General features: G+C 32.2%; 2 protein-coding genes and 2 long non-coding RNA genes across 7 annotated transcripts in view; 3 read left to right on the top strand and 1 right to left on the bottom strand.

Annotated features, from left to right (window-relative positions):
• Positions 1–8,689, top strand: part of LOC143051743 (uncharacterized) — a 19,884-nt gene extending 11,195 nt beyond the window's left edge. For both annotated transcript variants that reach the window (XM_076224655.1, XM_076224654.1), the window contains one exon: positions 4,688–8,689. In XM_076224655.1, the coding sequence (XP_076080770.1) occupies positions 4,688–6,063 (1,376 nt within the window). In that variant the 3' untranslated portion in view covers positions 6,064–8,689. The remainder of the gene's footprint in view (positions 1–4,687) is intronic.
• Positions 8,690–12,261: 3,572 nt separating this feature from the next.
• Positions 12,262–20,931, top strand: LOC143052049 (GTPase IMAP family member 7-like). The gene is made up of 2 exons (XM_076225021.1): positions 12,262–12,325; positions 19,288–20,931. Exons 1-2 carry the CDS (start codon positions 12,262–12,264, stop codon positions 20,655–20,657), a joined length of 1,434 nt encoding a protein of 477 aa, XP_076081136.1. The 3' UTR covers positions 20,658–20,931.
• Positions 20,932–36,122: 15,191 nt separating this feature from the next.
• Positions 36,123–39,432, bottom strand: LOC143051740 (uncharacterized). The gene is made up of 3 exons (XR_012970889.1): positions 39,356–39,432; positions 37,275–37,386; positions 36,123–36,487 (listed from the first exon to the last, which is right to left on the bottom strand). It is a non-coding gene; the product is annotated as an uncharacterized LOC143051740 (long non-coding RNA).
• A 17,805-nt stretch (positions 39,433–57,237) lies between these two features.
• On the top strand, positions 57,238–64,854 carry LOC143051735 (uncharacterized). 3 transcript variants are annotated; one of them, XR_012970887.1, is made up of 5 exons: positions 57,238–58,165; positions 60,541–60,723; positions 61,457–62,071; positions 63,358–63,583; positions 64,775–64,854. It is a non-coding gene; the product is annotated as an uncharacterized LOC143051735 (long non-coding RNA). The 3 variants fall into 3 exon arrangements; XR_012970888.1 differs by having other exon boundaries at positions 60,541–61,551; positions 61,984–62,071; XR_012970886.1 differs by having other exon boundaries at positions 60,541–62,071.
• The last annotated feature ends 7,235 nt before the right edge of the window (positions 64,855–72,089 follow it).

Here is a 72,089-nt window from a genome sequence, read left to right as displayed (position 1 = left end):
TATAAATATAATATACTGTTTGATTTAGAAACAACAAAAATCGATAGTATATTCCAGAATTATGGATCAGTCAAATGAATATGATGGATTTTTTAATAGATCGTAATTTATTGCAAGCGAATTGTATTAATAGAACTGACTTAACGTAGAAGTCTAAAAATTTACCTAAAAATGGAGAGGATGTATTTTTCTTTACAAAACTGCTCTGATAGAACTAAATAGTTCCGATCAAAACAAGTTGAACCATTACAATATTAACAAAAATTCTATAGCCTAATGTAACCCACTTTTACTAGACAAATGGAAAAACAAATATAGTAGAAATTAGTCATTATAGGAAAAAAATTAAAAAGGATTAAATTTCAGAAGCATGATTAGATACTGCTCCATAAGTGACACACGTTATCTTGGTAATTAAAGTACAAACTCGGTGAAAACTCAAAAGGTCGTGCTTGGGAAAAGTGGACAGGATTTGGATTTAGACGTGGACAATTGGAATTTATCTGTTAATATCTGTAAAGCGGTCACAAAACGCACGGAGGCGTCCGTAAGATTTTAAAATTGATAGTTTTGCACAATATTCTTAATCTACGAACTTTATTTGGCCCTTTTAACCTTTTTTTTTTATTCGAGCGGCACTGATGAGTCTTTTGTAAACGAAATGATCGTCTGGCACAAATATTGAATTTGAATCCTGGGATCTATGATTGATTTATTTGACAAGTTCGTTTGAAGGGATAACTGTATTAAACATAGTTCTTATCTGAATGTGGTTTGATTGTTAAAAAACATCCCCGATACGTAACAAATATATAAAGAATAAATATATCAAGCATTCTAAAAAAAACAGTGAATCAGATTGATTTTCACATACAAAGTCACTAAACATGTTGACAATTATTTTTTAAGAACAATAGCAAAACCTAAGCTTTTAGTTTGATGTTTAGAATACTTTCCTAATGGGGAGAAAAGGCATATGATAATATTATAGCCAATGGAAAGAATCATAGACTAGAATAAAAACAAAACTATTGACTTTTTAAGTAACAATAACGATTCACGCCACCACTGAAGCGCGGAACAATTGCTGATGTTATCGCTATTTCTTATTTTAAAGAAGCTTAATGGAAGACCTGAACCCTAGCAACATGTTATTTATGTATTCAACGAGAAGGAAGATCATGTTTTTCCTATTTAGGCAAACCTAGAAACAGAACTACAGCTCATTATGCAATTCCTCCTTGGTAGTGTCTGTGTGAGGGGTTGTGAATGTTGAGTTTTCAAGTTAATTGTCGATAATTTATTCCTATTTATCAAGAATTTTACGTCATTTAATTTACACACAAACCATTTAGTTCCAGGCATATCTGCGGGAACGAAAACATATTTGTCAAGGAAGAAGGTGCAAAATATTTAGATAGCTTTGCAACAATTGGGTGGTCAAAGAAAGACCCATTCAGTGTCGACTTCCTCAAATGTCGTTAACCAATTCATTACTATTTTAAAGTTGTGTTTACAAATAACATTATTGTTGAATTTTGGTGACGACATTTCTGGTCATCTGATTACATATTTCACACAGATAAGCATTTTACAACGTTCAGGTCACTCTTTATAATGTGGTCAAGCGGATTTTATATAATCAGTAAACTAGTATAAATATAGTTAATTGAATTTAACTTCAAGTCCTCAATTTTGACACCCTGTAACACATGTTCCTTGAAAATGTAAGTTAGTTATGGATATGTAAAACAATAAGATATGTAATTCAAAGTAGGGAGTATTTTTCAGTCAACTGATTGATGATAAAACATATTAGGAAGTGGTGTTGTTACGACGTGGTGTTGTTATTGAGACCTTTCGAAGCAACAATTTACAAAAGACGATTTATCATCCATTATTCGTTTTGCTTCAACACTGCTGTATAGGAACAATAAGGAATCAAGTATAGTAGTTCGGAAAACGTAACCTTAGTCATGCTGGGTTGACATTAAATTATAATTAATTTTGGTTTTTCCTTTTTATGTTTGCTATTATTTCTACTAATCTGTTATTTTTATGATAATCAATCAATTGTTGTTCTCCTGTTTACTATCATCCCAGACAATTATTCAATTTAACCTATGCTCTGTCTTCAATTATTTGCATGCATTTATTTTTTTGCTTTTTTTAACAAGAAAAAAAACCTCTTCAGGTGTCAAACCACAAATTACTCTCTCTAATTTAGAACGTACATGTATGTGAAAGTAGGCCTATTCGAGATAAAAATAGAGCGTTTGATATTATAGTTTATTAAGCAACAAATTTGCAGAAATGAAACTTTTGGTGGAAGAGAACTAAACTAAGACCATTTTGAGCCAACAGTTACTTGTCTATGAAATGGTATTCAACATTGAGGATAAATGCGCTCCATAGTAAACTTATTTAATATTTCCAGAATATCAGGGTTATTTTTAATGGTACCTCTATTCGGGTGAATTCTTCTTTCTTATAAGATTTTAAAGGTATGATGCAAATTGGCATGTATAAAGGCGATACCTGTAAGATGCAGGATATACCTGGTTTCTAAAAAAAGTTAGACTTAAAGTAAAATATTTAGATAGCTGTGAAAATTGAAAAACCTGTTTGAACAGATAGGCATTTTTGATTGGTGGTCTGGCACCTTAAACAATACAAACATAATTATTTATGTGAATTTGTATTCTTATTTATCGTAAATTACGTGACACCAAAAACTTTGACTACGACAGATTTGACTCATTTTATTTTTTTTATTAAATGTTGAAAATATATTCACCATGACTTGGTGAAAAAAAAAGTTCAAGAAATTTGAACCATACAACGTTCATGCACAATTTAATTCGATATATGGAAATTAAAACTTTGATTGATCACCAATTGTGGACATAGAGAATCTTGATTTATCCTTACATGTACTAATACAATGTGATTAAAACATTTAGTTGATTTGTAAATAATAAGGTATCTTAGTTGTTCTGTCCCCCCTTTAACATTCTATAAAGTTGGCTGTCACATTACAATTAAATAATTGTTCTGAATCTCATTTTGGTATGCAATGCACATTTTAAAATTAAAACTAAAGACAAAACAGCAATCAGTTACATGTAAAGAAATTCATCAATGACCATATTTTGACTTTTAAAATCACAATCAACTACTCATAACGGATTAAAGAAATTTTGAAATTACCTTTCAAGGATTTTTTTTTACAATGAAATCAATCCAGTAAGAGGATCAACTCATTATAATATGTAACGAAAAGTAAAGTAAAAAAATGACATCAATATTGTATTAAAGTTATTAAATTTTCTTAGGGCAGTCCCTTACTTCCATTCTTCTTTAAACACATTTTCTTCACCCTACTTTTAAGCATACAGGAAGACACTTTGCAATAAGTTGTAAAATATATTGTTGGTTAGAAATTTATCATAAATAAACCGTAGGATTTGTTATAATAATTTGTGTCATTATATCATCATACTTGCCAAATTATATACATTGCAATAAAATTATGGTATATATTTGCTGAAATATATACATAGGTCTCACAAAGGAAAATGTATACCTATATGATTTCTTCTTCAATTATCACAATGTATTATACCCGGACAATATTTATCAAGGATTTGCTTATGTTTTTCATGTATCTTCTCTTATGTCATTGTTAAAGACTACAAAAAAGAAAGAAAAACCAATTCAACCTGTGTATATCGCATGCGTCCGAATCTTTTTTTGTTTTTTGTGCCTTTATCAGAAACGCACAAAGTCAAAAGTTTGAAAGACAAGAATACATAAGAACTGAAACTGTTTAAGAGAAAGTTGAATTATTATGAACCTTATTTGAATCTTTAAATATCGATGTGTGTGTACCCGATACTAGTTTGTGAACGTCCTATCTTGCATTGTAATACTATATATATTATTATATGTGAAGGTCCAAGTCAGTGTATGGCTTCTCGTCCTTTTCCGATAATTTAATCATGATGTCTTTGTGTCCTTCAAGTACCATGCATAGTCGCATTTGTCATCCTTGTTTAGGATTATTCCGTTTGTGTTAAAAGCGTCCGTATTTTATTTCTTTCATTGGATGGACTCTTTAAGTCATAGCCAATTTCGGGCCAAGTGAGCCAAAACGGGGGAGTCAAAAGAAATTGTCCTGTCCCAAAGTTCAGATGATTTTTGATACTTTTACCGTGTTTACTGAAATTACTTTAAAATATTTTACAAAAATTCATCCTGCAACAGTTTCAACATAACTTCAACCACGCTCTTAATGGTCGTAATTTCGCGGGTGTGTTTTTTTTTCAATTTTATATTTCTTGCAGGTCCTTTTAAAGGTCAGGTGACTACTATGCAATTAAATGCTAGTTTAAGGACATGCACACTTTTTTTCTAAATTTAAAGTGCAAGTTATCAACTTTTTCGAACAGGCAACATTGAAACCTCTGAAACATGATCAGTTTATCAGTTTTTTTAATGCATTTAGAAAGCATTTTATCTTTTTAAAAAGTGTAAATGTAAAAGAATGGCTCTTTTGTTTTCCCTCTAGCTATTTTTCGAATGCTTTCAAAGAAAACAAGAATATGAACAATATGCATCTATAAACAATTTATATGTTTAAGTTTACATTTGAATCATAGTGTAGACAAATACGATACCTTTGTAGGCCAGAGAGAATCAGACGACATTCGATTAGTTTTATTGGGAAGAACTGGATCCGGAAAAAGTGCCACTGGAAACACCATTTTGACAAAAAAGGAATTTTTGTCTAAGGCTTCAGGATCATCGATAACGGAACAATGTCAAATAGCGGTAAACCGAAAAGCTGGTCGCAGATATTTTGTTGTCGACACTCCGGGCCTATTTGATACTAAACTCGCGCATGGCGAGATTACACAAGAGATTATTCGTTGCATTCACATGTCAACACCGGGACCCCACGCATTTTTGCTAGTCCTTAGATTAGATCGCTTTACGCAAGAGGAAATTGATACCTTTACCTGTTTATTTGAATTATTTGGAGAGAAGATGAGTTCGTATGCAGTTATAGTCTTTACGAGACTGGATGACTTAGAAGACGAAAATACAAACATTGAAGAGTTTATAAATAACTCAAATCAAAGCCTCAAACATTTCATAAACAAGGTTGAAGGTAGATATGTTGCTTTTAACAATAGAGGTACAGAGGAACAAAAAAATCGACAAGTATCGAATTTAAATGAAACATTAGTAAACATGATACAGAAAAATGGTGGAAATCATTACACCAACAAGATGTATGAAGAGGCAGAAGCTCACTTGCGACAAAAAATACAAGAAGTTGAAAGGTTAAAAGCCCTAGAGAAACAGAAGGAAATTGAAAAAATTGAATCCAAGTTTAAAGGTACAATGTCGGCACTAAAATCTAATAACAATATGTTAGAAAAAGACCTCAGAAAACAAAAGGAAGCCAATGCAAATATCCAGTCAGAAAAAGAGAAATCACAAGCTATAATTCAAGGTATGCATCATGAAATGATGCGTTTGAATGAAAATCACGAAAAAGAATTATTCGAAGCAAAAAAAGAAGCAAAACGAATAGAGGAAATAAAAATGCGAGAACTGCAAATTAAAGAGGAAGAAAATAAAAGACAAATTCAAGCGATGGATGCGAAATATGCAGAAACCGAAAAACGGATGCAAATGTTAGAAACCCAACGACAAACAGCAGTACACGAGCAGCAGTACAATTTTCAAACCTCGATGGAACAAAGTGTTAAAGCTATAGTTCAGGAAACGCAAAGTGCACAAATGAAGAACTTTCAAGATATGTTGACTGAATCTAAAAAACAAACGCAAATGTTTCGTGACCAACATAAAGACTTAATGAAATCGTTGGATGAAAGCAAACAAATGGCTCAGCAGGAGAAAGAAAGAAACCAACAATATATGGAACATATGACAAGCGTAACTGAGCAATTACAAAGTGATTTGAGGAACGAAGAAAGACAAAGAGCACAACTCGAGAAACAATTCAGAGAGAAAAGTTGCTCAATTTCTTAAACACTTAAAAGTCTCATTTTTTCATCTTGTGTTTTGTATATATTTTTTTTTATTTTGATTTTTTATTAAGTGTTATAACATCCCTTTGCTATCTTTTCTTTCATAAAATAAATGATTGTGGCTAAGATGGAGAGTTGTCCCATTGGCATTAATACATCATCTATTTATGTATATCAAAGGAAAATAAAAATAAATCTGAATTGTGGTAACTAATAATTGAGGGAGGAAAGACGAGATCCTGACTACGATCCATGTTACTTATTTCTTGTCATCTGCGACATACGTTCTCCAAATCGGCGAATTATGGCATGGCAACGACCTTATTTCGTTTTGGCTCTCCTAACAACAGCTGTTATGTGAGTACAACTTCTAAACAAGAAACGTATAGTTAACTAACTTAGTTATCCTTCGATTAAGCATATAAAAATGTGACATTATACATAAGCTGAAGTTTTTCTTGAATGTATTTATACGTTTATCTGTTTATTTAACAAAGATGTCGTGCAATGCTCTTCTGCTTTTACTTATTGGTGTACGTTGCGAATAGTTTTTTTCTGAAATTTGTTTTTCTGCAATAATTGATTTAAAGTTGATTCCCATTGTAACTTTATAAAAAAAAATTAAGATTCTAAATGGGCAACACTAATAGCATCAATGGTCAATTGTACGGTTTGTTTTCCACTACTAGGTCTTTTTTAATTAGCCACCCAATTGAACAAAAGTAATTGTTCAATCATTTTTATTCGTTGTGTACCAATTTTCGTGGATTTCATGGGTACAGTAAATAAACTCATCATAGATACCAGGACTAAATTTTGTATATACGCTAGACGCGCATTTGGTCTACAAAAGACTCATCAGTGACGCTCGAATGCAAAAAAGTTAAAAAAGCCAAATAAAGTACGACGTTGAAGAGCATTGAGGACCAAAATTCCTAAAAGTTTTGCCATATCCAGCTAAGGTAATATATGCATGAGGTAGAAAAGCCTTAGTATTTAAAAAATTCTAAATTTTGTAAGTTAATTTATAAATATAACCATATCAATGATAATTCATGTTAGATCAAAAAGTGCTGACTACTGGGTTGGTGATACCCTCGGGGAAAAAATCTTCACAAGTAGTAGCATCGACCTAGTGGTTGTAAATAAACTCATCATAGATACCAGGACTAAATTTTGTATATACGCCAGACGCGCGTTTCGTCTTCAAAAGACTCAACAGTGCCGCTCGAATCCAAAAAAAGTTAAAAAGACCAAATAAAGTACGAAGTTGAAGAGCATTGAGGACCAAAACTCCTAAAAGTTTTTCCAAATCCAGCTAAGGTAATCTATGCATGAGGTAGAAAAGCCTTAGTATTTCAAAAGTTCTAAATTTTGTAAACAGTTAATTTATAAATATAACCATATCAATGATAATTCATGTCAGCACAAAAAGTGCTGACTACTTAGCTGGTGATACCCTCGGGGAAATAAATCTCCACCAGCAGTGGCAAATCACCAAATCAAGCATTTAACGAATAACAAATTCGCTATAGGCTTGTATGCAACCCTCTACACAACTATGAAATTATACATCCATGAACATGTAAGTTTTCTTTAATCCACAAACATTGGTACCCACGAAAAACATTAATCCACAGTAACATAAATATCCAGTAACTATTCTGTACTATTTCTTATTTTGAAAAAGAATATTCCTAATGCTGCAATTTTCTGTTCCGTATGAAACAATTCATTCGTAAATAATTTAAAAGTTTTTGAATAAAAAATGTAATCATTTAATCATTTTATGCAAAGCATGAATCGAAAAAATTACTCATTTTCTTTTGTGGAGTAGCGATATTTTCTAATATGAAACTATATATTTGCAGACACTTAATATGATATATCAGCCTTATCTTCCTGTTGAACGTCACGTGACAATTGATATTTAAAGCATCTGTCGAATTTCTTTTCATTCTTTTAGCATAGTTTTATATGTTGAATTTTAACTATTTGTTCTTGTAAATTACTTGTTTTTAATTTGTTTTCTTGGATTTCGCATTGTATATTACATGTCCGGGACGACGGTCACTTTTTATCTGTCTTTGTGTTGAATATAACTTTTGTCATATGTGAAATTATTTTCTGGTTTTATTGTAAACTGTACTAAATCGTATTGTCTCTCTAAATGTTTCTTTCAAATAATGACTAGTTATTATTTGTTTGTGTGACTATTTATAGTAAGACCTACGTTAACATCGAATTGTTAGAGAGAATAGTGACAGTAACCACATTAAATTCCCTGAACATGCTGAAAGGCTTCACTATTTCAAATAAAATTAATTAGTTATACGAATGTTTATTATGAATATATCATTGATAAAGAAATACCGAATTGATCAAGTCTCAGTCAAGCTCAGATAATATCCTACTCAATTCCATATACTGATAAATTAAATAACAATCAACGTTACATTGAGGATGTTTTCTCTTTGTTCTGTGAATTTAAGGATTTACTTGTGCTTAGACGAAACGCGCGTCTGGCGTGTATACAAAATTTAGTCCTGGTTTCTATGATGAGTTTATTCTACTAAAATGTATAACAAAGATTTATTTGTCAGACGAAATAAATATGTACAGCAAAAGTTGTCTTTTTTTCTGAGTTTTAACATTTCCTTTTTGCATGTAAATTGTTTACAAAAATCATTATCATTTTTATATGATATGCAAGCTAGGGCACCATTTGTGTCCTATGGACACAAATCCGAATTTATTTGCCTTTTTGCTTTATATGATAAACAAATAGACACTTTAAAACTCAAAATTATCAGAACACAAGGAAAAACTCAACAGACTGATTGAGCAGCAAAACAGAGATTTCCTAAATTATTACAAAGATTCATAATTGCGACTGTTCCTGTACAATTCCATTTTAAACGAAATATAACTTCTAAATGATTACCATTCAGGGTAATGTTTGTTTTATAAAAACATGAATCCAAACAAGATCCATAGAAAAAAAGTAAAATCACAAAAATACTAAAGTCCGAGGAAAATTTAAAACGGAAAGTCCATTAACAAAAACTTAAACACACCAAACGAATTGATAACAACTGTTATATTGCTGACTTGGTACAGGCATTTTTTAAAGTTGAAAATGGTGGATTGAATGTTGTATTATAGCTAACTCAACCTCTCAATTGTATGACAGTCGCATCACATTCCATTATATTGACAACGATGCGTGAACAAAACAAACAGACATAATTCATGTATTGGTAAACATGTCAAAAATAGTGGTATAGCAGTCGACATTGTGTTATAATCTTCATCATTAAAAAATTTCAAGCAATTATGTAACAAAGAATCACAAAATGGCATACAGCTCTAGCATATTAGCAAAAATTAGAGACAAGAATACACAAATTTACCATAGTACAATAACCCAATGACGGGATGTATAAGTACAGAGCCACGTCATATATGTAACAAAGAAACATAAAAAGGTATAAAGACAAAGCGCAGAGCAAAACTGAAAGACAGCATACGAACATGTTTCACAATAGCACAATATCGGGATGTATAAGTACATAGACACGCCATACATTTAAAATTAACACCAAAAAGCACACAGACAAAGCAAATTAGTTTTTTTTTGTAATGACATATGTTATGAAAGGGGAGGGCTCAACATCCTGTCAATTCAATGTATTTCTCTTATAACATAAACAAGGTCACGGTTTTTGCAGACTGTTTGTTACGTACTTTTATTAAATCTACTGGATTTTTATTTGTTGACACTTTAGTCTGGGAAAACATGCTTTATTTAGTAGTTGTTATTGTTTTGAACAAACCTACAATATTTGCGGGTTCTCTAAGATTTGTACGTTGTGTCTTTTGTCCTTATGTTAGTTATTTTCCGTCTGCTTTGTTACATGTACTTCTTATGTTTTGCTGTTAAAACATGCTTACCCTATCCACATTCTGTATGTGACTGTCGTAAAGCAAGAAACCGCTATGCAAGGGTTGTTGTTGTTTGTTACTGTCTATTAGTTCTCTTTTGGTTAAATATTATTTTTATGGTGGGTGCTTTCATAGGTGTATACGATATTGGTGTTTCTAATTATAGATAGAGGTTAGTTAACAATTTAAAACGGAAAGTCCCTTACCAAATGGCAACTTCAAAAGCTCAACAACATCAAACAAATGAACAACAACTGTAATATTCCTGATTTGGTATATTCAAGTTTAATAAATATGTCGAAACTTAAAGAAGATAGAATGGTTTCAATGATTTGCATGGCACCATGTTTCGTCCGTTTTTATTTTCTGTCGTTATATCCTCTTAGAATATCGTGTTTTGTATCTATTTGAACTTTTTTTGTATTATTAAGATATTCAAGTTTGACTGTTATATGGACTGCCTGCTCAAAACTGTATTGATTTGTGTTTTTATCGTTTGATATGTTTTACTATAAACGAAGGATAAGTGATTCTTAAAAAACTCGTCTGTTCATGATTAGAAAAATAAAATGCATGTATCAGTGGACGTTTTATGCATATTATGGAACCAAACAATTCATCAAGAATCAAAAGTATTGATTTCAAGTTACTTGAAGAGCATAAGGTCTATTGATTAATTGCAAAGTAACAACAACTTACTGAAAAGAAAGTTATACGTTATCCGAAAATTGATCTTCATGTTCAATACATAATTTGATATACATCATCTAAGACTGAAGTCTATTCAATTAACATTACTTTAATGACACGTGCATGAAATATTGTACTAAAAGCTTTATATCACTAAACTTCTATTGGTACTAGTACTAGTTGTTTACAATATTCGAACAGTCCTTTCCAAAACTGTGATATCTTTGAGTAATGTAAGTAATGTAAAGTGGTTAATGTTCGCCAATCATGATGTTAAGGATGCACTTTGATGAAGTATTTGAATTTGTGTCAAATTTTCGGACTCCTTGTTTTTTATCCCTACGATACAAGGTAAACAATTTTGCCCTTTAACACCCATTTATTTTTTCATATAAGACTTAATAGCCCATAAAAGGTCATTTAGCAAAATTTAAATAGATTCTTGATTTTCTTTCTTCTAATTTTAGACCCAAATAGTACCAATGGAAATATAAGGTAAAAGTCCGAGTCAGCCTTTCTCCGACCTATTTTAAAAATAAGATATCACGAAAAGGCGCTCAATGACCTATTAATATGTTTACCTTAGTTTTATCCTGATCTACTGCCATTACGGCTTATAGTATCAATTTTAAATTCATATTGCCCTGTTTCATTGAGGACGAAATTATTACGTTTGGTTTGCTTCTAGAAAAAGACGAACAAGGCGAAACATGTATCTTCGACAAAACATGTGTTACTCATTTGCAATATCTTATTCATCATTAATTGCAGTTAAACAAGTACCTTAATGTAATTCAGATCTTTACATTACTACTTCAGGTGATGGTGAAGATTGGCAACAATCCTAAGTCAGGAACTTATTATTCAGTGTTTATCGTTTGTGGTTCATAATAACTTCTTGTTTTTTGTTTTTATTTTATATAGATAAGACCGTTGGTTTTCCTGTTTCAATGTTTTCGCACTAGTATTTTTTGTGGCCCTAGCTGGATGTTCTTTTTGAACCGATTTTGAAGATCGTACATGTACTTTGACCTATATTAGTTTACTTTTAACCAATTGTGACATGGATAGATGGTTGTCTCTTATACCACATTTTTTATATCTACTTTTAATATATATTTGTTGAGATAGATGGATTGATGGATTGATACTTCAGCTATCAATTGGGGTACTAGGTGGTACGAATTGTGACCTGTTCTAGTTGATTTTGTTTCTCATTGATAGCTTTTTTATTTTGGTTATTTTATTTTTTTGATTGATTGAGTGTTACTTGTTTAACGCCAAAAGTACAAATGTTCAGCGTATAACAAGAACGATATTTCATTTTGATTTGTCTGATTACATAGGTTTTTTTTGACAATTTATCAACATTCATACTCTTAAACGAAAAAGTTAGTTATGAATAATAAAGGATCGATATTTAAAACTATTAATGTACTGGTTACTGTCAGCATCCAATTTTAAATTTGAAGGACGAACAGAGAAAACCAAAATTGTAAATGCCAATGATCATGATCACAGAAAAGAGGAGCATCGCATTGGAACACATAGAAATAACCAAGACATGACGTATTATTGGGCTAGAAGAAGAATAAATTCACAGACTGATGATTTCCAGAACAGGAAAGGTAAACACCAATTGCTCAGCCCCTGAAACACTTGATATCGAATAGAAAACAGTAAAATTGACTTAACTTGAAACAAAAACCATACACATAAAAAAAAGTATTGGAAACAATCGTCTCATAGGCAAATGCAACGGTTTCATGTTTGATCAAGGATGAGTTTCTATAAGCTATTATCCGATGAACGAACTTTTTAAGTTGAATTATCTTTAATATTCATGTAAGATTAAAATAAAGTATATCTTAATCTTTACGTCACTTTCACAATCGACACCTATATTTTACGTTCATGATGTGTTATTTAACAGTACTATCTTTTTGTTCGGATTGAGCAATTGTGTTTGTTTGTAGATTTCTTACCGTGTATTGGGAGCTTTGCTTTTATTAATCATGCGTGCGATTTCTCCCCAAACAATGTGTTTGTCGTATTTGTGCATCATCAAGATAATTTCATGTTTGTGTGATCGTTAAAAAGTAGGACATAACAGATATTATGTGTATACTGGTTAATTAAAAAATATCGTTTTCCTTTGATTGACAAACAGAGGAAAACAAAAAAGAAGACGACTATTACCATAAAGGACAGAAAGTTATAAGAACGCATCAGATGAATAAAGACGTGCAGTACTATAGGACTAGACGACAAATAAATGCACAGACTGATTCATTACTTGACAACGAAGGTTAATAAATAGGCAAAGTTTCAACTTCTGAAACACCTGTCATTAAACAGCAAGCAGGAGATTTGTCTACTTTTCGGTTCAAGATAAATAAATGATACAGGCAAACTATACTTTAAAAAACAATGACAAAATATATATGGAGTAGCCTTTTTCATTAAATCAACTTTTTTCTTGCAAACAAAGTTTCTCTGGAAATTAAAACACTTTTTTTTGGTATACACAACAATCGAAAACGACATCTTTTGAAATCAATTTTGTAAAGAAGCTTTTTATGTTTTTGTATAGTGTGCTGTAACAACATTGCAAAAGGTATTGGCGGTTGAGCGCTAAAAACCAATGATAAACCATTAACATTCAATTAGGTCAGAAGCAGTTGATGATAACTTTCTTTTGAATTAGTTTATTGTTTATTATTTTGTTATGAATATGACCGTTGCGTTTTTGTTTAGTATCACAGCATCATAAAATATATGAGTAAAGCATTACCCGTATCATGCCGTTTTGTTTTTTGTCAATGATCTTGAAACTAATCATGTCGAGAACTATAGTTCATTAATTGCTAATTATTAAGGACCGTTCGATGAGCTTGACCTATGTAGATCCTAGTTTTGTTATTGATATTCACAACACATCACTTATTTATATTTAAGCGTTTTATGGTCATTCGATCCTTCTTCAACTGATGCAGGACGCTGATTAACACTTGTCGCTTATATACTAAGTAATCAATAAGGAAGATATTTATATACTAGTGTTTATAATATCAAATTTAATTTTAAAAGGATCAACGAAGACAAATATAAATAAAAAAGACGAGGAAGGAATTGCAACATCGCATCAATATTATATAGACAAGGCATATTCTTGGGTTACGAGAAAAGAATGTTCACAGATTGATGAGATCTTTGACGCAGAAGGTAAATAAACTTTCCATGAGTTAACTTCGACCAATTACATGTAATTTGCAAAAAAGGGAAGTTTAGGTTCAGCATTAAAGAACAATGCAGGCAGAGCTAAGGTTGTCACAAACTTAATTTAAGAAATCCTCATGTACCGACACGTTTAATTTACATCAAAAGAACACACAGCGTAAATGATCACTATTTCTGTCGGATGTGGTCATGCATTGTTTTGTTAAAAGACTTATATGTTCCATTAATGAATAATGGAAATGGGAATAGTGTCAAAGATAAAACAACCAACCAAAGAGCAGAAAAAATCTACGAGTGGGTCTTTAACACAACGAGGAAATCCGGCACCCGTACTCGGGCTTCAGTTTTCCCCTTAACAATGATGCACACTAGTTCAGTGACATGGGATGTCAAACTAAACTCCAAAACATATAAATAAACTAAAGTTTAACATCATACATGACTCACAAAGGCATGAAAGGCCAGAGGCTCCTTTGGGGTTAGAAGGTTTGGTAACATCTCAACCTTCCCCTCTACTCAATGTAAAAAAAATATACATCAGTACGCCTAGTAAAACACAGTTTAAAAGAGGTCTGAACCATTATCAGTATGTGCCTAGATTGTCAGACGTTCTACAATACAGCTATTGCATGTTTTGAAAAACAAATGGTGCATATTGCAGATTAACAAAGCAAATAAAAACGTGTTAATAATTGATATGTCGAAATTAAATTTCCATGTGCAATGTATTCATAGTAAATCGAACATTTAATAATGATAGTTAACCGCAATTGTAATATACATAGTTGATTGTGCGGCATTTAATGTCTTATCCTGAGACGACAAAAATCAGTCATACAGCAACCAATCAGAATGTATTCGTGTAATTATTTCAAGGTGGTGTGTATGTCGACTGAAACTAATAGCTCCGTACCGTGATGCGAAGCAATAACGAAGAGGGAAATAAAGGGTAATTCATCAGTTATACTATGGTTGTTACCTTTAATAGATATTTTCTCCTTTCGTTTTTGGGTTAATGACTGCAAAAGAGACATTCTACTTTCCACTTAAATGACCAAAAAAAAATAACACGCCTAAAATTTACGATGTAAGATAGTAAATGCATATTAAACGTCATCTTAACAGAAATTTAAAGTTTAAGAAACCATATCTATACCTAAAACCACACAATCCAATCATAACATGGCAAAGTGAACTATTGAAAGCATTTTGATTAAAAAAAAAGAACAAATCAGTCATTTTAATTTATACATAAAAAAAACGCGAACATGATAGAACGTATGGCATCTGGTTTAATAACATTGAAATTAAGGATTCATAACATTCAAATCTACCACTACAATAATGATATGCATGTAACGTCTTACCATTTAATGTAATAGCAATTTCTGGACTTGATTTTGGTTGCATATAATCGTAACTTGTATATAAAAAGTTTATTGAATAAAGAGCACCGTTCTCTGTAGTGAATAACCACAGGCCATGCATTAAAGGGGAAAATTGAATTTTGGCTATACTTGGTATAATCATGTTTACAATACTTAGTAAAGGAACTTGTAAATAAACGAATCAGTTGTTTTCTTTTTTTGAGAACTTATAGTGCATGTACCAAGTGACAAGAACGTTCCACTAGATTAAAAACAGATATTCCTACTTAATCTAATAGTGTGCTAGTCCAATCACTCATTTTTGTTTATAATGAAAGAGTTTGAACTTTGAAAGCAATGGAAGCGATTAGATCAAATATAGGACTGGTAAATTTGAGATTATTTCAAAAAAATTACTTATGATTATGATTGGGTCAAATTTATGTGGATACATGTGTTCATCCCATTTTTTTCTGTGAGACAATGTAGTGATGTTTCTTTTAACGAGATGTCAACAGATTAAACCACAACTTTTTGACTTACGACTACCTGTTACGACTTGTAAGGTAACGATCAAACATATATTAAAATGATACTTCCGATTGTTTATAAAACGGTTTAAAACTTAAGATTTGACTTACGACAGATACTAAAATAAGCCCTTAACTAGGTTTTTTTTTTTGCCGATCCATTTCAAATATTAGAAATCGAATCATTTGCTAGCGAATCCAAATGCCAGATTTAAATCAAGATCTCGCATAGCTATAGTATTTGAAGGAACATGGCAGAGGGACGATAGATAACAGAGAATAGTCCCACTCATCGATTGAAAATAAAATGACAACGTCATGGCTAAAAATAAAAAGACAAACAGACAATAATAGTACAGAAGACACAACATAGAAAACAAAAGACTAAATAACATGAACCCCTCCAAAAACTGGGGGTGATCTCGGGTGCTCCGGAAGAATAACCGGTTATTAATTAAATGACAGCATACTAGATTCAAACAATTCCTTCTGTTAATATTTAGTTATAATGCTTGGTGTTTCTACTTCTGAGATTCGAGTGGCATTTATGTTTCAAATAATTTGTCTTTCATTTTCAATATGTTTGTGATCTACTACATTCAAGATATCTCAGGGGTTTTCGAATTTTCAAGCGAATTATATTATTAGTGAAATCATTTAAGATTTTTGTATACTTTAAATAGAGAAAAGATCAGATATAATTGAATACTATACCTTATCGTTTTTAGATACAAGAAAGGGAACTATCAGTGAAGAAAATGAAGAACAGCCTTCGAAATTGAATCATTATTACTCGAAGAACGATTGTCAAAGAGGAAAAATTAATTCGAAAGTGGAGGCTGTTGCCGGAAAAACAAGTAAAGTGTCTAAGTCAATAGAAAGTAAAATTTATATTACAAAGATCTTTAAACGTAAAAGATTATTGTCTCAAAATTAGGACTAAAAAATCAACAATTAAAGATGAAACTCAATTTAAGACCATGGTTGATACATTTACTTTGGTGAAATGGAAGGACATGGTTAATGCGCATGACAGGTTACATTCTGATATACCCATTGTTTACATATGTGCCAGATTAACTCCTTCAAGTACGACTTGAAGTTATTGTTATCGAACAAAAAATACTGCAATTATACCATGAGTAAATAGTGTATGAGGTAACATTCTCGTCACACAAATAATCTGAACAACATCTGACTTATATCGATTTTAATAATCTGAGATTGTTTATAATTACAATGAACAGAAATATTATATCTTAAAGCATTATAGATACAAAAAAAATATTTTTACTTGTGAAAATCTTATTATCTTGCAAATGTTCTTATTTAGACAAGCTTAAACAGAAACAATCATTTCCGACGTTCATCGAGTTAATATAAAGAACATTTGCTTTTTTGAATGAAAAAAAAATCTTGTTTGAGATTGGGAGACAGTAACGTTATTTAAAAGAAGGGGGATAACATTCGATTCTGATTTCAATTTTTGAAGAAAAAAAAATTGCCAAGAATAAAATTGATTGATTGTTGGTTGTTTCACGTCTAGTAGCAACTATTTCATGCATATTCAGGACGAGAATAAATTAATAATAATTACAATAAGTAGGCTCTGTAAAAGAGGCACAGGGTTAAGGTCGGAGAAATTTAGACTGCAACGGGAAATGAGGGGACAGACATTTTACCTGGCAACAGGTCACCAATACATGTAAGTATTCTGATAATTGATGATAAATCTGATATTCCGTGATAAAAGGGAAAACATATAGCACTTCCTTTAATAGTTTATTAAATAAATTTTTACAATTCATTTGCTTCTCACTTCATACTAAAAGTACCAATACATGGGGTATTTTTTAATTTCTGTTAATCCTTGATCTACATTTATAATCGCTTTCCTCAATATTTCCAGCTAACACACAGATGTCCTGATATCCATATACCTATATATAACTCTACTGATTCCAAGCAATACCTGTCCCCCAAATTGTGCCATCCTGCTCACTATACAAAGACCATCCAAGCAGTCAGACACTCAGAGTCAATCATATATATGATATATTTTCCAACACAGAAACTACTAAAACTATATTGAGTCAATTTGAAGCGAATTAGAATAGACAGTAAACACAAAACTGTTCAATCTAGTTTTTGTAAAGGAGAAAATATCTCAAGGATGATACTCAAGATCTAGGACTAGATAAATAGACCGAACTTACTTGAATTCTTGAGCAAGTTTTCACCAAAGATACCTTTCACACTGACGAAAGCTATTTTGTTAGATCGAAATATTAGTCAACACAGTTTTATAACATCATCTACTTCAGTAGTACCGTTAACGTTGCGAAAATGTATATATCTTTAGATTTTCATATTTTTTTCCTTACCTGCGCATGCGCTGTTTCGTCTATTTTGGACGATCCGGTGTAGATTGAACTTGTGATTTATCCTCTCCAAGATTTGAACTCATGCTATTAAAACACCGAGTCAATGACATCTGGACTAATTATATACATTATAAATATTTTATTTAAATAAATTGTTAACGGTTCGATAAATACTTCATCTTACAATAACTGCCGAAGGCCACCAATCATGGTTCTTCAACTCAACAAGAAAATCCCACATCCGGAGTAGCGCTTCATCGTGTCTCAAACCAAACTCCAAAACATATAAATGAACTAAATTAATAATAATAAAAAATACATACAACACTTACACTGACCAGAGACACCTGACTTGGGACAGGCGCAAGCATACAGTGGGGTTGAACGTGTAAAATTGTGATATGTCAACCCTTCCCCATATACATCCTGTTAATGTAACTTAAACAAACACACACACGAAAATACGCACAGTAAGAGAAGAAGTTTTCATCAAATGTCAGAATAGGTAGCAACAAACAAAGGGAAAAGTGGATGACGTCTAAATAAGTTTCATATGGACGCTATGGAAAATAGCAAAATACTATAAATGTTGTCATATGATTTTTGAAAACATTCAACGAAGTAATACATGTCTAAGCGTCCTAATATCAACAAAAAAAAAAACTGACGGAAAGGGCCTTGGTGTAAACTAACAAAAGATAGTTCCACGGCGATACCAACAAACAAATATTTCATAAAGTTAACTAGTCAGACCTAAAAGAAATAAAAAAAAAAAAAAAAAAAAAACCTAAAAAAATAAAATAAAATAAACACCACAATATATAACTATTGAAATATTATATAATATAATCTAACAAACGAAACTTGTCTGGTGACTCAACGCTAAAAAGTAATTCTAAAATAGTTATCATAAATGTTGTCCAAGCCTATTTATTCTAATGAAAAACATAAATTTGTATCCGACAATTACATCAAAGTATACATTTAGCGGTTTTGATAATTTCTTTATGTTATAACCCGAGTTAACTAGACTATCAATTATTGGTAATTGAGACTTATTTTTTTACAGCTGACAATGAAGACTGTATTCGTCTAGTTTTATTAGGAAGAACTGGATCTGGCAAAAGTGCTACCGGAAATACCATTTTGGGCAGTAAGAAGTTTGAATCAAGGCCGTCTGGCTCATCTGTAACAGATCGATGCACAATTGGTAGGGGAATGTTTCAGGAACATAAAATTGTTGTAGTAGATACCCCAGGTCTATTCGACACAAACCATTCTACCGATGAATCCACGAAAGAAATAATTCGTTGCATCAATTTATCGTCTCCAGGTCCACATGTCTTTTTGTTAGTTTTGAAAGCAGATCGATTTACAGATGAAGAAAATGACACTGTAAACAATTTTCTCGAACTGTTTGGTGATCATATGCTTGCATACACAGTTGTTATATTTACTCGACTTGATGACCTAGAAGAAGATGGGACAACACTTGAGGAATTTATTGAAAGTTCCACTGATGCTTTGAAACAGTTAATAAAAAGGGTTCAGTTTCGAATCCTTGGTCTCAACAATAGAGGAAACGTAGAAAAAAAGTCTTCTTATGTTTCATCACTGAATAAGATTATAAAAAAAATGCAGCAAGAAAATTCTGGCAAACATTATACAAGTGAAATGTATAAGGAGGCAGAATCTAGAATGCTAGAGAAGATAGGGATCGCAGAAAGAGAAAGAGAGGAAGAGAAGCAACGGAGCGTCGAACGAATTGGAAATAAATTTAAGAACGAAATAACCATCGCAGAACGAAATAAATCCCGTCTTCAAAACGAGTTATGGGAACAAAAATTACAGCGCATAAGCTTCGAAACTGAACATCAAGAATCTCAACAGAGGATTGTAAATATGCAACGCAGTTACAACCGAACAAAAACTGATAATCAAAACGAACTGCGCAAGACCGTAGAAAAAGAAAACCAGAAAGTAGAAGAAAGATTAAACGCAAAACGCAAACAGCAATACATAAGTCGTCCGTCATTAACAAGATATCCATGGGGTATGATTGATGAGAAACAGCTGAGCGAATTGGAAGATGAAAAAAGAGCTAAGATAAAGAATCAGGAAATACAATTCGAAAAAGTCATCGCAGCATATGCTAAACTACTAACTAATGCAATGAACGAGAGAAAGTCTGAAATGCAAAAGAAGTTGTTACAAGAAGAAAGAGCGCGGGCTAAAATCCTTTCGGAACAGAGGCAACTTAGAGTTCAGATAGACGAGATGAACAGAAGAAAAGAAGAACTTCAAAGAGAGCGAGAACAAGAACAGAAGTCTTATAGATATAAAATTGCAAGAATCAATGAAAGACGAAGACAAGTAGCTTATGCTCAAAGTGCATACCATCAGGACTCAGACGATGACAGCTTCTGTATCATTCTTTAGCAATCAACGGCTTCGGAATTTGATATGCTAGTTACATAGTGGAAACAATCTATATTTTTTGAGAGGATTGAGCACTGATTTGTACAGTACAATATCCAAATAGTACACTTGTTTTACTTTCATCTGATTGTGTTGATTCAAAAACAATTCCTATTTCGTTAATATTGAAAAACGGAGTGAAAGTCCATTCAAATCAAATGTGCGTTGTGCTAATGACCTGTAATGTTTCTCAGTCACCTATTTAGTGGGATTGGTCAATTTCAAATAAATATACCACTAATCAAAAGGATTTGTATATATTTATTGATATCAAAAGGAAGATGTGATATGGTTGCCAATGACACAACTCTCCACAAGAGACCAAATGACACAGAAACTTACAATTATAGGTCATGATATGGCCCTCACCAATAAGCAAAGCTCATACCGCATAGTCATCTAAAAACCCAGAAAACGGTGCAGTTGAAATCATCACGAGGAGTTGCTTGACAGTTATGGAACAACCGTTTCACAGATGATATCAGATATGTTCCTTGTGTCGTAACTACAATTTCCATCCATTTTTACGAATGTGACCACACATTGAGAATGATCTGTTTACCCTTCCGGAGCACCCGATACCACCAAAGTTTTTTTTTTTGGGGGGGGGGGGAATCGTGTTGCTAAGTCTTTAGTTGTCAGTGTTGTGTCCTCTGTGCTATTATTTGTCTGTTTGTCTTTTTATTTTTAGCCATGGCGTTGTCAGTTTATTTTTATTCTTTGGAGTATGAATGTCCCTCTGGTAACTTTGGTCCTTCGTCTATATAATGCTCTGAAATTACAAATGTAAAACAATTCAAAGAAAAAAACATAACGGCCTAATTTATGTAAAAAAAAGATCGAAAAACAAATATGTAACACAACAAGAAACAATAACCACTGAATTACATGATCTTGACTCGGTACAGGCACATATATACAGAATGTGGCGGGGGTAAACATGTTAGCAGGATCCCAACCCTTCCTATACCCTGGGACAGTTGTGAAACAGTACAACATAAGCACAAACTATAAAAGTCAGTTGAAAAAGGCTTAATTCATCAGAAGGATATAAACAGAAATACTACACACGTGGACGTGATTGGATACTTGCATATCCCAACAACAAACAGACACTACGTACAGATCTGAGCATACTCGCAGATACTAACAGCTAGTTAAAAGTCATTAACATCTGATTAAAAAAAAATCACGAATCTTAGACTAAATTATCAATCTGTACCGATCTAACATTCAATAGATTTAGTTTTAAGACGTCATATATAGTCAGAGCAAAACATGAACCTGAACAATGCCAGTATTAAGGTATCGAGAGTTCACTTATAGTTGTAACTTGTTATCTGTGTCTTGCATAAATAGATATGTATCGTATCACACTGCACGGAGTGTGATACGAAAAAAAAAGGTTCCGATTATCTGCCTTAAATAGATTGGCGTATCAGGCGTTACAGGATGATATTATGACATTCCCATTGGCTATTTGTTAGACGAAAAATGACTTTAAAATGTTAAGACGATGTAGATTATGTTCATGTCTATGTCAAGTTTTATTACAATCTGATGCGTACAAAAATTCTTAACACATGCATGTCTGATTTTTAAGTTTGACACAGACACCTGACGTCATACTGGATTGTGCTAAAAACGGGATTAACATTTGCAGAATTTTTCATTTAACAAATTGGGATTGTTAACTATAAGAGAAATAGGTTTTACAACATTTCGGATATTGGATATCACATGATATTAACTCTCTTCATTTTATTTGAATTGTAATTATCCTTTAGCGTTATTCCATTCTCCCTTTGTTATGAAAACCATATATATCAATTAGAATCTTGTGTTTATGAATTTACAAAAAGGTAAATTTACGTATATTTGTATTTGGGTTCTTGTACATTAGTTTAATATCAGTTTTAAAGCGACTTCTACGAATTTTACATCATCAAGTAAAAAATCAACAATAACGAATATATGAGGTAGATGAAGATTAAAATAAATTAGTGAAAAGAGCCTATATCTTTGAAATATTACTTTACAGAACATATTGATGTTCTGCTGTTTAATTATCTAATATTACGAATGCATCTCATATCTGTTTACATTTGTTAACTTAAACATGAATCCAGCGTTGTTTGTTTTCTCTTTTGACTCGTTTTACACTTTTGTTCTATGGTGGAACCTTTTATAGCTTCCTTTTCAAAAATGATATTGCTCATTATAGACGACTGATATCTTTGATATGAGGGAGGAACAAACAATTATTTGGTTTATATATAAACATGATACACGCATCATTATATAGCGTAGAGAGAAAACAAAACAAAACAAAAGAATCAAAGATGTAGTTTAAAGGAACAGTCATAAGAAACATGATTCAAAACATCTTTGTTCAAGTATGTGCTAGATTCGTAGGTTTTTACTTAAACAGTTTTGACATTGCTATCAAAACTTTGTTTAAACCTACGACATTTCTGAAAGTTGTGTACACTTTCACTTGTACTAAGACTTAGTGGGCATGTCCTTTTTTTTCGAATGTTTAACGAATGATGAAGAAAAGGTGTTGGTGGTTGAGATGGTCAGTTGTTTTTGACAATTACTGTAACGTATTTTTTTCATATAAATAAGGCCGTTAGTTTTTTCGTTTGAATTGTTTTACATTGTCTTATCGGGACCTTTTATAGATGATTATGCGGTATGGACTTTGCTTTCCTGTTAAAGGCCGTTCGGTGACCTACAGTTGTTAATGTCTGTGTCATTTTGGTCTCTTGTGGACAGTTGTCTCATTGGCAATCATATCACATCTTCTTTTTTATAGTATATTTTTAAACATGATGCGAAATTTTTTTAGATATCAACCGGACGGATAAACACTAAAAACACAAAAGAAACTTCTTCTAGAGAATGAATGAGTCTAAACTGGACGATTTAAGATTAAAAAGAAATTGTTAGGGACATATTTTGGATGAGAAAGCTAAGGACAGTATCCCCAGAGGACATTATTGGAAAAACATAGAATTTGTTACTCATTTTCCTGACATCACTTGTTTCCAGTAACACCGGCTTTTTTGTTGTCCATTCGCTTGATGAGTTTTGTCATTTGATTTTGCCACTTGAGTAGGGACTTTCGGAGTTCAATATTTTTGTGATTTTCCTTTTTCCTAACTTGACTCTTACATTTGCAATATTGTTTATACATTTTACGGACGCAACAAGTTGGTTGACCGTTATGAAATTATCGTTTCACAAATGATATAGGATATGTTCCGTACGTCGTAACTGCAATACCCTTCCCTAACATGAATGTGACCTACCGAATAAAACTATTTACGAGTTTGTTATCACATTAGTATCACGACGGGTGCCACATGTGGAGCAGGATCTGCTTACACTTTCGGAGCACCTGCAATCACCCCTAGTTTTAAGTAGTGTTCCTGTTGTTTATTCTTTAGTTTTCTATGCTGTGTCATGTGTACTATTGTTTGTCTGTTTGTCTTCTTCCTTTTTGAATAAAAGCGTTGTCATTTTATGTTCGATTTATGCGTTTGACTGTCCCTCTGGTATCTTTCGTCCCTCTTTTATATATTATATTGTGTAGTGTACTGTATCATAACTATATGATCCATCGACCGTAAGATTAACATTGGCTAGTATTCAGTCATTTTGTATATACATGTATATATAGATTTGATTCGAACTACAATTTTTCCATATTTACTTGCTGAACATGCATTATTCATCCATTTCAGTCCTTTCAGTATAAATATCTCAAAGTCCGTCAATCTAAGATTTTAAAAACTCATCGATCCAGGGTTGAAACAGCAAAAATATTAAACTAGGGAAATAAATACTTCGGCAAGTTCCTGCCCCTTTGTCGGGTTCTTGTTTCTTTAACATATTCCCAAGATTCATTTTTAATTTAAGGTGGATCGGCCCTTCAACAGTGCGCATAATTTAACGCATGTTTCAAACGACAAGCGCTCTGTGAACGGTCGCGTTGGATTGCGATGTAAACAACTGCATGTCACCGTACGGCTGTCACAAACAAGTAAAACCCATATATACTACTATAAAAGCATCTGGAGTTCATATGTACGCTATTTAAACATAGTGTTACTATCATTAATTTCTTTTTTTCTAAAGATATCTTCCAAGTATTGGTAATATTAACTTACTATATATTTTTTTTTAATGTTTTTAACATGACAATTTTTAAACAAACTGACTAAATACTCGACAGTAGCACATAACATTTTTTTAAAGTTCTTAAAAATAATAGGCACGAAAATATCATAACAAATTGTTTCGTATACATCATATTCTATGATTCCGCAAATTCTTTAATATGAAACATCAGGATCATTGGTCTCTATTTATGATATTTTCCTCTTCTCTATTTTGTTATTTTGTTAATTTTTCTATTGCCTGATCATAGATGGATAAAAGATACCAGAGGTACAGTCAAACTCATAGATCGAAAAAAACACTGACAGCCCCATTGCTTAAAAAGAAAAACAAAAACAAACAAATACAAATAAAAGTACCCAAGTCATAATATAGAAAAGTAAACACGAACCCCACCAAAATATGGGGTGGTCTCCACCGTGTTTGCCAAACGTGTTTGTATTCAAAATTCAGTTAGATAAATGTTTGGCACATTACAGACAAATATATATCATTTGAAGTACCAACAATCTGTCAATAACTTGGTTGTCTTTCTTCTGAGAGATAATAGCTAGAAGAGTTATATAAAAGTCGGACTATTAGTAATAGTACATAAGTAGAGTTACCTTTCGTTAAACTTATAACAGATAGAACAGCTATGCATACGTAATGCATATTGGTAAACCGTTTACAGTGAAACCTGTTTCACTACATCACTCAAAGGAGAGTAAAAAACGTGGTCTCATCAGACAGGTGGTCTTTTAATACAGGTAAAATCTATATGAAATCTACAATAAAGGAATCTAAAATCAATGGTCTTATAACACAGGTGTATGCCTAAAACAGGTGGTCTCTTTAGCAAGTCTTTTGACTGTATATACAAAAATAAAGATGTGATATGATTGTCAAAGAGACAATTCTACATTTGACATCATGTGTGTTTTTAAGTAAACAAATATTGGCCACTTTACGGCCTTTCACATTGAGCACAATCCATACTGCATAGTAGTTGAATATGTTTAGATAAAAAAAAAAACACTTTGAATTGATAAACCTATTCAAACGCACAAATTGGTCAATATCTAGATATGTTATTGTAAGCTGCAGAACAATCCGTAATATTCAAGACGGTAATAGTATATATCTAGTTTATGACATACGTTTTTGTTGTTCATGTTCATTTGAAAATAAATAAGCGTAACTGTAAATTTAAGAGTATATAGGGGGAGGGTTGAGATATCAAAAAACATATTTAAACCCACCGCAATTTTTCGCCTGTCCCAAGTCAGGAGCCTCTGGTCTTTATAAGTCTTGTATGATTTTATATTTTAGTTTCTTGAGTATAATTTGGAGTTTAGTATGACGACCACGATCACTGAACTAGTATAAATATTTGTTCACGGGCCAGCCGTCTCCATGTGCACAAGTTTCTTGATACATTGAAGACCCATCGTTGGCCATCGGTTGTTGTCTGCTTCCTGGTCGGGTTGTTGTCGCTTTGAAACATTCATTCCCCATTTACATTCTAAATTTTATTCAATATCAAAACAGCGCTAGTATTGGAACATCATGTGCATACTAGAAAAAAATATTAAATGTATAGAACTTGAACTGGTCACTAGAAAAAAGGAAAGATTTGATAATCCTCCGTGTGCTTAATAAAATATTGTACAAATAAGTTTCATATATAAACGAAAAGTACGAATTATAAAATTGTTTCTGTCTCTATTGAAACTTGAAATAATTATACATGTACAATATCTTTGATTTGTTAACATGATAATATTAATTATATTATATGATTATGCAGTATTTTGAAATGGACCGTTTAGAGGTTATTGAAACATATAGATATTCTTTATTCCGATCATATTGTACAAAAAAAATTTCATACTTTAAATCAATGTACGAATTATAGTATAGTTTATGACTATATTGACACTGTGATTAATATTACATATTCTACATCTTTTTGATTAACTAAACTGACAATAAAGATCATTTAAACATGGACACTTAGATATTACTGGAGCATATAGACATATTCTCTATTTGGACAATTATTCGGCCGTACTGGATGTATAAATTATACTCGCCAACACCCTGAAAATTGACAACGTTATATTGTATGCTTCGTTTAAAAGTATTCCACGCTATTGCACTTATGAAAAAAACTTTATAGGTGTACCTTCGGCAGAACAAGGCGAATGCCCCTCAAATGCCCCTATCGAGCCTACTTTTCTTGATAATTTTGATATTTTTTTCATTTATCCCCTTCAGTCCTCCTTTTATCAAAAAACTCAATAAGTTTAAACAGTGGGGTACGGATTATAGTTATAAATAATTTGCAATTGTCTTGTAAATACATAATATGACTAATTTACATTGGACAATATAAAGCAAATTATTAATACAATAATAATAAATTGTTAATGGGCGCTATGTTAAACATCTCACTGAAATTTAAAATCGATTCTATGTTAAATGAGTTAAGAAATGAAATTATTGAACTCTACCCATTACATCAACCTTACGACGACGTTGTTCAAAAGAAATACATTGTGTGAACACTTAAACGTAGCATACTATTAAATGACATGTTTTAATATCGCGATCTATTGATAACCTGTAGTGTTCTATTGATCTGAACAAGCTCTACTGTAGTGTTCTATTGATCTGTACAAGATCTACTGTAGTTTTCTATTGATGTGTACAAGCTCTACTGCAGTGTTCAATTGATCTTTATTATATTTTTGAAAAGGATCATAGTCGTCATTATGGCAGAGTATAAGAAAATTCTATATCAGGAAACTTATTCCTATGATCCACCTGAATGAACCGTCGATAAAACTCATCTGATGTTTATTGAGTGAGCGCTAGATATTGTTTTTTTGGAGACCAGATGACAGTTGTTGTAATGTATGTAATCATTAACCAAGGATCTCCATGGATGAAAATTGAACGATGAGGGAACTTTCACAATACAAACTGTGTTCATGCCGTACAGTGTAGCCTGTCGTACAGTGTAGCCTGCCGTACAGTGTAGCCTAATCGAATATATTTCATTCCTCTATGTATGGAATGGCGAACAGGCTTATACGTATACATTGCTTATCTAAATTATATTTATTTGAATTTTCATTATAGATGTTATATAAGTATCACTGTGTTTATTAATTGCCATTTGTAACCATTCAAATGCCAAGCCTTCATTGTCCCCCTTAGTTAAAATAACTAAATGCTGTCCTAATATGTAGTTTTCTTGCTCACTTCATATAAATAAATTTTAGAAAGGAAATGGAGAATGTGTCAAAGCGACAACAACCCGACCATAGAGCAGACAAAAGCCGAAGGCCACCAATGGGTCTTCAATGTAGCGAGAAAATTCCGCAGCTGGCCCCTTAAAATATGTATACTAGTACAGTGATAATGGACGTCATACTAAACTCCGAATTATACACAAGAAACTAAATAAAAAATCATACAAGAGTAATTGTTTTACATTGTCTTATCGGGGCTCTTTTATAGCTTTGTCTTTTATAGCTCACTTTGCGGTATTGGCTTTGCTCATTGTTGAAGGCCGTACGGTGACCTATAGTTGTTAATGTCTGTGTCATTTTGGTCTTTTGTGGATAGTTGTCTCATTGGCAATCATACAACATCTTCTTTTTTATATAACAAAGGCCAGAGGCTACTGACTTGGGATCCACCTGAATGAACCGTCGACAAAACTCATCTGATGTTTTTTGAGTGACCGCTAGATATTGTTGGTACAGTATAGCGTGATCGAAAGTATTTCATTCCTCTATGTAAGGAATGGCGAACAGTCTGATATGTATACATTGCTTATCTAAATTATATTTATTTAAATTCTATTATAGATGTTATATAAGTATTACTGTTTTTATAAATTGCCATTTGTAACCATTCAAATGCCAAGCCTTCATTGTCCCCCTTAGTCAAAATAACTAAAAGCTGTCATGAGAGTTCCTATGTAGTTTTCTTGCTATTTTTGGTAATTGTTATGAGGGTTAAAATCACGAGGAGACACTGTCGAATTCAGGAGCTATAAACCCATTACCGGTATTGCTGACTTGCAGCAACCACTAAACAATTCGTATGGGTTCTGTAAAAGATTGAAGAAATTCGTAGAAGTAGCATTGACAAATTGACAAATGAAAATGCTTTTAATGACTTTATCTAAAATCAAAATAAGTAACTCGTCATATTTTTTTAGAGTTATCAGAGTTTTTAGTTTTCCGTCATACCTCGCAGATATTAAACAAAATTACTATTAGCAGTTGTTATTTTCCATCACCACTTTGCATGTGACGTTACAATCCTAGTTTTTGTTATTTGTTTACATGTGTTGCTGCATTTTCGTGTGTAGTAATATAATTTTAATAGATTGAGGAAAACTCACTTCTTACAAATAAAATTTGAGAAAGGAAATTGAGAATGTGTCAAAGCGACAACAACCCGACCATAGAGCAGACATCATCCGAATGCCACCAATGGGTCTTCAATGTAGCGATAAATTCTCGCACCCGTAAGCGTCCTTCAGCTGGCCCCTTAAAAATATGTATACTAGTACAGTGATAATGGACGTCATACTAAACTCCGAATTATACACAAGAAACTAAAATAAAAAATCGTACAAGACTAAAAAAGACCAGAGGCTCCTGACTTGGGACAGGCGCAAAATTGCGGCGGGATTAAACATGTTTATGAGATCTCAACCACCTCAATATGCCAGCTCCAGACCTAAATTAAACTGATTGAAAGATTATGTCTTCATCATATGAATATCAGGCACAATCCCTCCCGTTCGGGGTTTGGTATCATAGTTTCATAAAATATATGAGAAAAACATAACCCGTGTAATGCAAACAACTGGTTTTTTTTTTATTAAATGGGTTTAGTTCCGATGCAAAGACCCTATAAGTGAATCAATATAAAAACCAAATATGCAATCTTTAATGACCTTACAACAGTATCGTAACTATACCCCTTTTTAATCAGTCTGTTTAAAGGTTTTGTAAGCTTTTGAGGTGCATACAGACATTTAAGTGCTTTGTAAAGAATATTACCATAAAAGATTGGATGAGAAATATCGGAACGTATAAGATGTCTGCATGTTGAATTATATCTACGAATTATTTCCTAATACCGATGATAAAATTTAGTAAATGTTTTGACTAGTTTGTGATATCGAAAACCCTGGTGTAATAATTTTTCAGTAATACATAAATTTCTCTCGCTAAAATCTAGCACGTTATCACATACACGAGCGAATCTTACAAGTTGAGATACAAAAACACCATAAGATGGTGACAAGGGAACGTCACCATCTAAAAACGAAAAATTAACGATAGGAAATGAAAAATCATCTCTTTTATCATAAATTTTTGTATTGAGCTTCCCGTTAATGGTATAAATTTCAAGATAGAGGAAAGGGCAGTGGTCATTGTTAGTATTAGCTTTATTTAAAGTAAGTTCAACAGGATGAATTTCTAAAGTAAACATACTGAAGTCGGCATTATTGAGAGCCAATATATCATCCAAATATCTAAATGTATTGTTAAATTTTTGTATCAATGTTGTTTCGATTGGTCTTTGCTAATTTTAGTCATACATTGTAACTCATAACAATACAAAAACAGGTCCGCAATAAGTGGTGCACAGTTAGTCCCCATTGGAATTCCAATAACTTGACGATATACGGAAGACTGCATAGTATTTTTTAATCATTGGACATTTGAATTCAAGAAAATTGGTATCAAACGAATAATGATAAATCCAGTAACAAATATCTACGGGTATGTGTACTTACATGCGCACGTAAAATTGTCCTTTCTATTGACAACCCTATTACGCAATTATGAATATAGACGGTATGTCTTAGTAAAAAAATATTATACTCAAATGAAGGACTAATCCTGCTGGAAACTGTCTATGTTTGTAACAGTTTTTCATTGGTGTTAAACTTTCAAAGGACACACAGCGTTTAGACTGAATTCTGACTTTATTGTTAAATGGAAATGATGGATGAATAATAAAAAGAGAGTTGTGTTTTTATTTTATTTATGTATATGGTATACATGTAATAAGCTGTAAAAAAGACATTTAAATGTGTCTTATGTTAAAGTTCGTACTGTATTGAGTTTTTTAGAAGTTCTGTATTTTTATACATCCGTCAAAAATTTGATGGAACGTATTATAATATACAAAGGTCCGGTGTCCGTCCGTCTGTCCGTCTGTCTGTCCGGCGTAAACTTGTCGCACCGTAACTTGAGAACGACTCATCCAAATTTCATGAAACTTAATATAGTTGTTTATTATGATGGTCAAATGATCTGTATACTTTTTGGTGAAAATAAGATTAACACTTTTTGAGTTACGGCACTTTGTAAATTAAACAAGAGGGTGTTTTTTTCACATGTCACACCGTATCTCAAAAACGATTCTTGATTATGGCTTAAAACTTTACACACTTAGTTATATCAATCTTAATATCTGTATACTTTTTGGTGATGATTCAAAGTTTTATTTTTGAGTTATTGAGTATTTTGTAAAATGAAGGGGGAGGGGTTTTTTCATGTCGCGCCATATCTCAAAAACGATTTATGATTATTGCTTAAAACTTTACACATGTCTTTGTTATATTAATTTAAAGATCTTTATACTTTTTGGTGATGATTCAAAATTAAATTTTTGAGTTACTGAGTATTTTGTAAAAAAGAAAAAGGGTTTTTTTATATGTTGCGCCGTATCTCAAAAATAATTTATGATTATTTCTTTAAACTTTACACACATCTTTGTTATATTAATCTTAAGATTTTATACTTTTGGGTTTTGAATCAAAATTTTGTCTTAGTGATATTTAGGTTTTTGTAAAAAAAAAAACAGGGTGGGGGGGGGGGGGTTCACATATCATGCCGTTTCTCAAAAGCAATATATGGTTATTACTTAAAACTTTCTCAGAAACTATTTATGATTATTGCATAAAACTTCCATACAAGACGTCGGGCGTATCATGTGCTCATGGTGCAGCTGTTTATTGTTAATTAATTTTGGCAACATTGTTCCATATTACTGTAAAACCTGTTTAAACCGATTCTCTTCGGGATTTCAGATTTTGTCCGGTTTCAACCGATGTTCGTTCTTATCAGGTTCAGTCAGGTTTCACTGTAAAATTTAGAAAGGAAATGGAGAAGGTATCAAAGTGACAACAACCTGCAAAGTTTGACTTTTTCAACGAAGTGAGAAGACCCCTAGATAAAGTTGTGTACTAGGGAAAATGGATGTCATACTAAACCCCATAACATATGAATGAACTAAAATTAAACATTATGCAACACTAGAGGGCTAGATGCTCTTAGCTTAGGACAGCAACAAAAATGCAGCGGGATTCAACATGTTCAGCGAACCCTCCCCTAAACGTCAAGTCAACGTAGAAAAGAAATTACACGGCAATGCACACAATAATACGCAGTTGAAAAAGTCCAGTGTCAAAATAGGTAACAAAAAAAAGAAAATAATCACAAATGATACATTGATAAAAAAGGACCTCTAGCAATTCCTGAAATTCTAGCTCCTGACATCAATTAAACAAATTGATAAAATATGTCTTCATCATATAATCATATGAAATTACAGACTTGGAATGTACTTAATTAGTTATCAAAGGTATCAGGATTATAATTTAGTACGCCAGACTACATAAGACTCATCAGTGACGCACATATCAAAATATTTTTAAAGCCAAACAAGTACAAAATTGAAGAGCATTGAAAAATTGTGCCAAAAACGGCTAAGGTAATCTATGTCTTGGGTAAAAAAATCCTTAGTTTTTTTTATCAATTCAATGTTTTGTAAACAGGAAATATCAAAATATTACAATTTCTTTAAATTCCTTAGATAGTTTGATTTTTTAAGTATATTTATTTCATTTAATCAAACGTATTACTGTTGACATGATCATACTTATTACTGTTGATATAATCATACGTATAACTGTTAATATGCCCAATACAATTTTTAAGAATAAACTCCTGAAAAACACATAATATAACTTAAGATATTTTCTCAAAGTTACAAAAGAAAAATATCTAAAAACTACCTTTAATACCATATTATCAAAATTTTTAGATTTTCGTTGATGAAATATTAAAATATTTATGTTTATTAATGAATAAACAATTTTTCGAACAATATATTCTGAGATTAATTAAATATTCAATTATGTCATTTTTTCTATCGAAGGTCTGTGGTTTTTCACCGAGCACTCCTGTTTCCTTCACCAATAAAATAGGGCTGCCACGAAATAGCCTAAAAGTGGCGCTAAAACACCAACAATCTATCAATCAACTAATTTCTTATTATCATTTGCTATATTTATTTTAAAAGATCCTTTTTTAAACCATTTATACAAATTTTTGAAAATTAAGGACCCACAATGCAGTTTCTAATCTCTTGTATTACATGCAAATATCTATGTAAACGTAAAGATACAAACATATACGAATAAATACCTTTCAACTTGTACCGTAACACCGTCTGATTTTTCCTCAATTTTCATAATTTCGTCTTTCAAATATTTGTTCATAATATGAATTAAAACGTTCAGAATTTGTAATATTTGATTATTAATAGTGAATTGTATCTACTCTCATTTTAAAGACGATTACTTTTATTTTGTAATTTTCCACGCATGCGTGTCTATTTAAATAACAATGTGTGCCACTACAACTACCGATCAGTAGGGCAGAACCTACCCATTGGATGATTTGTTAATTTGAAGAATATTCAAATATTCAAAATTTTTCGAAGATTCATGAATCATTTTCTCTTAAGGTAGTTCGCTTCTCAGTTTCAAAGTAATTAACTTTTTAAAACACTAGTTTATATTGATAGGGGATTAATAAAGGAATCAATAGAGCAAAAAAAATATATAGGTCATCGTGCTTGTTTTCGAGATATTAGCGCTTAGCATTGCAATCCCAAGATAAGTAATAAAACGTAACTCTAAAAAAATACTATATGTCTTTTTGTATTCAAATTATCTCGTCACATAAGTTTGTCATTTTAGTGGTTATTTTAACATTGCCATAAAAGCGAGATGTTTGAGAAGCTATAAAACCAGGTTCAACCTGAACCAAATGTTGAATATGGCAGATGTTTCCATTTATGTTACATTTGGTGTTTGTTTTTGTAGCAGTTCAGTTTTTCTGTTGTTCTTTTGTTTGTCTTTTATACAGGGTGATTGTTTTCCGTTGGTTTTGGTTTGTGACTCAGATTTAATTATGTTTTATTGATTTTTGACTATTTAAAAGTGGCATGCTACTGTTGCTTTATCAATCCAGTGGAAGTTGTTTGTTGCTGTACTATCAAACTTTATTTTCGTTGTAGCACGTTGTAAGATTTTAACAATATTGTTATTGTATGTTTTCACATTTTAATCGAGTTGTTGTGATCTGAGCGTCACTGATGAGTCTTATGTAGACGAAACGCGCGTCTGCCGTTTTAAATTATTATCATGGTACCTTTGATAACTTTTTACACCACTGGGTATATGCCACTGCTGAGGACGTTTCGTCCAAGAGGCTATCACCAGTCCAGTAGTCAGCACTTCGGTGTTGACATGAATATCAATTGTATGGACATTTCATGAATTTCCTGTTACCAAACTTGGAATTTTCCAAAAAGCTAAGTTTTTTTATCCGAGGAATAGAATACCCTAGCCGTATTTGACACATTTTTGGGGAATTTGGGGTCTTCAATGCTCTTCAGCTTTGTACTTGTTTGGCTTGATAACTACATGTATTTTGATCTGAGCGTCACTCTTGAGTGTTTTGTAGATGAAACGCGCGTCCGGCGTATCAAATGATACTCCTGGTACTTTTGATAACTATTTTCCTGTTTAAGGTGGTATGGGTGTCTTCCTCTATCTTGGATTGTAAAAAACAGAGAATCAAGGGTCCAGATTTTCCATCAAGTTAGCAAAAGTTGATGCAGGAATGCAGATGTTTAATGTACATTTTCATTTAAAAGTACCAATTTATAGAATATAACTTCTAAATATTGATATCTTTGCAAATGTTAATTATTTTTGGTTGTTTTTATTTTTTTTTTTTTTAAATTGGCATTTTAAGGGGAGGTAACTCTAAAAAAGTGCATTTTCTGAAAGATTCTGTATGGAATTTTCCTATTTTGTATTTTATCCGGAAAAAACGTACGGTGACCCTATCTTTTTTTTTGATATTCTCAAAGCAGTGTCTGAAAGCTATCTTTTCCATGTGATTATGGACTTTCCCAATTGATCTTCCTCTAAGTTCAGTATTTTTGTGATTTTACTTTTTCCTGAAGTATTTAACAATTCTATCATTTTGTTTCGTTTCTAATCACAAAATGGTGTTTTTCCTGTATAATCCATACAAAATGTGTCATGTTGTCCCGTCCTGTAGCTTGAGAAAATGCGCGGTGACCTATCATTTTTATTATATTTTTCAACATGTATCAATAGATACAACGTTTTGGCAAAGTATGAACAAATTCTATCATTTTTATTTTAGACTCCCATACCACCTTAACTAGTTAATTATTATCTATATTTAAAATTTGCATTGTACTTTTTACATTTTTGTTCTACATATTATCTGTGTGAAAAAAGATAACTCTGTTTGCCTAATGTTTACATAATTGTTTTAGATATTGTCTGTAAGACGAAAAATAATATTTTTTTCCAGTTGAAACTTGTGTTCTAGTAAAAGAAAGATAACCAAATGTTTACCATATGAGAATACAACATTTAATACTGTATACATCTAATCTATTACACTAAGTGAAGCATTAGATATTTCTTTTGTATAGTTTTGCTGCTGTACTTCGTGAATTATTCAATAAATTGAGAACGGAAATAGGAAATGTGTCAAAGAGACCAACACTCAAACATAGAGCCGAAGGCCACCAATGGGTCTTCAATGCAGCGAAAAACCACCGCACCCGGAGGAGTTCTTCAGCTGGCCCGTAAATAACTGTTTTTTTAAAACCCGGCAATAACCCCACGAGACGAAGTCGAGAGAATAAAATGTTTAGCTATATCGCTTCTCCATGCATCTTTTGTTATATTAAATGAAATGTTAACAGGTAAAACAGTAATGACATTTTTAAAAAGAATCAATTAAAAATAAAGACTAATAGGTTAATTTATGGACACACGGTTTATTATAGAATTTTAGCTAACGTTTTAAATTGTGGTTGCTCAACTTAAGTCATCAAGGTCGGTGACCTCATAAACTGTTTCACGATTCTGATCCCAAGATCGATTTGGATCGACTTCACCATGTATTTCTATTGTTTTACCAGTTAATCGATTCGGAATATCGCCAGTGAATCGCCTAGTCGATATCTGGCTATGAGTATCGTCATTGGTCGAACGCGTATTCGTAATATTACTTGTGGTCGATGATCGAACTTCTAGATATTGATGGTTTTCACTTAGATTGTCTTCATTTTGTTGATCTTGATTGTAAATATGACTGTCTCTTTTCGCTTCTGGGGTCTCGTAAGGTTCTTGTTTATCCTCGGTCGATATCATTCGTCGAATAGAAGCTATAATATCTGTACTGTAAATTTTGAATGTTTATAAAAGAGAAATTGCCAATGTAATATATTTAAATGTACAATGGAACGACACGATCTGCTAACTGCATGCACTTGTATATGTACATACTTAATTAAAGGTATAAATATATAGAAAAAGACATACTTTTGTGAAACGGAACGATTTTTCATGTTTTCAAAATTTTCTGCAGCAATCAGAAAAATTAAAACTTTGAAGAAAACAAAGACGAAGACAAAACATATATAAGCCTAGAAAATCAACATGCAGTTAAAAAGAAAAATATCACCGACAAACAACTACATTTACATTGTACATAAGGTTAAATCACATGACTGCAAATATGACAACTATCAATCAAAGAACATATTGCGTGGATTTAAACAATTATAGGTCAACGTACGGACTTCAACAATGGGCAAAACCCATAAATTATGGGCAACAAATAATGACAAATAAATCTCTTAACATTTCCCATTTCATTATTCCTGCATCGTTTTGGGTGAAGAAAATATTACCTTGAATTTAAAATAGCATCAGTTCTATATACATGTTGACAATGTGTATCAATCGACAAGTATAACTCTTTAAATATACCTCTCGCCAGAGGTGTAATCGTCCGTATTAAATTGTGTGCAGCGACAACCACTAGAACATTTTAAAATTCATAAAAAAACACTTCTCATATAAACGACTTGTTGAAAATATATCGCTGTTTTTCGGTAATTTTTAATCAGGTGATGAACTTCCAATGTGGTTTTTTTAACTACTTGTAAAGTATTCGTACTTACTTTGTTTTAACATAGATGTATACAATGATTACAAATATAGTCAGGGTAGCAATTCCAGCCACTGAACCCCAGAGGATAATAAAAATGTCAACTCCATCGTATACTGTGACGCCTGTAAGGAACACTAATTTGTATAAGTTATGTCCTATATTCAGATAGCATTTCAGTTTAGGGTGAAGGTAAGCTTCTGTTAAAATGTGTAAACACGCAGTATTTGTTTGCATCAGTCCTAAATCAATAACCTTGTGTTCATTGGTTGTTGTTTGTTGATATTATTGTGTTTTGTTTTAATATTGATAAGAGTGTTGGTTTTCCTGTTTAAGGTGGTAGACCTTTGTTCAGGGAGACAACTCTTTAAATCAGTTATGTGTTTGTTAAAGTCAAGTTTCATCAATGTTTTGTAAGCATTTACCTGAAACAGATTGGAAATAATCTATGTTACCTAGAAGCTTAGAATATATTTATGAAAATGGTTGACACAAACGTACTGATGATTTTAAGAGTTATTTCCCTTAACCTAGGTCTACCTCCTTAAATTGGTTAAAACTATAGTCATGTACAGCTTGCTGTTCGATGTGAGCCAGTTTTTCGTGTTAAAGTCTTTTAAAATTACTTTGATCTGTAATTGTTATCTTTTTAGACCCTTTGACTTGAATGGAGATTAGTCTCATTGGTACTCAAGCCACATCTTCTTATTACTGTATAATGCACCATACGATAATTTAGATCAATCTTAATATTTCAAGGCAGATATCCATCAAAATGCGATTTTCTATGTATATGTAATGTACAACCATGCATCTTTGTCGTCTTCATTTTAATTATATGTATTTGTAGTTATGCAACTGCTGAGCCCAAAAGGATAATAAAATTTAAATGACGCCTGCAATTGAAATTTAAGGTGTTTACGATATGTACTTCTTGTGTTATTGTAATCATATGCCACAATAAAGATATCGATTAAAATAAATAAACACAAAATAGTTTTAATCTTTCCGCATTTTATTTAAATGTTTGATTGTTTACTATAAACAACAACCCGCCTTCTTCCTGATCTTAATACGTTAATTATAATGCAGATTGAGGAAGTATGACGAGACACGACACATTTTGTTGTTAAAGTCGTTTGTCAAATTGTACACGTTATAATATTATGTAAATATAAATCCAACAATTTAAAGATTGTCTCTTCTTTATAAAATATTGACTCAATGATTTTATTTTAGCGTTGTTGGCTGTATGTATAAAAAAAAGGCAAGAGTAGTATACCGCTGTTCGAAAGTCATCAATCGATTGAGAAAAAAACAAATCCGGGGAACAAACTAAAACTGAGGAGAACTACGACACAACAGAAATACAAAAGAAAAATGTAACACACACAGAAACGAACTATAATATAATATAACAATGGCCTTTTTTCTGACTTTGAACAGGACATTTAAAAAAAAATGGTGGGTTGAACCTGGTTTTGTGGCTAGCCAAACCTCGCGCTTCTATATATGTTATATGTTTGTTATCGATCTTATTTTTTCTTTAAGCATACGCAAAGAAAATAAATCTTCATTAAGTAAATAAATCGTGACACAACTTTATTTCAAATTCTGAATACCCTATTTTCACATTAGTGACTATTTTCATATGACCGTTGGTGAATTTTGTAATAACATGACCAAAACGACGGGCGTGTAGAGCAGGATGACCATTTCTAGATGAAATTGCACAGCGCCATTATTTTTTTGGCATTTGACAAGTTTAGACTAACATGACTAATAGGCGCCAGTCAATTGTAAAAATCTGGTCTTCTTTTCTTTTATTCATTCAATGTTTGAGTGGATGATAACATACGGCAGTTCATCGGTAATGGTTAAAATTCTGTGATTTGGATTTTGCACACGTCACGTATTCATTGTGCTTTTAACAGATTCACAGTACTGAACTGTTGATCAAAAAATTTCAATAACAAAAAGTATTATGTCATAACCGAGGATGAGAAGAATAAAACAATTTCAAAGTGTAAAATTTCAAACTGAACAAAACAAAAATATTAAGTTATAGTATTTTTCTCTTAAGTTAATACATACCTAGCACTGGTGCTAAAATCACTAATGATATAAAAGATTGCAGTAACATTTTCTTTTAGTAAAACGTAGAAAATAATGATTTTTGTCAAAATATATTTAAGGAAGTAAATAACGACCTAATTCCTTTGTCCACAAACAATTCACATGCTTGTGTTTACATTTCTAATTATTTAAATAGCTTATTTTATTTTTCATTTCATCGAGATTTTCATTGTGTTTTTTTATATGTCATCTTCACAAATTAACCATAATTAATTTGGCTTCTAAACTGAATGTATATGTATCATGTATCTAAACCAATTGTTATGTGTTTTTATTGAAATACAAATCCTAACCTGCTTTCTTTTTTGCCTGCTTATTCTTATAATTCGTTTACAAAATAGACAAATAGGTGGGATATATATATGCATCGCTCGGAAAGATATGTTTAATACATAATGAGAACACCCCCCCCCCCCAAAAAAAAAAACAAAATAAAAAATCAATCAATAATAATAAATTAATGTAAGAAAACGAAAAATACCAATATGAAGTTCACTTTTACGACTTTCATCACTTTACTTTATACAATGTGTTTTAAGAGTTATTTCAGGTTGATTTGAACATCATCTCAACACGGATATTGTGAGTTCAAATCCCACCCGTGCGTTTAACATCAATTGCAATAGACAAGGATTGGCATACTTTGTTGTCGAAGGGACTGTTCTCTTTGGGCACTCCTACTTTCTTTATTAATAAAAATGTGCCTTCATGATATAGTCAATAAAGTCAATAATGCTTAAATTGGGGTTAAACATCAAACAATCAATACATCAATACATAAAAGGTTATTGGTTACGAAATGTTTAATTCAGATTTAGATGTAATCGACATGTACTTTATAAATAATTTAAGAATATGTACGAAACAAGCAAGAGAGGTTACAAAAGTTACAAACCAGGAGTACAAACACAAGTATTTATATTGTTTTATAAATGAACAAGGCTTCTTCAGAACTGTTTTTTGTTTTAACTTGACATCAGTTCAGAGAATTTAACTGTTTTTGACGTTTTGTCAAATATGCAGTTCAAAACGCTTTTTGTTTTTGATGGAAAACAAGAATGTGTCCAAAGTACACGGATGCCCCACTCGCACTATCATTTTCCATGTTTTATGGACTTTGAAATTGTGTAAATATCTAATTTGGCATTAAAATTAGAAATATTATACTATAGGGAAAATGTGTACTAAGTTTCAAGTTGATTGGACTTCAATTTCATTAAAAACTACCATGACCAAAAACTTTAACCTGAAGCGGGACGAACGAACGAACGGACGGATGGACGGACGAACGGAGCCACAGACCAGAAAACATAATGCATCTCTACTATCGTAGGTGGGGCATACAAATGCATTCAAATATATAACGATATTCGTCACCAATCTGTCGATTGTTACATAGACTGCAAAAGCGGTCTTCTCTGATCACATTTTACATTCTTCCTGTTTTAATCGGCAACTTAGTACTAGTCGTTCGAATTGGACAAAAAACAATAGCGTCTTTGTAGTCCAAAATATCAAAATATTCCTCGTTGAAAGGTCTGGTAAAGTAGGTTTGGGATGTAGTACATTCAAAACAATTCTGGGCCTACAACCAATCAGCCAAGACTCAAAACAGCCAGAATTATCCTTAGACAAGTTTACCCTAGTATGACTGTCAACTTTAATTTGAGATCATTACAAGGTTAGGGAAAAAGATCAGTTTGACGTTATATATTTTATATGTCTTTTTGGTTAATTGTAATCTAAGAAATGTAAATTAATCTTAAGAAACAGTGTACAAATGTTAAATCTAGAAAGTATAGAAAGTGAATTTCAAATTTTAGTATTTGTTTTTCTCCCGTTTTTTTCTCATTGTGTATTCAACGCTGAACTGTTAGATACAAGCGATGTAACGTTATTATACATTACTTTTACAAATATCTTTATGTACTACATTTCACTTTTACAAAAAATGATAAAATGCTTCTCAGGACTTTTACATCGTTGTGATTTTAAGTACTAGTACTAGGTATGTATTGATTTAGGAGAATAATTCTATTTTTGATTTTTATAGCTTAAAAACAGTTTTGACAGTCAAAAGTGTAAAACATTTCTTTTCACCTCTTCATTAAAGTATTACATAGATATAGGAAGATATGGTATGAGTGTCAATGCTACAACTCGCCATCCAAATAACAATTTATAAAAGTAAACCATTATAGGTCAATATACGGCCTTCAACACGGAGGCTTGGCTCACACCGAACAACAAGCTATAAATAGCCCCAAAATGACTAGTGTAAAACCATTCAGACGGGAAAACCAAAGGTATAATCTATGAAAAAAAAGAGAAACACGTATAAATTACATAAACAAACGACAACTACTGTACATCAGATTCCTGACTTAGGACAGGTGCATAAATGTATGATAACTGTTAGTTACTAAGTGGATATCTTTGGTTCCAATTATTTGATTTATTACAACTTTAAACTTTCTCTGTTATAATCACTTGACTATTCATTTTGCTCAAATATTTAAAATTTATGCACATGCCACATACCACATGTTCGTTGTACTTTAACGTACATTAGATTTCAACTACTATGATCAAATTGTGCAATTGTATATTTATTTTGATCTACATAATTTTACATGTATCCTGCTTTATCGTCAGTGTTCACAGCCGGCTTTTAAATGGGTGAATGGTGAAGTTAAACTCACCCCTTCGTAAATTTTACGGAGGCCATCACGAGTTAGTTGACCGTTATTGAATAAACGTTTCACAAATGATATCAGGTATGTTCCTTACGTCGTTACTACAATCCCCTTCCCTTTCATGTTTGTGACCTACCGAATTATACTTTTTACGTATACCGGATTTGTTAAAATATAAGCAACATGACGCTTATTTGCTTACCCTTCTGGAGCACCTGCGATCACATCTAGTTTTTGGTTGGGTTCATGTTGCTCATTCGTAAGTTTTCTATGATGTGTCATGTGATCTATTGTTTGTCTTTTTCATTTTTAGCCGGACTTTGTCGATTTATTTTCAATTTATGAGTTTGACTGTCCCTCTGGTATCTTTCGTCCTTCTTTTATAGAGCCTTCGGATGTTTGGAGATTGACTTATCAAGTCATTGAATGGCAGTAGTAAAATATTGAAAGAGAGTATTTTCTCTACCTGTATAACATATTTTTTTCACAAGAAACAATGCATATTTTTTTATTTTTTTTTTAGAATAATTTAATGTATTCTTAAGAAGTATACATTCAAAGCTACAAATGTACTCCATTCATTACTTTATAACAGGGGCAGTAATTTTTTTTAATAAAACATGCTATACTGGTTTCAATGTTCAACATAAGACAGAGTCAGAATAAATGACAAATCAAATGGTAGAAGAAAAAAACAGTCTTGTAAATAAAAAAAAAAACAAAAATATGTTAGAATAGAGAACTAGAAAAATTGGTACATAATATCAGATTATTACATGGCATTTTTCATATCGCATGTATTATCAGCCCTAGGTTCAATATCAGCCCAAGAGCCGCATGTTATGATCTTTTTATCATATGGTTCAACAGTAAAGAAAAATAACAGATTCATATATTGATCCTTTTACTTGGTTCCCGAAGTTTAAATAGTAAAAACGTTCACGGACGTCGGACCCAAAATTTAATACATTTAATATGAAATCTTTCTATCATATGCCTCAACAGAGAGAGAGAAAAAAAAACAGTTTAATATGAACGAATCGACAAAAAAATAATTCAACAATATACATAATTATGAACATTGTTTGGAAAAGTCATTTTTTTTACAGAAACTTTCTAAATTATGTTTCATAAAAAATTTTAAAAAATGCATTTATTTAATAATTTTTTTTTTTTTTTTTTTTTTTATTATTTTACACAATATACTTTCCAGTATTCAAATAATTGTTTTGTACACTACTTTGTAACGTTTTTCACTGAAAACGTAGCATTGAGGTGTATTTTTCGGAATTGGCCGAGTATCACCGGAATGCCATGTGATAACGTTACGGAAAGGCATGTGATAACAATCGAAGCATGTGATAACGTTACGGAAAGGCATGTGATAACAATCGAAGCATGTGATAAACTTTTCATACCAGCCCGCTAAGCACCAATTCGAAAAATATGAAATATACCTCAATTTAATGCTGTTCTCATAAGGTAAAATTTATATGTTATTTAGTCTAAGTATATGATAAGATTGATCATCAGTGCCTTCATACTTGACTTTGATATTGCAATATCAACCGGAATGATTCCATAGTGATATCGAATATGTTCCTTGTGTCCTAACAACAATCCCCGTCTCCATTTCATGAATGTTATCTACTTAATAAAACTATTTACAAGATTTGTAATAACATAATAGTTATCAAAGGTACCAGGATTATAATGTAATACGCCAGACGCGCGTTTCGTCTACATAAGACTCATCAGTGACGCTTAGATCAAAATAGTTGTAAAGCCAACCAAGTACAAAGTTGAAGAGCATTGAAGACCCAACATTCCCAAAAGTTGTGCCAAATACGACTAAGGTGATCTTTTCCTGGGATAAGAAAATCCTTAGTTTTTCGAAAAAAATAAAGTTTTGACAACGGTAAATTTATCAAAATTGCCATATAATTGATATTCGTGTCAACACCGAAGTGCCGACTACTGGGCTGGTGATTCCCTCGGGGACGATACGCAACACGACTGGTGCCACATGTGGAGCAGGATCTGAACAACTTTTTGGTAACTGTTATATATAAATCTATCTGTTATCACGTACACACATCAGACAACGGATAATTAAAGTTCTATTCTATTACTTTTATCATCCCGTATAAAAATAAAAATAATTTAACAAAAGTTTAAATTTTACTCAAACAAATATTATATACTGACTGTGATGTTTGAAGATTGACTAATTAAATCATTGAAAGGCAGTAGTAAATAATGGAAACAGACGTGTAGCGCTGTTCGAAATTCGTTAATCGCTAGAGAAAAAACAAATCTAGGTTACAAACTTAAACTGAGGGAAACGTATATATAGTTATCAAAGGTACCAGGATTATAATTTTGTACGCCAGACGCGCGTTTCGTCTGCATAAGACTGATCAGTGACGCTCATATCAAAATATTTATAAAGACAAACAAGTACAAAGTTGAAGAGCATTGAGGATCCAAAATTTAAAAAAGTTGTGCCACATGCGGCTAAGGTAATCTAAGGGAAAAGAAAATCCTTAGGGTTAATATATAAGAGAACTACGACACAACGGAACACAACATTAAAGTGTAAAACTATAATATAAAATATTGAAAGAGAGTCTTTTATCTACCTATATAAAATTGAGAATGAAAACGGGGAATGTTTAAAAGATGCAACAACCCGACCATAGAACATACAACAGAAGAAGGTCACTAATATGTCTTCAATGCAGCGAGAAATTACGACACCCGGAGCCGTCCTTCGGCTGGCCCCTAAACAAATATATACTAGTTTAATTAAAACGGACGTCATACTAAACTTCAAATTTTACACAAGGAACTAAAAGTAAAAAAATAAGACTAACAAAGTCCAGAGGCTCCTGACTTGGGATAGGCGCAAAAATGCGGCGGGTTAAACATCTTTATGAGATCTCAACCCTCCCCTATACCTCTAGCCAATGTAGAATAGTCAACGCATAACAATACCCAAATTATATAGGTGAGTTCATCTCATCACCACATTTTTCTCCATCATAGCGCTATAATCATGTTAGGCCTCTTCATTATTATTAACTCTGAATATTACTGGACAACTCTAAAATAAAACCACATCCTGTTCACCAGAAAGATCGTAAATACCAACTTACAATCATAAACAACATCGATGGTATAGAACAAGATACTATTCTAGCAAATATAAGAATGTACCATAGCTGTAGAAACAAATCAAGAATGTATCATGGAAAAATATTTAAACAAACATGTTATCTTGCATACCTATCATTGCTGCTCATTATCACATCAAATGACATAGACTTAAACCCTGCTCTAAAAACAACAATTTTCCCTTGTGGAACTTGTGACGAACCTGTTACATGGGCAGAAAAGGATATAATGCGCGATACCTACAACCAGTGGTATCACGTCTCCTGTCAGTCTATGAGCTCAAGAACATACAACATCCTTGCAGAGGACAATGCAATAGCCTGGGTTGTCTCATCTGCGACTGTCCGAATTACAGCTCAGTATGCTTTGACCTAGTGCTGTCAACATCAAATTAATTCAGTATACTTTCTGATACATCACTCAAAATCCACTTCCATTAAATTGTATCAAACCCATTCATGCATCCACACCAGAGAGAAAAAATCAACGCTATAGACCAAAAACCAAAAATATACCAATAGAGATGCTTACTGTGAATTTCCAATCCTAAACAAAGTACAGGTTAAAAATCTAGTAGAAAGTACACAGCCTGATATTGTCCTACAGTTGGGTGTAGACCAAGCATTACATTAAGTAAACGCAAGTTAACGCGGCGTGCACATATTTCGTTAGTTAACTTTAAATTTCGCGTTTACTAGTAAACGCCCGTTTACTTCATTTACGTTAACGCGGTCAAAATGGAAATTTCTAATGTCTACTCGAGTAAACGCGCGTTTACTCTGTGTCTGTTTAGTCAGTAGTAATCGGCCGTTTACTTCAGATTTCACAAGTTCAATTTTACGTGCACGTAAAAGTAAACGGGCGTTTACCACAGATTTCTCAATTGAATTTTTACGTGCACTTGAAAGTAAACGAGTGTTATTGTTCGCGTTAACTAATTGTGTGTATTATAAAATAATCGTCGTTTGCATATGTACATTTATTTATGTTGTTAAATGACTTAATATTTTACGTATATGTATTTTGAACCTTAACATTCAAAAACACTTTTTATTAGAAATATAAACATTTATTAATCGCAAAAAAAGTAAGTTCTTATATGCAATGATTAATTTTCAATAAATTAATCAAAGAGGTGTCATTTCATGAAATGCAATCGTCAATCTGTTGATCGAAAATGGACCGATGGATATTTTGATGTACCTTATCATGTGATATATTAGGTCAGTGTATCCAGGATACGAGGACAATCTGCGTTAACGTGCGTTTACTACAAACAGCAAAACTAGAAGACACGCCTTTTTCGCGTTAACGCGAAGTAAACGCAAAAGTAAACGCCCGTTTACTCTTTACAAAATTAGAAGACGCGCGGTTTTCGCGTTAACGCGGAGGTAAACGCGGAAGTAAACGCCCGTTTACTATTGATGTCTACTAAAATTTCGGATTTAACGCAGAGTTAACGCGGCGTTTACATGAAGTGCACGCGACTAAACGCCGCGTTAACTTTTAAGACCCGTCTACATGTAATGTTTGGTCTGCACCCAACTGTAGGAACTGAAACATGGATATACCCAACTATAACAGACAATCAGATCTTCCAACCAAACTATCATATATACAGGAATGGTCGCAATCTGAACTTGGAATAAATCTAGAACGAGCGAGTACCATAAAAAACGCCTTCATAGTAGTTGGTTGTGACTTCAACCTGCCAGGCTGGAATTGGTTAACACGAACCCTAAAACCAGAATCCACTTGCCAAAATAAAAACCACTATAAGTTTGGTGATATCCTGGACGACAATGGTTTTGTACAGCTAGTAGAAGAACAATCAAGAGGCCCCAACACATTGGACCTAGTTATTACAAATAACCCATCACGCTTTACACGTACCAAAATAATAGCTGGATTGTCCGAACATGATATTGTATTTAGCGAAATAGACACCAAACCAATATCAAGGAAACAAAAGCCAAGGAAAATTACCCTACATAGAAAAGGAAACTGGGAAACCATTAAAAAGGAGATGAATGACATCCATCAAAAGATCAAAGAACTAGCTGCAAACGGCAGTTCAACCGAGAAGATATGGTTAATCTTTAAGACCGACGTAAACCAGAGTGTGACAAATCACATCTCGCAAAAAACGGCAAAACAGAAAGACAGCCTGCATTGGCTCACACCCTCAGTACACAAACTAATGAAACGCCGTGAAAGATTGTACAAAAAACATAAAAAGTCAACTGATCCTTCAATAAGATCCAAACTTAAAAAAACAAAGAGAATGGTACAAAGAGAGCTCCGTCGTTCATATTGGAACTACATTGAGAACATCGTAACACATAAGGAAGAAAACAACCAATATAGTAGTATGAAACGGTTCTGGACATACATCAAACATCAGAAAACAGAACGCAATGGAGTTGCACCACCTTGCAGTGAAGGTATACTACACACCCACCCTGTAGACCAAGCAACCATGCTTAACAAGCAATTTCAATGTGCCTTTTTCGCCAAGGACACGTATAATGAACACGAGTTTAAATCCAGATGCAATATGCCAGGTCAATATCCCATAGCAGAGGAACCCAACATCACAGAAAATGGTATACTCAAACTTCAGAAAAAAATAAATTAAAAAGAAGCAGCTGGACAAGATAATATTAAAACTAAATTACTCAATGAACTGGCAACAGAAAAAGCCCCAATCCTTACAATCATTTTCAAAACATCAATAGAAAGTGGGGATGTACAAAATTACTGGAGAACTGCGAACGTAACACCAGTATTCAAAAAAGGAGAAAGATATAAAGCAGAAAGCTATAGAGCAATCTCATTAACTTGTATCTGCTGCAAACTAATAGAGCATATAGTTACAAGCCATATCATGACACATGCTGATCAACATTAAATCCTCTATCCGTTACAACATGATTTCCGTAGTAAACGCTCTTGTAAAACCAAACTAATCGAATTTGTGGATGACATCACTAAAAATATGAGCGCAGGTAAACAGACAGATGTTCTTTTAATGGATTTCTCAAAGGCATTTGACAAAATCGGTCATAGTCTCCTGGTACACAAACTAGAACATTACAGTATCAGTGGTAAAACCAACGGATGGATTCCAGCTTCTTATCCCATCGAATGCAAGCAATGGTAGTGGATGGAGAGAGCTCATCACATATTGATGTAGAATCTGGAGTTTCCCAAGGCTCTCTACTTGGTCGTGCATTATTCTTGTTTTACATCAACGACATGCCAGAAATCCACTCTCCGCCTGTTTGCTGATGACACAATAGCATATCTTACCATCTCATCTGACAAGGATTCAAATGACATGAAAAGTGACCTACATAAACTGGGAACACGGAAAGTCAAATGGAAAATGTCCTTCCATCCGGACAAATGCAACGTTCTTACCATCAGCCGCAAAACAACACCATTCAAACATCATACATATTGCATGGCCACAAAATTGAACCTGAAAAAAGTGCTGAATACCTTGGTTGCACCTTCACATCCGAACTGAAGTGGAATGATCATATCAATTACATATGCAATAAAGCCAATAAGACATTATTCCTTAAGAGAAATCTAAACATAGGAGCAACTTCAGTCAAAGAAAATGCATACAACAGCCTCGCAAAACAAATAATAGAGTATGCAAGTCCAGTATTGGACCCATACTTTAACCGAAATAGATCGTCTAGAAATGGTCCAGAGACGAGCAGGGGATCGGGGAGGGGGTCTGCATGCGCACCTAAGTCATGGCATAATAATCAGCTCGTTGATTGTGGCCATTATCAGGCAGAAGCAGAAGCAGAAACTGACATGCCAGCTCGAAACCTCAATTAAACTGAATGAAAGATTAGGTCTTCATCCTATGAAATCAGACCGATCCCTCCCGTTAGGTGTTAAGTATCATACCATCATAAAATATATCAGAAGAACATATATAACCCGCGTCATGCCAACGACTGGTTTTTAAATAACTGTGTTTAGTTTCGATGCAAAGACGATGTTAAAGCCAAAATACGCAATCTTCAATGACCTAACAACAGTATCGTGAATATATATCCCTTCTTAATAAGTCTATTAAAACGTTTTGTTAGCTTCTGAGTTGAATACTGACATTTGTGTGCTTTATAAAGAATGTTACCATAAAAGATTTGATGTGAAATACATGAGCGTATTATAAGTTAGCATGTTGAGCTATATTAACGAATGATGTCCTTGTATCGATGCTAAAATTTAGTAAAATTTAGTAAATGTTTTGACTAGTTTAGGATATCGAAAACCCTGGTGTATTTATTTTACAGTGATACATAAATTTGTCTCGTTAAAATGTGACGAGAAGAGAAGAGAAGAATCGTGAAGAGAGATTTATTTATCCCGTACAAACAATCATCTTTAAAACTTGACAAGTGACATTAATCCGTGTAAGAACATTTGACACTTACTAGTAGGTGGAACTTTGGAATTACATATTTCAGTTTGGAGGCTCACCCAATGATTGTAAATGTTAAAGCTAGGACGTAACATTCAGCTGAAGAATGGAAAAATCAGTTGAAAATAAAAGACTTGGTGAAAAGTGTTTTTTGTAAAGACTATGTGCTTTATATTCCTTGTTGATGTAACGAAACTGTGCGAATGTACAAATAGTTAAAACAATATAAAATTGTTTAGCACATATTGCAACCTTTATTGCCACTTGCTATAGTTTTTTTACTAGACCGATAACCGAAATGTCTAACTACAGAGTAGGTCGTCTTGTCAAAAATTACATACTTCGAAATCAGAAGTCAGTAATATGAAAACAAGTTTATTGAGACATTGACACTATCGTTAAATTAATGTAAAGGGGCGTTTTAAATACAAACTAAATGAGTGAAACAATATACAGGTGTTTGTTATCTCATAGAACATCAAATCAATTGTTGTTAGTAAAAACAACGATTTGTATGTGTATATTGGAGGCACACCCAATGATTGTAAATGTTAAAGCTAGGACGTAACATTCAGCTGAAGCGGTAAATCTATCGTTTGCAGTTTTCAAGATAAAATGCAAAAAAGCATTTCTCTTGAACTGAATTTTAATGTGCGTATTGTTATGCGTTTACTTTACTACATTGGTTAGAGGTATAGGGGGAGGGTTGAGATCTCACAAATATGTTTAACCCCGCCGCATTTTGCGCCTGTCCCAAGTCAGGAGCCTCTGGCCTTTGTTAGTCTTGTATTATTTTAATTTTAGTTTCTTGTGTACAATTTGGAAATTAGTATGGCGTTCATTATCACTGGACTAGCATATATTTGTTTAGGGGCCAGATGAAGGACGCCTCCGGGTGCGGGAATTTCTCGCTACATTGAAGACCTGTTGGTGACCCTCTGCTGTTGTTTTTTATTTGGTCGGGTTGTTGTCTCTTTGACACATTCCCCATTTCCATTCTCAATTTTATTAATATTGATTTTATGTAGTCATGGATATTTTTCGTCCGGTCTGATCCATATGTGTACATACATGTTTAATTTCATTACATCAAATATTTTTCCTTGTATAAGTATAATATTCCACAATTGATATTTCAAATTGTGATTGAAGCGGTAAATCTATCGTTTGCAGTTTTCAAGATAAAATGCAAAAAAGCATTCACAAAATGACTGTAACACATGTTTCTGTGTACAAGAAAATGGCACAAAAAGATGATTATTTAAAAAAAAAATCACGCTATTTAGAATAGATAGACATCACTGTATTGATTACATAAACTACGTGCTAAAGCTAGGTCTTCCACGTGCTCTAAACATCTTCTATCGACATCATTAATATCAATTATATCAGTTATCAAAGCCGGCGTCAAATTTATTGCGATACTACCCTTTTTAGAGATGGCGTAAATAAGATCAAGATAATAAAGAACTCCAAATGTCTTTATTAATTTCAGAATAAGACCCAGTTTAAGCTGGCAACGAAATTGAATCAATTATTATTTGAATCGATCTTAGAAAGACCAGTTCGCGTTGACTAGTACATTGCACAATAAAGATCCATCGAGATCGATCTTATTTAATCCAGTGCGTTTACACTACATCATAAAACCGGTCTGACCTTTATTTTTTATATATAAATATAGCATTCATCTATAAAAAGATCGATCGCGATCGATATAAGCGTTTGCACCAAAAAAGATCGATTCAAATAACCCACCTCTAGAGGTAGACTTTATAAGTCCGATTGAAAATCGATCTTCCCTTTTACACTGGACCAAATATCGATCTAATAGTAAAGATCGATCTTTTTTGTCAGTGTAAATAGGGTCTTAATCAGATTGTAACCTTTGTTTTGTTTTTTTTAACTATTCACAATCAACATGTATTTTCATAAAACTAAAAAGCGTATAGAGCTATCTCCATTATATATATTGATTCTACTGAATGATTTGATTACCTATTAATTACATTCCTAAATAAGACAGCAATACAGAAAACGACTAAAAACCTGCCATTCTTTAGGATCAATGTAAAAAAGATGATTATTAAAAAAAAATCAGTGTATTTTCAGTAAAAAGACATCACTTTATTGAAAACTAAACTCTATATTTTGTTATACTACTAGATCTTCCAAGAATGTCTAAGAATCTTCTGTAATACAATATATCTACAATATAAACATCAATTCTATCAGTTGTCAAAGCCGGGGTTCAATGTTATTGCAAAACTGCTTGTTTAAAGGTGGTGTGAATCAGATAAAGATAGTAAAGAACACCAAATATCTTTCGGAGTATGATCAGATAGTAACCTTTGCATTTTGTAAACTATTCAAAATCATCTTGAATTTAAAAAAACAACTATAAAGCGTTTAGAGTTATCTTAATTATATATTGAACCTAACGAATGATTTGTTTACCTAAATTTAAACCCCTAAATAAGACAGCAATGCATCAAACACCTCTATAGCCTGCCATTCTGTAATGTCAATGTATACTTATAGCTAAAAAGTTTTACGCAAATCCAAGTTTATTTGTAATAGCTATAAACAAGGGAAATATCTGAGATTATTCCGAACTGTAGGTTATAGCTTTTTTTACCTATAAAATCACATCCCTAATTTTGAAAGTAATAAATTGAACTAGAAGACAACTTGAAAATCAAAGTAAACATAGCTGTAGAGTTTGATGAACATGTTTGCTCATTATTGAAGGTCGTACGGTGACCGTTAGTTGTTTATTTCTGTGGCATTCCTTATTTGAGAGAAATCAATCAAACTACGAAAAAGCCTGGCATCTTCTTAAATCAATATGTCATTCAGGCTGACTCAGACCAGTCTAAACTTATGTTAAGGTCAATACTGGTCGAGCATTTGTCGAAACCATGTCAAACTATACCAAGATTATCGAGTACTTAATATTTCAAGCTGTGAGTTTCGTTAAATCCAAAAACCAAAGTCAACAAGTTAAGTACTGTCGGGATTAGGTCGAGTCTAATCAATTAAAGTTTGTTTTCGATCTTACTGGTCTAGCACAAGATATGGTCTTTCCAGACATGAAACAGTTTGTTATCTGTGTCAACGTTTTTCATGGAATCAAAATCAGATGAATTGAGACTGCGATAAAATAGAAGTTTTATTGTTGATAAAAACATACGCATACACGTCGTTACGATATTTCAAGCCTTAACATTTAAAAACCGAAACGTGTGGATTTTTATACAAACAAATCCAAAATATAAAATCGACCCAACCCCCTCGAATATCAATACTGCAATCAACAAATTTAAGCGATCTTGAGGCAATACACAGGAACTCCGGATGCTTACATTTGGCGCTTAAATAATTACCTACCTTCGCCCTTATCTTACTATCACACCATAGAAATAAAAGAGGGGCTAGAAATAAAATACACCATATAAGTTATCAATTAAAATGGCTTCTGTCGATCAAAAGACTCATTTACACAGGTGAATATACAATATGTTCAAAATCTAAAACCATTTTAAATTTTACTTTTTCGGTGATAATAGTTGACGTATCTTGAACACTTTTAGGATGTTTGTGTTTAACAATATCTTAATATTGTATAAATTATAGTTCTTATATATTGACTTTTTTATCAACGATAAAAATGAAAATATATTAACATAATGATCAATAATTATAAACAGTTGTTACAAAAGTACTTCAATATTGTCTGAAAATTGACTGATACACTGATTAAAAGTACAAAGTAGCAACAACCTTTCAGTAAGTTATTGAACTTTTATATACGTTTACTTTTCTACATTGGCTAGAGGTATAGGGGAGGGTTGATATCTAACATGTTTAACCCCGCCGCTTTTTTACAACCGTCCCGGGTCTGGAGTCTCTAGCCTTTGTTAGTCTTGATTTATTTTTAATTTTAGTTTCGTGTGTACAATTTTGAGTTTAGTATGGCGTTCATTATCAGTGAACTAGTATAAATATTTGTTTAGGGGCCAGCTGAAGGACGCCTTCTCGATGATTGAAGACCTGTTGGTGACCTTCTGTTGTTGTTTGTTCTATGGTCGGGTTGTTGTCTGTTTGAAACATTACCAATTTTTATTTTCAATTGTATCTCTCTGCAATCCGTACACGCATCAGAAAATGGATAATAAAGCTTCTTATTGCTTGACTTCTATATCAAGGATGAAACAAAACATAATTTAAGAAAATTATAAAGTTTACTCAAGCAGATGTTAAAGAGCATCTGGGATGTAAGATTGATTAACTAACTCATTAAATGACAGCTTTGGTAAAACAGGGAGGTAAAGGGTTATTTTCATGCAACGGGTTTTTCCATGGTTATTTCACGGGTGGCTGCGATTACGGCGGTTCGTTATTCACCGTGCTTCGTGGAATTAGTATAGAGATTCACGTGAAAGTAACTTTTTATTGTTCGTTCATCGTAAAATGGCAACTTTATTTCGCAACCTTTCATTCAGAAACCCCCTTCTTTTTCGCACATCATAAAAAAATAGTTGGGTTGTTGATTCCTGACTTTTGTTTACATGTTTCAAAATTTTTATAAGTCAATATATGTACTTGTAATTTTTGAAAAGAAGAAATGAAAAAACTACTGATTTTTTTTTTTAGATTTGTCAGATTCTCTCGTTAGACGTTTGAAATGTAAACATGTTATATACCGACGAGTATATGACAAAACGACATAGAATCACGTCTTATAGTTAGCCTCTATGATTAGTAATTGAATTGGAAATCAACGCATTTCAAGACTGTTGAAATACCTCCATTTGAAATGAAAAATTTTATAATATTTATTTACGTCGCGAGGCAATGGGACAAACACTTACCACAAAAAATATTGCTGATCGAATTATGTTCAAGTAATACAGCAGGTAAACTTTAATTATTATTATTTTTGACCCCATAAGGTTAGGACTGAACCTAGAAAATAGTCTAGCTAGTACTTTGCAATGGCTCCCTTCATTTAAGAATTGAATATTTTTTTGTAAATGTATTTGAGTGTATAAGCGTTGACTGAAGAAAGTTTTGATTATGCACAGGCAATGTTTTGCAACTGTATAACATTTCTTTACTAAGCATTCCATATTTGCGGGCTAAAGACATTGTGTTTTCTGTGATAACGAAACACACGATTTCGATTAAGTTTTCTTATGTTCATTATGATTTTTTTTTACGGAAGCACGTTCCATCATGAATGTTATATTTTATTCTGAAATGAAGGTTGGTTTCAGAATGACGCGATATTGCTGTTGGCCATATAAAAAATATACACTTGTAATGTAATTTTATCTATCTTTTACATGATTCAATCTATTAATTATCAGTATCTATCTTATTACATTTAGTTTAACAAATTGCCACTAAGGATGAACTTGGGTGAGGTCTAGAAATTGGTGTCAAATGTTTGGACTCTGTTGGTGTTTTTTTCTTTCAGTGAAGGGTAAAATATGTTTTCCCATATTCTTTTCATATAAAACTTCATCAACTCTTAAAACAATTATTTACACACATTTAAGCAGATTCTGAATTCATTTTCTTTTGAATTAAGTCCTATTTAATATCAATATAAATAATATAACGCAAAAGTCCAATTCATCCTTTTTCTGTATTTTTATAAAATAAAATATCTCGAAATTGAGCTCCATAACCAATCGATATTGTTGGCCTGTTTTTTTTTCCTGATCTAGTACCCTTCCAACATAAAATATCATATTTAAATTCTTGTTTTTCTTTTGAATTCACCTCAGGATACATTGAAGGCTTTATACCTCTTACATATTTCGTGGAAATCTGTGAAACCTCTCAAATTCATTTGATATTTATTTCTTGTTACTAGCGTTTGAAATCAAATAAAATGATTTTAACCTAGATGATAAAAATGTATAAGACCTGAATTGGTCTGTATCAGTATACCACAAAGGGGCACAAGGCGTCAATAAATAGATAAAACGCTCATTTAAGAACAGTGTCTCCAAGCATATCAAGAAAGTGCGACAATTGATGAATACAATCAAAATCATTACTTTAAAACCTGCTAATATTTACTTAAGATTCTGTAATATGCATTATTCTTTTAAAATTATCACTTCTAGCATAGCTGTGGATAAATTTATCTATTGACACGATATTGTATTTCTATTATGAATACCTAAATAAGGTAGCTCCTCACAAGAAAGCTATTAAACAAAAAAGTTCAAAATGATGAAGTTGAAATCATCCCTTTGTAAATTTTACGGACGACTTTATGGATTGGTTGACCCTTCTGGAATAACCTTTTCAAAGAAGATATCAGATACGTTTCAAATGTCGTAACTACAACCCACTTCCCTGCAGCAGGAATGTCATCCGCCGATTTGGCCTATTTACCGGGTTTGCAGTTTGAAATAACATGTTTTTTTGTATAATTACTCTAACTACCTGGTTTCCGTATCCGTTTTAAAATTTTATTATAATTTTGTTTCTTTCCAATATTTTCAGTTACGTGTTAAATTGTCACATAACCTTAACTTCTCGTTTGGCTACTTGTGATAAACAAACACAAGTAGCATTGTTAACGACAGAAAGAGTAGTGTTCCGCTTGATTGAAGATTGAATAAATTTCAAAACTGTTTTTAGCTCAACAACAAATAAGATTTCGATGGTATGTAACATGTAATTGTCTGATTGGTCATGATGTTAATTGTTAGATATTTTCCTTAATCAATACCTGATATTGAGTATATGTACTGTTGTCAGTTGGTTATATGTACAACACATTAACGTATTAAATTGAATCAGTAAAAGCGTCAACGATGAAGACAGTAATTTTCACCATAACCGTTCTTTTGGGATTGTTATTTGTACTAGTCATTGAAGGTAAGTTTTTCATTTGTGAATCTAAAGAAAAAAAAACTTGGAAAGCAGCATTGAAATCAAATGCAATGTATCAAGCTTTAAGGTTCATGTGGACCCTATGGCTAAAATGGCCGCATTTTCACCTCAAAATTTACTCTGAGTACAGAAAAACCTGCGCATATGTAACAAATGTCAGGCACAGCATGTCCTAGATAAATGAGTTTCAAACATGTTTTGTGTTTTAGAAAAATAAAAACTTACCAGGATTTTGCCGTGCACTTTTTTTCATTCCTCAAGAAGGTGCCAAAATAAACTAAGTTGGGAAACAGGTTTGAGAACTTCCCCACAGGTAAAAATTATAGTGAGCATTTTTAATTGACATGGACATTAGATGGACAATAGATACCTGACAATAATCGGTTTTTTAAACTGTGTACCTGAGTGGACCATATCAAGGTAAACTCAACTGTTTGTTAATTTTATCATCTTCTGCAGAGACGAAAAAAGTGTACGGCAAAATCCAGTTAAGTTAAGAATTTTCTAAATCATACAATGCATTTGAATTATATTTATCTAGGGCATGCTATGCCTTTAAACTTTTCCAGATGCACAGGTTTGCCTGTACTCAGAGAAAATTTTTAGGTGAAAATACGGCCATTTTAGCCATAGGGTCCACATGAACCTTAAATTGTTCCTTACAGATGGTCAGCACGACGAAAACCAAGTATCTCGTATGCTTGTTAAAAACAAATTATATGAGATTACAAATAACAGTATATGATACAGATTATAAGACGTGTTAAGTAATATTTATATGATTGATTTACTTAACAGGATATACAAAAAATATATAAATACTTTTATCGGACCACAGATCAATTATAACGTTGCGATTGGTTAAATGCCGTCACGTAGTGACACCCTATGAGACCGTATAAGGTTGGTAAGTTTCATATGGGGTTCATGACGCGTTAATGGCGACGTCATCTATTAATGTTGTTGTGTTTCATTGGTTTTTTTTCAACAAAACGCCGCAGAAAAAGTCCAGCGTCCGATAAACTCGTTATACGGTCACTTACTGACCCCCTACGGATCCATAGAAGGTGAATACAATGCATAGGGGATGATGCCTCCGGCCTCACCCCCTATGGATTTTACTAAGAGATATTTACGAATTTAACGATAATTCAATTGTGATTATACTGATTGTTAGATATTTTTCGAGAATAAAAAAAATGGAGTCCACATGTGTGCAGTAATATGTGTTAAATATCCCGATAAACATGAGATAAACTTGGCTTTACAAATATTTCCTATGAACACGTTTAGTTGGGCTGTTGTTCTCCTTTAATTTGATATAAACAAAAAAATGCATTAATAAGTACAACGTTGTACCTTAATTGTACAATTTTTGTGTTCTAATTAGCCTCAAATTGATTAAATAAATAAGGGTTCTCCAGGTAACGGCGTTAAACTAATCAAATTTATAAAAAAAAAATTGTGTCCTAAAAATATTGATTCTTTCAGTGAAAAGCAAAAGATGTCACAAGACACCAACTGTTGGTAAGTAATTAATATATCTATTTTTTTGGTGTCCGTCCAATATAGAAGGGGGGCCGGAGGGGTCCTGAGCTCGAAATCCCAGGTTTCACAACATTTAATCCCGATGTCCCAAATTTAGATAAATTTAAATCCCGACATCCCGAAATTCGAACAAAAAATTCACAGACCAAAAACGATCAATCCCGAAGTCCTGGGCTAAAAAGCAGGCGACCCCGACGTCCTGGAAAAGGTCATTTTCCCTCTTAATATTGTTAATCAGCAAAATTATAAACAACTGGCATACAACTGTAAGCTTTAAAATTAGCTAGCTATTAAACCAGGTTTAACATATCTTTTCGTCTTACAGTGCTGGTAACAAGTCAACTTGTTTTCCATTGGTTGATTTAGTTATGAAAATCGACCGTTTGATTATGTTATGATATGGTAGATTACTTTTTTAATTAATTTACATTTATTTATTGGATACTTTTCAAATTTGAAAAATGCTAAACATTTCATAGAACATAATTAATTTATTTCATATTAGGAACGCATGTGATATCACACATAAAAAGAGATTATGATACATTTCTCTCGAAAATATTTTCCTAACCGTTAGCTTCTCCAGCAATGTATATAAATAAATAAAAGATACCAGGATTAAATGTTGTATTTAAGCCCGATTACAGTTTCGTCTACAAAAGACTCATCAGTGACGCTAGAATCAAACACATTTACGAAGTTAAAAAGCATTGAGGACCGAACATCCTAAAAGGTTTGGCAAATACAGCTCAGGAGATTTATTCCTGAGGTAAAAGGGCTTTGTATTTCAAAAATTCAAAACTTTTGTTAAAAAAAGTTTACACTTGATAACGACTATTTTAATGATAAAGCAAGTCAGCACAGATTTTCTGACTACTGGGCTGGTGTTACCGTCGGGGAATTAAAAATCCACCAGCAGTGACATCGACCACGTGGTTATAAATAAACTCATCATTAATATAGGTATATAACCCCAAGATAGTCAATAAAAACATGATCGTTAAGGTTGCGGTTTTCTTTTCTCTCACAAAATCTTTGATTTAGATTGTAAATACAGAATGTAACCAAACTAAATAATTTTGAAAGTAAACAAATTGAATTCTGAAGGTAGACTCAGAAAAGGAGGGAAATGGAGTGAAGGGGAGTAATAATAAAGGATAAGTTCAAATCTTCAAGGCAAATACATATTTAAAGTATTATTATGAGTCTAGGATAAAAAAAAATCATGAAACTTAATAGTGTTAAGTTTTAGAAGAAAATTTAATTTCAGTGTAAAACTGCATCGTCTGTATTTACAAAAGTACAGCCTATACACGTTCTTATCTTAAAAAGGCTTTATTATGTTTGCACTAAGATTTAATTAGACATATTAGTTATTAACACATTTATGGATGTTCGCTTGTCATGTTTTGGAATTTTTTTTGTCAGATTTTCGGAATCCTCTGGTTTTATCCATTAAAATGCCTTGAACAATTTTGTCCATTGATCCCCGTTTTCCTTTTTATAAATCTATTACCTGAATATTGATAAGCCATTTGAAAAAAGTCTTTTAATTAATTTTTGATAGTTGTTGACAGCTTAAGGTTGTCAATGATAAAACTATGAAAAATCAGGAGAAAACATTTTCCCGCTATCAAAATTTCAATGGCTTATATATCGAAAACAAGCACATAAGCCCATGTTTTTGGTCTTTTGATTCCTTTATTAATCCCCTATCAATATAGACTAATGTAATGAAAAGCTATGTATTTTGAAACTGATAAGCGAACTCCCTTAAATAACAAATACAAAGACATTATCTCAATTCAGTTTGTCATGATTGTTAATAAAAAGTGTCTTGTTCTTAATCCCCAAAAGAGTTTGAATTTATAAAATGGTCATGAAATTGTAAAACAAACAGACCTTTGTTAACTGATTTGTAATTATATTTTAATGTGGCTATAATATATTAACTCATGATAAGCTGTGTACACTAAACCCAAGGTTTGTTTGCATAAGACTCATAATATGTCGGTTTAAAAAAGGTGAAAAAGGTCAAATAAATTACTAAGTAGAAGAGCATCGAGTTCTGTGGATTCATTAATATTCGTTGGATACCAATTTTCGTGGATTTCGTGGGAACAGAGGAACCACGAATTTAAATGTTCAACGAAATACAAATTTACCAAAGGAATGCATGCAAACTTTTCCAACACAACGAATTTAAATATCCTCGAATATGTGAGTTTTTAGCAATCCACGAAAATTGGTACCCACGAAAATAAATGAATCCACAGTATTGAAAATTCTTAATGTCTTATGAATATGATCGGAATGTTTTCCATGGAATGCATTTTTTATCAATATATTTCTAGTTGAATGTCCAGACCCATTAACCAGAACCTGTGGCAAGAACTGGAACATAACTGTTATCACGAAAGATAAATTCGCTGGTGCCACGGGAATATTGAACTGTTCAGCTGGTTATTCTTTATCAGGAAATTCCAGTATAACTTGTTTACAGTCTGGTGTATGGAGTCCGATAACAGCTGCTATATGTAATATTTGTGTTTTAGTTGCTTACTTTTTTGTTTATCTTTGATCTTAGTTTATGAGTTATGCTTTTCTCTATCTGCTTCAAACACTGATCCAGTGCCCAAGCTTCGATGAAATGAATTTCAAATCACTCCGTTTTGCTTTCTTTTTAAAACAAACTTCCAAATTAGATCTGCTTTTGTGCAAGTTGTAAAAATGATCAGTATTTGGGTTGCGCACGTTTACAATCAAGTTAAGGATTGCTCGCCTTTCATGTTTTAGAATTTTGTCAGATATTTGGAATCCTCTGGTTAAATCCATTTGATTGCCTTACATTTCTTTTATACCACAAACCCCCATTTATCTTTTTATAAACAGTTTACATGTATAATCAATAGCCATTTGTAAACGTCTTATGAAATTCTTTTTATTTTTAAAAGATTTTGAGAACTTCATTATGAAAATGATAATGCTGCTATGAAGAGTCCAGAGGCAATTTTTTTCAGGAAAAAAATCAATGGCATATAAATTGAAAACAAACACTTTATCATTATATATACTAGTGTCATAAAAAGCTTGATATTTTGAAACTGAGTAGTGAACTTTCTTAATGTCTAACTAGATATGGTACGTTAGGATCGTTTATATTAGAAGTATTGTATTTATATTTTCATTTCAACATTAATGAGAAATAGTAAGAAGTTTCGTCAGTACTATAAAAGGTCATTTTGAAATTTCGCTATTATCTATCTTCAGGTGTTCCAGATGATCTCCTCCGAACTTATGTATATGATTTCAGGGGTTCGACATACACATTTGTTTTTAAAACCAAGACGTATATACAGGCAAAGGTTAATCAATATACATAAATATTATAATTCAACACATTGTAGAGTAATATTGAAGATTTGTGGTAGAAAGATTGATTAAATATATAAATGATTGATAGATGTGTTTTAATTGATATGTGTTAGTAATGTGTGCATATTTGGGTTTACACCAGTACTTTTGGGGCCCTTTATAGCTTGTTGTTCGGTGTGAGCCGCGGCTCCGTGTTGAAGGCCGTACATTGACTCTATAATGGTTTACTTATGTTTAAATTGTTATTTGGATTGAGAGTTGTCTCATTGGCACTCACACCACATCTTCCTATATCGATATTTGTATTAATTTGTTTTGTACTTTTATCTTATTTCATAGAAGTACTCTTAACATTTACTTTACGTAATGTATACACTATCTTTTGAACGTGGTTTACTGTCTTATCAAATCATGTTTTGCAGGAATATTGCCTTTCGATGTGTGGGACTCTAGTGGAAATTAACAACAAAGAAGAAAACCAGTTCATTTATTCAGTTATTCAAGAACGTTGTTAGTACTTGTATTTGTGAATTAATTTTAAAATAAGATATATGCCATAGTATTAAAAATCAATAACTCGTAAATCTTATTTTGACAATTGTAAACTCCCTATTTCTTTATAGGAAAATACCTCCAGCGTCTGCATACGAAATATGTACTCAATTGCTTCAATGTTTCGGAGCTAGTATTTCCTGTAAACATTTCTATACTAGAGAAGTTCTGATTACAAATTACCTTTTACATCAAGGGTGATAGAATATCTGTATTTCACGAGAAACATGACAGCTATCACATATATATCATGATCTTCTTACCCTTCCCTGTTTTTTTTTGTGAGGTTCCGATTTATCAGTATTAGGTTTTTATTTGTATACTCTGTTTACAAATGATAGTCTTTATATTGTGCTTAGTTATTTTTTTGTCTAGGTAGTGTCAGTGTATGATCGACCTTTTAGTTTGAATGTCCATATACTATATGTGATTGACGCTAATTTTGAAAAAAAGTTTTAGTATTGAATTTGCTCTGGTTTTAAATTTTATAAGTTTTTCACTAAAAGGTAGAACAACTGGTCCGATTACGCAGTTCAGTGGCGGATCCAGAAATTTTTGTAAGTGGGGCCCTGTTAACTGCCGAAGAGGGGGCACGCTCCAGGCATGCTTCAGTGATTCCCTATATAATCAACCAAATTTTTCCGAAAAGGGGAGACAGGCCCCCTGGACCCCCTCTTAATCCGCCTCTGCAGTTTGGTTGTCCACGATTATAGTCCTTAGCGTTATAATGTGTTACTTACCAATTTCTTTATAACCCTTCCAAATTTATTTCTCCATGTTTTATGCCTCAAATGGCAAGAAAGGGTAAAAATTACACTGTAAACAAATTTGGGTCATGAATTTTAAAATAAAGTAGTGTTTGAGTCCAGCTGAAACAAGTTAAAAAAAAATAGCATTTAGGAAGCTGTTAAAAGATTTCAGGACCCCTTAACATAAAATTGTAGAAAGTTTGAGTTAGAGCCGATGAATTTTTCTAAAATGTTTCTATAATCTGTAATAACATGGATCTTTATATTAATTTTATATATATATATATATATATATACTTAATATGCAGGTGCTGTCTTAATATGTTTACAGAAAATGTGCACAATTGAAGCCTGAGATCAATATTTGATACTTACTAAGCTGTATTTATAGACTAACTGGTTTTATGTGGAATAGCTGAAAGTTTTGTTAACAAAGTCCACACAATTTAAAATATGTGTCTACTTTACCAGCTTTATTTTAAATATTTGTTGTAGTTGTACAGCGTAGGCAATTTTATATTGGACTAGAGTCAAGGAATGGCATTAATTATGAGTGGCAATCTAAAAATACCACAGAATCAAACGGATTTGACGATTGGAACAAGGGACAGCCAAATGACATTGAAGTTGACACTTGTGTTGTTATGTTCAATTTAAAGTGGTATGACGCATATAAAAGCGCTTGCAGGCTTGATGATCATTATTTTATATGTGAATCAAGGTAGGATATGTTATAATTTTTAATAGTTATATATAACTGATTTGTGTTTTTTTTTTCATTTTGTTTTTAAATTTTTTTGTGTTAAATTTACTTAATCTGATTGCTTAACACAAAACACAAATAAATGATACACAAGCACGAATATAAATATGCTATTCTAGAACATGGTAAGCAAACGTATTTTGTCAATTGACCTTACAATAAGATATATGCCATTGTATTGAAAATTCTATAACACCTATGAGATGAAAAGAAAAAGATGCCATTCAACGTATACTATTTACACTAATGATGTGTATTACCAATGACATACTCAAAAGTACTGGACAGTATTTCAGAAAGAACCAATTTCCCAAATTCAATTGTTAAAAATTACATTCAATGCCACTGCTAGTGGAGTTATTATTCCCCGAGGTTATCACTAGCCCAGTAGTCTTCACTTCTGTGTTGTTATTATTTATCATTGATATGGTCATAATATAAAATAACTGTTAACAAAACTTTTTAATATTAAAATACTAAGGAATGTCTACCTATAGAATATATTACTTTAGCTGTACTTGGCCCAATTTTAAGTATTGTTGGGCCTAAATGCTGTTCAATTTCGTACTTTATTTGGCCTTTAACATGTTTTTGTTTCAAGCGATACATGTCATGGTCATAAATCTTTTGGAGACACATTGCTTTATATACAGGTTGTCTCAACAATGACATAATTAAAGCATGAGTCATTGGTTTTAATGGGACAAACATATACTCATATACAGCAAAATTTAATACTGTGAAAATAATTACAGATGGTCTGATGTAGAATTATATAGATGAAATATAATATATCTGGATTTTTGTTTTCTCGTTTTTATTTCCCCGACAAATGTGATAGTGAAATAATGCCAGAAAACCTAGGTTACCATGTTACTACCCTGGGCAAACAAAATGCGCTCAAGATCAAAAGAAAAATGAGGACTTAAATTGTCGTATGGTTAACAATACATAACATGATCATACACATTTTTACATATTCTTCGTACGACTACCCGACTATTTCCTCATCATATGAATTAAAAGAGCATAGTCCAGTCATTAACCAGGAACTCTTATTCTTTTCTAAAATTTACTAATTGATATTAATGTATGAAAAATAGAGTATCTCTCCTAAATATAATTCATATCTTGTTTTCTACTTTGCAGGTTTGACTAACTACCATGACATCAATGACCAGACAATGAAAACATACCGTTATAATAAAAGATCAAACAAAACTTTATAATTGTATAGCATTGTTTTTTGTCATTCCCCTCTCCCTTCGAATATGTGCCATTTGATTTTGTAAGGTTATTAGAATGATGAAGTGGATAGGAGATGACGGGGTGGTATGTGTGACTTCATGAAAGAGAGGTGAACGTGAATCAAGGTGGAAGTAGGCGGGGTCAAGGATGATTCAAAGGGACTGAACCTGGGGGTTATGAGTTAAAACAAAGAGATCAATTTTTTACATGAATCTTTGACATGCCATTGGTTTGGTCGTTAGAGATTATTTAAGTTTGTGATGTCGATAGTTTACAATATGTGATGTAATTTTCTCATTGATAAATGTCGTAGGTGTGATGTAGATTTGCTAACATCGACGCCATTTATGTCTCCTGTGGATATTAACAACATCTGTTATAATACTTCTTATTTTAATGTTATACATATATAACTTTGGACTTTTCTTGGTCATGATAAATATTTATCAAAGGTACCAGGCGTATGATTTAATACGCCAGACGCGCGTTTCGTCTATATTAGACTCATCAGTGACGCTCAGATCAAAATAGTTATAAATCCAAACCAGTTCAAAGTTGAAGAGCATTAAGGACCAAAAATTCCCCCAAAAATGTACCAAATACGGCTAAGGTTATTTTTGCTTGGATAAGATAATCATATTTGATAAAACTATAGTGTTGAATATTCTCAGCATTATTCCCATGTATCCGACACAACTGTATACCTATTTTGTCTGAACATTATACTACAAACATTGACAGCGCTATGGTTATTGTTAGCTCAGATGTTAGCAACCGGAGTTCCTGTTATTGCCCCAAAGTCTCTTCAATTTGTGGATTGCAATATTGATATTCAAGAGATGTTGTGTTGAATTCGTATTTCGAATGTGTTTGTAAAAAATCCACACGTATCTGTTTTTTGAAATGTTAAGGCTTAAAATATCGTAACGACGTGTATGCGTATGTTTTTATCAACAATAAAACTTCTGTCTTATCGCAGTATCAGTTTGTCAGATTTTGATTCGATGAAATAAATTTGACACACTCTACAAACTGTTTCGTGTCTGCAGAGACCACATCTTGTCCAAGACCAGTAAGGTCGATCACATATTTTAAATGATTAGACCCGACATAATCCCGACAGTACTTAACTTTCTGACTTTGGTCTTTGAACTTTACGATATTCACAGCTTGCAATATTCAGTACTCGATAATCTTGGTATAGTTTGACATGGTCTCGACAAATTCTCGACCAGTCTTGACATAAACATAAGTTTGAATCCGCTTCAATTATATATTGATTTAACAACGTGCCAGGTTATTTCTGTAAAATACGGAATGAGACAGTAATTAACAACTAAAGGTCACAGTACGGCATTCAATAATGAACAACTATGTTCATCAAACTCTACAGCTATATATAATTTTATCTTAAAGATTTTAAGGTTGTTTTCGAGTTTGATTTATAAGTTTCAAATTTAAGGATGTGATGTATACATGTAGGTTAAACAGCTGGAATTTCCAGATTGGACTAATTTTAGATAGTTTCCTTGTTTATAACTATTACAAATAAACTTGGATCGCGTGAAACTTTTAACTATCTTAATTATACATTGGTCTAAAAGAATGACATTTTATTTAACCGTTTAGTCTATTGCTGTCATATTTAGGGTGTAACTTATATGTAAACAAATCATTCGGTAGGATCAATTTCTAATTGGGATAGCTCTATACGATTTACTGTTTAATGAACATACAAGTTGATTATGAGTAGTTTGTTAAAGTAAAAATGTTAAAGGTTAATATCTGAATTTTTCAGAACTTAAAAAAAGAAATTTTTAGTTCTTTATCATCTTCATCTTATTTACATCATCTCGAGAAGGGCAGTATCGCAAAAAATTTGAAGCCCTGCTTTGCTAACTTATATAATTGATGTTAATAATGTTGATAGAACTTTTTATACCACGTGGAAGAACCAGCTATATCACCTTGTTTGTGGAGACACTTATGAGGTTTATGTATTCAATACAGTGATGTCGTTCTATCCGAAATAACTTGTTGTTTTTTTTGGAATAATCATCTTTTTTTTGTGCCATTGTTTCGTAGACAGACACATGTGTTACAGTCATTTTGTTAATGCATTTTTTACATTTTATCTTGAAAACTGCAAACGATAGATAGACCGCTTAAAATCACAATACCAACTTCAAAGTTATGACTCTGTTTGAATTATAACCTGACAGACATACTTATCAAACAAACTTCACCATTTGTTTTTTTTCTCTAGATAGTTTCTTGCAGGTTAGGTTACTTAAACGTTTACGTGTCAAAATTAAAGCTTTTTGTCCATCATAAATGATTTGATCAATTTTTGAATATTATACTAATAAAGGGAAAAATATTTGATGTAATGAAATTAAACATGTATGTACACATATGTTACCATATGCATCAGACCGGACGAACGATATCCATGACTACATAAAATCAATATCAATATGTACATACAAATCGTTGATTTTACTAGCAACAATTGATTTGATGTTCTATCAGATGACAAACACCTGTATATTGTTTCACACAAAAGTCATTTAGTTTGTGTTTATAAGCCTCTTCCCATTATTGTCAACAAAAGAGGGACGAAAGATACCAAAGGGACAGTCAATAGAGACCATAATTTCAAGGTCTCAATACACTTGTTTTCATATTACTAACTTCAGACTTCGAAGTATGTACTTTTTAACAAGATGACCTACTCTGACATTTAGGTCTCCGGTCAAGTAAGAACAACTATACCAAGTCACAATAAAGGTTGCTATATGTGCCAAACAATCCTACAATGTTTTACCTGCGTGTACATTCACACGGTTTCGTTACATCAACAAGGAGTATATAGCATAAAGTATGTACAATTAGAACTTTTAACCAACGTCATTTTTTTTCATTTAGTTTTTCCATTATTCAGCTGAATGTAACGTTCTAACTTTCTTTGTCATATATTGCTACCTTTATTGTCACTTCCTAAAGTTTTTCTCACTTGACCTATGACTAACATGTCTTACTACAGATTAAGTCATCTTGTCAAAAATTACATACTTCGAAGTCAAAAGTCAGTAATATGAAAACAAGTGTATTGATACATCGGCATTATGGTATCTCTTGTAAAGAATGTAAAAAAGCGTTATAAACATAAACTAAATGTGTGAAACAATATATGAGTGTTTGTCATCTGATGGAACATCAAATCAATTGTTATTAGTAAAAATACTGATATGTATGTATATATTGATATTGATTTGATGTAGTCATGAATATCTTTCGTCCGGTCTGATGCATATGGTAACATATGTATATAAATGCTTAATTTCATTACATCAAATATTTGTCCCTTTATAAGTATTATCTTTAAAAATTGATTGATCAAATCAGTTATGGCGGACAAAAAGCTTTAATTTTGAAACGTTACCGTTTAAGTAGCCTAACCTGCAAGAAACCTTTCCGTAAATCCAAGTTATAAACAAGGGGACTTTCTGAAAATAGTCCGAACTGGAAAATACTTCAAACAGAGTCATAACATTTAAGTTTGTATTGTAATTTTAAGCGTCCTTCTTCCGTTAGCAGTTTTCAAGATAAAAACCAAAAATGCATTAACAAACTTTTACCCACGTTTCCGTTTACGAAGAAATAGCATAAAAAATTAATATTAATAAGTTCGCATGTCATTTATAGGTTGTTTCCGACATCACTGTATTGGATACTTAAATTGTATTAATGTCCTTGCAAACAAGTGTATATTACTGGCTATTCCGTGTGCTCTAATAAACCTGTATAGCTATCTACATTATTAAGATAAGTTTTTTTCAGCTATCAAAGTCGGGCTTTAAAGTTATTTCTATTATATAAAACTGCCTTTTTTAGAGGTTGTGTGAATCAGACATGGATAATAAAGTTTTTTTGTCAGTTCGGACTTAATTCAGATGGTAACCTCTAATTTTTTTTTTTTACTTTTCCTAATCAATTTGGATTGTCATAAAACTGTATAGCATATAGAGCTTTCTCAATAATTGATTTTACCGAATAATTTGTTTACCTTTTAAAAAATCCTTAAATGTAAGAGCAAAACATCAAACGACTAAATGACCCGGTATTCTGGTAATTGAGATAGTTAAAGCGTTTTCCGTAAATCCAAGTTATAAAGAAGGGGACTTTCTAAAATTAGTCCGAACTGGAAAATTCTAGCTTTTTTTTCCTTAATAGTCAATTCATTTTATTTGACAGAAATGGATCAAACTACCAAATTACATGGCATTTTGTAAGATCCATACATGATAGAGTTAGATAGGTTGATTCAGACCGGTCCAAACGTATGTCAAGGTCAAGACTGGTCGATAATGAGTCAAGACTGGTCCAGCTTTCGTAGAGACCATGTCCGACCTTCTGCTGTTTCATTTGGTCGGGTTGTTGTCTCTTTGACATATTTTGCATTTGCATTTTTATTTTTATTAATTAGTCAAAACGAAAGGCCCTGGACTGTAGTTTATAGTTTTTAACCTAAAGAACGCGGATATAACATGTATAACAGGTCCTATTTTTTTTACCAGGGTTTAAATGGTTTTATTTATGAGATTATAATCATGGTAATATATTGGTAGCATTTAACGGCCACTTAATGAGTGACTATGCAGTAGTGTATTATTGGACACAATGTAGCATTTAATCGTGACTTGGTATATATGATTAAGTTGAATTGGATTCATCAATTTCACATAAATGCGTTAAAAGCTTTGTATTTGTTGAATATAGACATTTTATCTTATTTTCTACATGTATATTCCGTTTTATGGATTAGAGTTATATCCCTTTGATCATCGTTTTGTCTTTGTATTTATGAAAAATAAGAATATGTTGTATGAATGCCAATGACACAAAATCTACACGACAGACCAAAATGACACATACATTACCAGCTATAGGTCATCGTACAGCCTTCAACAATGATGAAAATCCATTAATTATCTATGAACGTGAAGAGAGATTTATTTATCCCGTACAAACAATCATCTTTAAAATTTGACAAGTGACATTAATCCGTGTAAGAACATTTGACACTTACTAGGTGAAACTTTGGAATTACATATTTCAGTTTGGAGGCTCACCCAATTATTGTTAATGTTGAAGTTAGGACGTAACATTCAGCTGAAGAATGGAAAAATCAGTTGAAAATAATAGACTTGGTGAAAAGTGCTTATTGTAAAGACTATGTGCTATATTCCTTGTTGATGTAACGAAACTGTGCGAATGTACAAATAGTTAAAACAATATAAAATTGTTTAGCTCATATTGCAACCTTTATTGCCACTTGCTATAGTTTTTTTACTTGACCGATAACCGAAATGTCTAACAACAGAGTAGGTCGTTCTGTCAAACATTACATACTTCGAAATCAGAAGTCAGTAATATGAAAACAAGTGTATTGAGACATTGACACTATCGTCAAATTAATGTAAAAGGGCGTTTTAAATACAAACTAAATGAGTGAAACAGTATACAGGTGTTTATTATCTGATAGAACATCAAATCAATTGTTGTTAGTAAAAACAACGATTTGTATGTATATATTAATATTGATTTTATGTAGTCATGGATATTTTTCGTCCGGTCTGATGCATATGGTAACATATGTGTACATACATGTTTAATTTCATTACATCAAATATTTTTCCCTGTATAAGTATAATATTCAACAATTGATTTATCAAATCAATTATGGCGGACAAAAAAGCTTTAATTTTGACACGTTAACGTTTAAGTAACTAAACCTGCAAGAAACTATCGAGAGAAAACAAAATGGTGAAGTTTGTTTGATAAGTCAGTCTGTCAGTTTGTAACTCAAACAGAGTCATAACTTTGAGTTGGTATTGTGATTTTAAGCGGTCTATCTATCGTTTGCAGTTTTCAAGATAAAATACAAAAATGCATTAACAAAATGACTGTAACACATGTGTCTGTCTAAGAAGAAATGGCACAAAAAAGACGATTATTCCAAAAAAAATTCACGTTATTTCAGATAGATAGACATCACTGTATTGAACACCTACATGAGTGTCTCCACAAACAACGTAATATAGCTGGTTCTTCCACGTGGTTTAAAAATCTTCTATTAATCTTCTTTCGACATTATTAACATCAATTATATCAGTTATCAAAGTTGGGCGTCAAATTTATTTCGATACTGTTTTTTTTTAGAGATAAAATAAGATCAAGATAATAAAGAACTCCAAATATCTTTATTAAGTTCGGAATAAGACCCCGTTTACACTGGCAACGGAAATGAATCGATCTGTATTTGAATCGTTCTCAAAAAGACCAGTTCGCGTTACATTGCATAAGCAAGATCGATCTCGATGGATCTTGCTTATGCATATTAAATCCAGTCCGTTTACACTACAACGTAAAAAGAACCGGTCTGACCTCAATTTTTTTATATGAATATAGCATTCATCTGCAAAAAGATCGATCGCGATCGATATAAGCGTTTACACCAAAACAGATCGATTCAAATAAGATCGTTCTTTTTAAACCCACCTCTGGAGGTAGACTTTTTAAGTCCGATTGAAGATCGATCTTACCCGTTTACACTGGACCAAAAATCGATCTTAATAAAGATCGATCTTTTTTGTCAGTGTCACCGGGTTTTATTCAGATAGTAACCTTTATAATTTTTGTAAACTATTCACAATCAACATGGATTTTCATAAAACTATAAAGCGTATAGAGCTATGTCCATTATATATTATTTTACCGAATGATTTGTTAAAATATTAATTAAATCCCTAAATAAGACAGCAATACACCAAACGACTAAATAACCCGCCATTCTCTAGGATCAATGTATACTTGAGATATTTAAAAAGTTTTACAAAAATCCAAGTTTATTTGTAATAGTTATAAACAAGGTAAATATCTGAGATTACTCCGAACTGTAGGTTCTAGCTTTTTTAACCTAGAAAATCACATCCTTAAATTTGAAAGTAATAAATTGAACTAGAAAACAACTTGAAAATCAAAGTAAACATAGCTGTAGAGTTTGATGAATATGTTTGCTCATTGTTGAAGGTCGTACGGTGACCTTTAGTTGTTTATTTCTGTGGCATTCCTTATTTGAGAGAAATCAATCAAACTACGAAATAACCTGGCATTTTCTAAAATCAATATGTAATTTAGGCTGACTCAGACC

Source organism: Mytilus galloprovincialis, chromosome 11 (genome assembly GCF_965363235.1).
Source record: "Mytilus galloprovincialis chromosome 11, xbMytGall1.hap1.1, whole genome shotgun sequence".
NCBI lineage: Eukaryota > Metazoa > Mollusca > Bivalvia > Mytilida > Mytilidae > Mytilus > Mytilus galloprovincialis.
Note: the sequence above shows the minus strand (reverse complement) of the source record. Positions and strands in the feature narration are given on the sequence as shown.

Coding starts and splice junctions, on each gene's coding strand:
- LOC143052049 (XM_076225021.1), top strand. CDS start 12,262: ATGACGTATTATTGGGCTAGAAGAAGAATAAATTCACAGACTGATGAT. Junction 12,326..19,287: donor TGATTTCCAGAACAGGAAAG/GTAAACACCAAT, acceptor ATTTTTTTACAG/CTGACAATGAAGACTGTATT.